We start from the raw sequence: 72,089 nt of genomic DNA on the forward strand, positions 1-72,089 counted from the left end.
GTGAGGATAGAAGCTTAAATGGCAGTATTTCACATGGTTTTAATCTACGAACAGGCAGGATTATAAAGTCAGCCATAAACACAACTTTCCTGCAATCGACTGTTGGATCGTATCTGGATGCTAAACTTCCATTTCGAATTTTCGTGTTCGATCGTGTCTTTTGTCGATGTTCCAAATTATTTTGTTCGTTAAGCTCCAACTGAGCGAGTCGAACTCGGCTGTATCTCTTGTTCAGGAGTCACAACACATCACGCTTAAGAAATTCTAATCCATTTGCCTTCAAACGCTACCTTCGCTCAACGATCATATAGTTGGCTTGCGTTGCTACTATGCCAGCCGATATTTCAACGCCTCACTAGAGGCATTTTTTCCAAAAATATAAACGATGAAGTGAAATCAACTGAATGCAACGCACCAAATTATCACGAACCGAAATCAGTTCAAACTTTGCAACATAGCAAAGATGTGATCAGCATCAACAACACACTGAAATATTGCTTTCGATTGTGTTCATTTTCACAAACTGTAAGTATTCAATGCGGAATTTTGTGTTGTTTTTATGAAAACATGCGGCACCAGAACTGTCGGACTGAACGTCACATTTCTGTGGCGGCAGAACTGCCAAACCGACCGCCACATTTATTTCATTGATATTTTCATACAGAAATTCCGATTTCCAACTAACCAGAGGGATTTTCCAAAAAATTCCTTTTATACGTATCTTATCCTGACAATTACAAACACAACGAAAGAAGTCAGCCACGTCAGCGGAGCCGTTCTCAAATTATGATATTTCAACATGCGGCAATTTATTCTTATTCATATATATTGTAAACAGATTACTAGATAACACTAAGAAAATTGGCCATAATCTGTTTCCAGTCCGGATTTACTCTTAGTGCTATTTACTATTATTACCTAAAGTGTAATTTCTGGCCAGTGTACGTGCATGAAGCACAACTGTTCTACCTGTTTAATGACGTTTAGTACTATAACTGTTTTGTCGGATACACGGACATGAAAGAAACAATTCTGTGTTCTCATTGTATGGGCAGAAATTATCGTAGGTATGCGCAACTAGCTGTGTACATTGCAGTAGCACAGAACCTAAATAGAACTAAACTTACGAAAATATATAAACCATTATACAATATTAAAGTACTTCATTTACTTTAATGAGTGGTTCAGGCACATATTGAGAACGGATAAAAACCACATACCACAATTAACTCGACATTTGTACGTGCAGCTAATTGCGCTTAGAGCAGCTGTCACTGAGCCAACACTATTCTTTGTTACTGATGGCTTCACTGATAGAGCAAATGACTTCCAGAAGTACGCAAGTGTGTAGCCTTAAAAGCGTTGTTCGCATCAGAGTGTGAGTTCTGTTGAGCAACATTTATCTCTTAGATTTTGTTCTTTTCTTTGTAGACAGGACAGTTTCTGCTCCAAGTAGGATTGTTTTCGAAGCAGTTAGCTTCCAAGGATGGCTAGTGCATTGTGTACTTCTTTTTCGGGCAGCTGAACCAGATCCTCTGCACACGGAATCTGTTCTTTGAATATAATCGTGGTACGGTCTAAATGTTGACACTTAAAGTACTGAACAGGCTTAAGTACATAGAACTTAACTTTAAGATGGAAAAGGCCTAATGCATTGTACACTCATTCTCATGTATTAAGGATAATTGCAGAATGTGGTGCCACACAACGTGGCACTACACGAAACTGGCGCTAATAGCATAGACACAAAGGGAACACACGACACAGATCTGTAAGTCCACGGTATTGGTGATAAGTTGAGAAAAGCGTCACGAAACACATGTGCTACTAAACGCCACTGTTTTCTGTGTATGTACCCCGACATCAATATGGGATATGATGACCATGAATACGTACACAGGCCGCAAAACGGGTTGGCGTACTCTGGATCAGGTGGTCGAGCAGCTGCTACGGTATAGCCTCCCATTCTTGGCCCAGTGCCTGTCGTAGATTCTGAAGTGTCGTAGGGGTTTGAAGACGGGCAGCGAAATGTCGACCGAGAGCATCCCAGACGTGCTCGATGAGGCTTAGGTCTGAAGAACAGGCAGGCCACTCCATTCGCCTGATATCTTGTGTTTCAAGGTACTCCGCCAAGATGGCAGCTCGGCGGGGCCGCGCGTTATTATCCATCAGGAGAAAGGTGGGACCCATTGCACCCCTGAAAAGGCGGACATACTGGTGCAAAATGACGTCCCGATACCCCTTACCTGTTACAGTTCCTCTGTCAAAGACATGCAGGGGTGTACGTGCACCAATCATGATCCTACCCAACACCATCAAACCACGACCTCCATACAGGCCCCTTTCAAGGACGTTAAGGGGTTGGTATCTTGTTCCTGGTTCATGCCAGATGATATCCGGCGAGAATCACTGTTCAGACTATACCTGGACTCGTCTGTGAACATAACCTGGGACCACTGTTCCAATGACCATGTACTGTGTTCTTTACACCAGGCTTTACGGGCTCTCCTGTGACCAGAGGTCAGTGGAATGCTCCTTGCAGGTGTCCAGGCGAATAAACCATGTCTGTTCAGTCGTCTACAGACTGTATTTCTGGAGACAACTGCTCCAGTGGCTGCGGTAAGGTCCCGAGCAAGGCTTCCTGCTGTACTCCAAGGCCGTCTGCGGACACTGATGATGAGATATCGGTCTTCGTATGGTGTTGTACACTGTGGACGTCCCGTACTGTAGCGCCTGGACACGTTTCCTGTCTGCTGAAATCGTTGACATAATCTTGAGATCACACTCTGTGGCATACAGAGGGCCCGTGATACGACCTGCTGTGTTTGACCAGCCTCCAGTCACCCTAGTGTTCTACCCCTCATAACGCCGTCAATATCTTTTCTTTGAGCCATTTTCAACACACAGTCACCTTTAGCACGTCTGAAAACGTCTGCACACTTAGTCGCTGCACCGTACTCTGACATGCCCCAACACACCTCTGCGTATTTGGACTGCTGCCGGCGCCACCGTGCGACGACCTAAGTCAAACGCACCGCATGGTCATACCCCGAGGTGATTTAAATCCGCAAACCGCCCACCAGAGCGTTGTTTCACCGTGTATCAGCATTATACTTATTTTATCAGCATGAGTGTAGTTGGGTAACAATGGTTCGTTGCTGCCTATTCCAGCTGCGCATTTACTTTGCTCACGGTATTATTTACTACAGTGGCAGCTAGGCCTTTCCTCCTGTTATAGCTTCTTAGTATAAATATTCATTATATTCTGGGATCTTGCTAAACTTTTACAGTAATTTAACTCTATGCTCAAATCACTGTTCGTGTATATTTACAACGATTTGGAATTTAGCAGTTTTGTTTCTCCCTGAGGACTGTTGCGTCTCAACAGCCATCCACGCCACATCCTCGTCATCCACGTGTTTATGGCCACGAACCTTGCTTTCTGTCCCACACAACATTCCAATTTCGTATCGCACAATACTCACTTCGGTGCGCCCGGAGTTTACAATTACAGAGAACAGGCAACGTTCACCAGCCACCAGTTCAGCAGCACTGATTTGCAAAAGCTGTATCCATCCAACAGAGGCTCAGTGACACCATTTGTTGCCATGGGTCTTATCGAATGCAATGTTTACTGGGAACTTCTGCCACCGAATGTATCAGGATGGCCAAATGTAGCAGGAAGAGGTAGAAGGCACTGCATTAAGACTCTACTGAGCTTTCCAAGTGATTTATTGTTTCCAACTACAGTGCTGCGTTCCCCTCGGTCTGCGTCACCGGGTCCCGCATTGCTGAGGACACCACTTCACTGTCTGCGAAATGCTCTGGCGCGGAATGGCTGCCTGAGTGACTCACGCATGCACTGTGTGTTGGCCTTGTACGCTAGCGAAGTTGTGGTGTCGTCAGAATGCCGGCAGTCTGCATCCCTGCCGACTCAGCGCTGCTTGGTGTGAGCCGCAGGAGGACAGCTGCGTGCTCCTATCTGGCGTGGCTGAGATCACAGCGACAACAAGCGCCCACGATCCCGCGTCCGAATCTGCAGCCCTCACCTCGGGATGCCTCCGGTGTGTGTTGGAAGCCAGGACGACGGCCCGCGGTAGCGAGCTGTGCAGTGGGCCGCCACTGGCTGGCTACAGACCCCGCTTTGGCCTCAGAGGGTCAAACCAGCGATCCACCATGGACTGTAATGGTGGCGCCCCATCTGCCGCTGTGTATAGCTGGGTGTGTGACACGCCCCACCGTCCAGGACAGCTGCCACACTTCAATTAATCTCATTACAAACCCGCACCTAATTATACATGGCTATGTGCCTCTATTTTGCCATATGCGCCACTTCGCGCCACGTACTCATAACATGCTAGGTTGGTAAGTGGGCCCCTTCTACCTGTGATGTGCGACATGCAAAACCGCTACATGTACCCTCCCAACAAATTTGATGGCCCTTTTGCCTCTATTGTACTTCGCAACTGTTGGTATGCATAATCCGGCCAGCACCTGGCTCTAACCTGTGCTCACAATATTACACAAAACTAACTTTCCCTATCCAAAATGGTGGTGCCGCTACATATGGGTCATCAGTCACGAGCCCACTCTCACCACTTCATTGTCCCTGCTTCGCTTATGTAGAAGATCAGGAACCCATATGGAGATTACATTATAGTCATCTACTCGGGGAAGATCAGTTTGTATTCCGTAGAAATATGGGAACACGTGAGGCAATACTGACCCTACGACGTATCTTAGAAGCTGGCTTAAGAAAAGGCAAACCTACGTTTCTAGCATTTGTAGACTTGGAAAAATATTTGACAATGCTGCCTGGAATACTCTCTTTCAAATTCTGAAGGTGGCAGGGGTAAAATACAGGGAGGGAAAGGCTATTTACAATTTGTACAGAAACCAGATAGCAGTTATAAGAGTCGAGGGGCATGAAAGGGAAGCAGTGGTTGGGAAGGGAGTGAGACAGGGTTGTAGCCTCTCCCTGATGTTATTCAATCTGTAGATTGAGCAAGCAGTAAAGGAAACGAAAGAAAAATTCGGAGAAGGTATTAAAATCCATGGGGATGAAATAAAAACTTTAAGGTTTGCCGATGACATTGTAATTCTGTCAGAGACAGCAAAGGACTTGGAAGAGCAGTTGAACGGAATGGACAGTGTCTTGAAAGGAGGGTATAATATGAACATTAACAAAAGCAAAACGAGGATAATGGAATGTAGTCGAATAAAATCGGGTGATGCTGACGGAATTAGATTAGGAAATGAGACACTTAAAGTAGTAAAGCAGTTTTTCTATTTGGGGGGCAAAATAACTGAGGATGGTCGAAGCAGATAGGATATAAAATGTAGACTGGCAATGGCCAGAAAAGCGTTTCTGAGGAAGAGAAATTCTTTGACATCGAGTATAGATTTAAGTGTCAGGAAGTCGTTTCTGAAAGTATTTGTATGGAGTGTAGCCATGTATGGAAGTGAAACATGGACGATAAACAGTTTGGACAAGAAGAGAATAGAAGCTTTCGAATTGTGGTGCTACAGAAGAATGCTGAAGATTAGGTGGGTAGATCACATAACTAATGAGGAGGTATTGAATAGGATTGGGGAGAAGAGGAATTTGTGGCGCAACTTGACTAGAAGGAGGGATCGGTTGGTAGGACACATTCTGAGGCATCAAGGGATCACCAATTTAGTATCATAGGACAGCGTGGAGGGTAAAAATCGCAGAGGGAGACCAAGAGATGAATACACTAAGCAGATTCAGAAGTATGTAGGCTGCAATACGTACTGGGAGATGAAGAAGCTTCCACAGGTTAGAGTAGCATGGAGAGCTGCATCAAACCAGTCTCAGGACTGGAGGCCACAACAACAAACACAGGGGATCAGGAAATAGCTCCCCACTATTTGGTGAAGTGCAAAAGTGATACGTACGAGAGCCATTAATTGGTACTTGTCACTCTTGTGTAATGTCTTTGGCCCGCTGCCTAGTAACTGCAGCTCGGGCGTCCCGCTGGCGGTCAGTAACATAGGTCTTTGCTAGGATAAGGGTTCCTGCATGAACTGCGGCAGGGATATTGGTTGAGTGTCCACTGCAGTACTTCAAATTGTGGGAGACACTTTTACTGACCGGTCTGTGTAACTGCCAAGGGATTGGCTTCGGTAGATGCGTCCACATCGAGTATCGATGTAGACGTGTTGACCATTAATGGTGTGGCCATGCTATTGGAAGTGGCTATTTGCTTCGTGCTTGGGCAGCGATGAGTCGTGGTTTGGAATCTGAGTCTCTGAATACACTGCCTTCCCTGGTGGACAAGACACATGCCGAGGTTAATTTTGTCCAGCAACAACGAAGAAATTACCGTGAGCATCGGCTTTACAGCCATCGGGTGTCGCAAAGTTCTGCCATCCTGGTTATCAAGACACAGTGCCCAGTAATACTGTGCGATCCTGACCTGTTTGGGCGCATTGGTTACGTTCTGTTCATCTAATGAACAAGCGTGTTACATTTTGTTTAAATTTTATAAAGTTATGCCACGCATTTGGTAGAGGGTTTTTTGTCAGTATACATTCAGTAGGCTGGCGAGTGGACATTGTTCGTATATACTCTAAGAATAATTTATTTATTATTTATGTTTTTACGGTCAAAAAATTGCGTGAGGGCTGTGGAACTGACAGAATTGCCGCACATGTTAATTATTACTTGGCTCTCGACTCGTTCTGTTAACTTCGGCTCTGAGTAGTATTTATATTTCTATTTTTGTGGTCTCTCACACTGGTGGCCGTTTGCTGATCGCTCTGCGGTGTGTTCCCAGCCGGCTGTTGTGGCCGAGCGGTTCTAGGCGCTTTAGTCCGGAACCGAGCTGCTGTTACGGTTGCAGGTTCGAATCCTGCCTGGGGCATGGATGTGTTTACTGTCCTTAGGTTAGTTAGGTTTAAGTGGTTCTAAGTCTAGGGGACTGATGACGTCAGATGTTAAGTCCCATAGTGCTCAGAGCCATTTGAACCATTTTGTGTGCGTTATTTGTTTATTTTTTTACTATCGAAAGACTAAATATTTTATCTGTTTTATTCACTTTTAATTCAGGTTTAATTTTGTAGACTTTTGTAATTTTTCAGACAGCCTCTTACTGTGTGTGAGCCTTGACACTGTGGAATTTAAAATCTTGCAAGAGAGGCCAGTAGAGTACCTTCTCTTCCTAGAGGTTTCTGTTCAAGCGCTGCTTTATGAGTTGTGGTAACGAATCTGGACCGTAGTTTGTCAGCTGAAGCAGGTTGTTTTGATAATTTAATCAGAATGCTGTCACGGCTAGTTACAAAGTGCACTTTTCTTAAAAATTTTGCTTAACTTGGTTACCAACTATGTGGAGCTAATAACTGTATCTCTGAAGGCGCTAGTTAATGAGTGCGTTTTCTTATTCTATTGCCCTTAAAATGTATAAGCTCCCGTCTCCTTTGAGATTATTTGGTTTAGTTAATGATTACTATGTTACAATCCTCTTGTTGTAGTTGACCGTGTTTATCGAGACTTCGTTCATTGTTAAGTGCAATGGTGTGGTACTAACTGATGGAGACGCTTTAAGAACTGGTAAAATTTAATTTATTTCCTTTATCACACTGCACAAACATAAACACACTGTTATTCAAACTGTGTGCCACTACTATTAAACATAGGGATAAATCCTTCGCTACGCAACCGCCTTTGGCTCACGCAGCTTACACCTTCCGCAGCCTCTCAACAATTGCTTCTCCTTGCGACTCCCAGCGCCACTGGGCATTGTCGCCCTCCAAAGAACAACCACTTACAGATACTACACACCAGTACCCTCACAAACGGATAACAGTTGCATTTTCTCCGTATTTTATTTTGAGTGTCTACTGGTGCGGAAAGAGTCGATAGGATGTACCAGGTAAATTGCTTTTCTAAAGTGTCTGCCTGGAACATTAAGAGAGCTAATACTTCTTGTTCTTCGTGATTTTCGATCTTATTATTAACTGACCTAACTGAAACCACGTCAGTTAATTTGAGCCAGCACCTTACCATTCACCAAACTACTTCCCTACTAATACAAAAAGGTTTCCCTTAGCCCAAGCCTGTAAAGGCGTAAGAAAAAGACTACTGAAGTGAATATGGAACTATTAATCGTCTGTTAAGAGGAAATGATTGTGATGATGTGTTAGTAGTAACAGTAATAGTAGTAGCGTTGTAGTGATAGTACGGTAGCACTGTAGTGACAATACTATTATTTTGTGAAGACTAGATGCAACTAAGCTCACCGGATAAAAAATTACTCACCACAATGCGCATTCACATATGAACTGTTAACTCCTTACATCGTTCAAGTGACGTGTACAACCACGTGCGCACTGCCTCTATGTGACAGTAAGGATCATTGAGACATTTGTGCCTCATGCGGACACTGTACGTACCTATGGGTAAATGTAAGGGCGTGAAAGGATAGCGGAAGGAGGCAACGGTGTTTGGCCATGTCCACGGACAAATGGCTCTGAGCACTATGGGACTTAACATCTATGGTCATCAGTCCCCTAGAACTTAGAACTACTTAAACCTAACTAACCTAAGGACAGCACACAACACCCAGTCATCACGAGGCAGAGAAAATCCCTGACCCCGCCGGGAATCGAACCCGGGAACCCGGGCGTGGGAAGCGAGAACGCTACCGCACGACCACGAGCTGCGGGATATGTCCACGGACATACTGTGCATGAAGTTGCTGGCTTTGTTGATGTTTCGCCCCAACATGTCTACTAGCAGTGGTGTAACAGAAGTGTCAGGAAACGCGACACCAGCCCTGAGGCCGGGAGAAAATCCTAACGAAGAGGCTCCAGACACACATTTTAAAGTTGACAAGGCTTGTGAACCAAAATCGCTTCAAAACTCGACACGAACTGCTTCAGGCAGTAAATAAAAGTCGACACCAACCTGTTAGTGACAGAACGCTGTGGTGAGAACTGCATGCTGTGAACATTAGGAGTCGGTCACCCTACAATACGCCATTGCCCACGCAGACGACAAGAGTAAAGTTCATCAGGCTGGAAGGATATGTGACTGGTTTTCTGAACATTCCCCCACCCTCTTACATCTCGATTGGCCTGCAAAATCACCTGGATTGAACTCCACAGAAAATCTGTGAGACATTTTGGAACAGTGGGTAAAACGCCGACATCAGTATCCCGGAATTTGCTGGAACTGCGCGATTAAGTCCTCAACGACGCAACGTTCCTACAAAACCCTTTGGACCTACGTCCTAACTGAATGCAGGCGAATATCAAGTCCACAAGCGAAATTACTCGGTATTAAATGATACTTGTAATGATTTCTGTAGGAGTGACTAATATTTGTCCACTGAGCTTTGTTATATTATTCATAAATGTTGTCCTCGATTACACGTAAGTATATAATTCTCAATGACCTGATTCAGCTTCCTGCCATCATGAGATCGTTAACAGGTTCTTCACACAAGAATCGTCAAATAAGCTAATCACTCGCTAGTTATGCTGGTATTCGTGATAGTGGTAGTAACAGTAGCAGCAGCATTAGTAGTAGGAGCATTAATGTTAGTGGTAACGGTGCTTTTAGCAGTCATACATGTGTTGGTAGTAGTACTAAAACATTAGTAAGGCGAGCTATGTTGATACAATTGGCTGCAGTACTACACTTATGTCGGTACTGGTGGTGTTTGTGACGGCATTACTGGCAAAGTTATTGTTGACAGTAATAATCGTGGTGATGGTGTTGGTGTTGGGGATGTTGTTGTGGTCTTCAGTCCTGAGACTGGTTTGATGCAGCTCTCCATACTACTCTATCCTGTGCAAGCTTATTCATCTCCCAGTACCTACTGCAGCATGCATCCTTCTGAATCTGCTTAGTGTATTCATCTCTTGGTCTCCCTCTACGATTTTTACCCACCACGCTGCCCTCCAGTACCAAATTGGTGATCCCTTGATGCCTCAGAACATCTCCTACCAACCGATCCCTTCTTCTTGTCAAGTTGCGCCACAAACTCCTCTTCTCCCCAATTCTATTCAATACCTCCTCATTAGTTATGTGATCTACCCACCTAATCTTCAGCATTCTTCTGTAGCAACACATTTCGAAAGCTTCTATTCTCTTCTTGTTAAAATTGTTTATCGTCCATGTTTCACTTCCATACATGGCTACACTCCATACAAATACTTTCAGAAACGACTTCCTGACACTTAAATCAATACTCGATCTTAATAAATTTCTCTTCTTCAGAAACGCTTTCCTTGCCATTGCCAGTCTACATTTTATATTGTCTCTACTTCCACCACAATCAGTTATTTTGCTCCCCAAATAGCAAAACTCCTTTACTACTTTAAGTGTCTCATTTCCTAATCTAATTCCCTCAGCATCACCAGATTTATTTCGACTACATTCCATTATCATCGTTTTGCTTTTGTTAATGTTCATATTATACCCTCCTTTCAAGACACTGTCCATTCCGTTCAACCGCTCTTCCAAGTCCTTTGCTGTCTCTGACAGAATTACAATGTCATCGGCAAACCTCAAAGTTTTTATTTGTTCTCCATGGATTTTAATATCTACTCCGAACTTTTGTTTTGTTTCCTTTACTGCTTGTTCAATATACAGATTGAATAGCATCGGGGAGAGACTACAACCCTGTCTCACTCCCTTCCCAACCACTGCTTCCCTTTCATGCCCCTCGACTCTTATAACTGCCATCTGGTTTCTGTACAAATTGCAAATAGCCTTTCGCTCCCTGTAGTTTACCCCTGACACCTTCAGAATTTGAAAGAGTGTACTCCAGTCAACATTGTCAAAAGCTTTCTCTAAGTCTACAAATGCTAGAAACGTAGGTTTGCCTTTCCTTAATCTTTCTTGTAAGACAAGTCGTAGGGTCAGTATTGCCCCACGTGTTCCAACACTTCTACGGAATCCAAAGTGATCTTCCCCGAGGTCAGCTTCTACCAGTTTTTCCATTCGTTTGTAAAGGATTCGCGTTAGTATTTTGCAGCTGTGACTTATTAAACTGATAGTTCGGTAATTTTCACATCTGTCAACACCTGCTTTCTTTGGGATTGTAATTATTAAATTCTTCTTGAAGTCTGAGGGTATTTCGCCTGTCTCATACATCTTGCTCACCAGATGGTAGAGTTTTGTCAGGACTGGCTCCCCCAAGGTCGTCAGTAGTTCCAATGGAATGCTGTCTATTCCGGGTGCCTTGTTTCGACTCAGGTCTTTCAGTGCTCTGTCAAACTCTTCACGCAGTATCATATCTCCCATTTCATCTTCATCTACATCTCTCTTCCATTTCCATAATACTGTCCTCAAGAACATCGTCCCTGTATAGACCCTCCATATACTCCTTCCACCTTTCTGCATTCCCTTTTTTGCTTAGAACTAGGTTTCCATCTGAGCTCTTGATATTCATGCAAGTGGTTTTTTTTCCTCCAAAGGTCTCTTTAATTTTCCTGTAGGCAGTATCTATCTTACCCCTCGTGAGATAAGCCTGTACATCCTTACATTTGACCTCTAGCCATTCCTGGTTAGCCATTTTGTTGTTGGTGATAATAATAGCAAAAGTGCTGGTACCTATGTCAGTAATACTAGTAGTAGTAGTAGAAACGTCCGTATTGTTAATGGTGGTAGTAGCAGTAGCGATGTTAGTAGTTTAGTGGTAGTGTAAGTAGGAATAGTCCAAATATGAGGGGATGTTATGTTAGCAATAATGTTGGTGAACTCGCAGATGGGGCAGTTGTATTAGTAAGATTGGGAAGCAATAGGAAAGCAATAGCAAAGTCTATGATGCAGAATTAGTAAATATCAGAACGCCCTTAATCTGTGAAGCATCACTTAAGGATTAACATGGTCTAATTAACAATGGGAAATACTAAGGTTCTAAGCAGTAGTTGTGTAACAGACTGTAATTATAAAAGACCGAACTCAATAAAACCTTGACAGAAAGATACTATTAACAGTAATACGGGAACGCCAAAATGCCGTCGGAACTTTCTCTTTGTGTGACAGTGTAGCATTCCGCCGAGCTGCAACGGCTGCTTTCCATGTCACAGTCAGAGTTCCTACCGGCGCACCGGGCCCGTCTGCACTCTGGATGCAAATCAGCCGAGCAATTAGATTCGCGCCGCTCGCCGCCCGCCGCTGACGGCTCCGTCCTCCATTCTCCATCCTCCTCCGCCGCCCACCGTCGCCCTCTCCGCCTAGCATCCTCCCACACTCCTTTAGCCGTCACTCATTGACACCCATCCGCGCCGCCCCGCAGCAACCATGAATTCTACTCAGTCCGTCACGTCAACCAACCCCTCCGAGGTGCACTGGATCCTTCGCTTATCTGGAACCACCAATTTCGCTTAATTATGGCTGAGTCTCTAGAGTTGGAAGTGGATTCAACACACAGGTGACGACTCTGCCACGCACGTTCTCTTCATATGATAAGCAAATCACGTTTTACATAGGGGTTAGAGTTCGGAATGCTGTAGCTGCCTTGGACAGTTTGACATTACCACTCGTGCTGCAAATGCATACATGCCCAAGTACCAGCTACACTGATTAGGGAAGCGGAACCAGAGCCCTCTCTGTCGTACAAGTATTCCAATGATCTGTGTATCCGACCGTTCGTACACGATAACACCTCGTCGGTCCAGTAGCTACCATTTACCAAGATACTTAATTACTTAATCTTCGGTTTGGAATGATCTCCTACCGACTGCTATATCTAATTTACAAATTCTAGATAAATTCGATGTACAATTACACTTGTTATTTCAGTGCTTCGAATTTCCACTCGCTAGAACCATTCATAGTTCTCAAAACAGCTGAACTACTGAATTTTGGTGGCGTTTCATTCTTCTGACCTTCTTCGCGTAATGACATTAATAATTCCAAATTATGCTCTCATTTAACACTTTTAAACAATATTTCAGTGTTTCTAGGAATATTTTTAATATCTGTCTCTGTGGTTGCTTCAGCTATTGGGACATGGTTTGCTGTCCGTATACCTCTGATCTTAATTCTCTCTTCTTCTTGGTTTATTGATTGTGTCGAGTTCTGCCTCACCTTCTTGACGTTTTCTTGTCTTCGGATTACGTGATTAAAGTCACTCTTTTGCTGACTTGTATATTTTCTATTTTTGGTCGCGTGCCACCTTTACTGCCATACACCGAGCGAGGTGGCGCAGTGGTTAGCACACTGGACTCGCATTCGGGAGGACGACGGTTCAATCCCGCGTCCGGCCATCCTGATTTAGGTTTTCCTTCATTTCCCTAAATCGCTTCAGGCAAATGCCGGCCGATTTCCTTTCCCATCCTTCCCTAATCCGAGCTTGTGCCCCGTCTCTAATGACCTCGTTGTCAGCGGGACGTTAAACAGTAATCTCCTGCTCCTCCTCCTTTACTGCCATATAATCTGTATTTCTCAAGTCCCACAATTCCACCCATAACTGAAACAAATTGTACTCCTCACTGTGACACATTTATCTGTAGTTAACATACTTTCCTTCCAGGTGGCTTCCTCCACAGTCGGCTACACTCCATGCATAATTAATACATGCTGCAAGCTTACTCCTCCTTGTGATACCTTAACCCCCAGCTAGCATGCTTTCTTTAAAATTAGCTTTCTAACAGTTGGCCATTAAAACTGCAGCGCTGCGATGGTGGCATGAAATAGACACCAAACTGGCTTGAAGTTCACATTATACTTGGATATGGAAATGATTAGTGCTTCACCTCATTCGCACAAATAGGACTAAGAGCATCTGCCTATAGTATACAAGGAATGATGAGGCAGTGGGTCTCTCATTCAGAAATCTTTTCTGAATGCTGATCCAGTTGGGACTACAGTTCTTAGTTCCTTCCGTTGTACGGGTCCCCGCAAGTGTCTTACGATTGTGATATCGATAGTTTGAGGGAGGCCACAGGCAACGAAATGTAGAATCTCAGCCGCCACGTGACTAGCGGCCGAGAGGACAAAACTATGGTTGTTCAGCCGTGCAGGAACGTACAGCCAAGTGACGTGTTTGGTGAGGAGGTGGGCTCGTTTGCCACAAGACGTGTGTCCACACAGACAAAGAGAGTTCACCTGAACTGCCAATGGATTGTCGGCATTGTGACGCTGTTACAGCTTCACCCGATGCGGTAACAGACAGAGGTGCGTCCAACAACGTGAGACATAAGGACGTAAAGTTGACAGCTTCTCATCGTCTGTTCAAAACCGGTGATTACTGGCCTGTCAGCGCATTTTACAGGAACGAGCAACCTCTGGTTGAGCTGCGATCCTACTTGGCGCTTAGGTCACAACGAGGCGTACTTTGACAAGGCAGATGAAAATTTGAAGTGAGAAAAAATTTATAAATGACCTCTTAGACTAGCTACGTGACCTGTACAGTGTTGGCCTGTTTTTAATTATTAAATAAATTATATAGGTAAGATGTCATCGTGGTTATCACTGACTGCAGATGATATCCTCTTATAGTGTGAACAACTGCTTCAGCTCATTGAGGAATTCTTGTGTACAATGCACTTATTTTTTAATTATTATCCTGCAAAAGACTGTATCGTGGACCATCTTCAGGATAAATAAAACATGATCGGTTGACCATCATACGAGAGCTATGCTCAGTGTAAACGAAAAAGAACTAAAAGACATGTTGCGCAAAATGAACTCTCTAATGAGCACACACTAATGTTCGATAGTAAACGTTTGAAAGACGAAAGTAATGAGGATTAGCGTACATAAGTTTAGTGATAAATTTACAATCAAAAATGGCGAAGGAAAGTAGCCGAAATGAGAAATTCTGCTACCTTGGAAACAAAATAAATTATGACGGACGAAGCTGAGAACAACAGACGTTCAATAAGTAATGGTATATATTTTTTTGTTTCTGAAAGTAGGTTGGTTTTATCCAAAATTTCTGTACACCATATTATCCCTATACCGACGCCTCTTCTTTAGTCTCTTTTATTCTTCTTGTTTATCCCAGCTTCTTGAGATCTCTTGTGAAGAGACACGATACTAAAAGTTCCGTAGTGGCGTAGTACAATCAATGAAGTTACACCACAGTTAACAATTTAACTTTTGAAACCGCCGGCTTATTGGCATTTATGGAAAGAAAAACACTCTCTTACTCTCATGCGGTCAGCAAACTTCGTGTAACATTTTGTGTGTAATGGACCTTACTACGTTGCTAATCGTTCTAACGAATTAATTAAGCTGCTTTACAGTGTTGTTAGGCAACGTAATCAACAAGGTGATACGTGTCTCAATTAAAACTGGGCCTCGATATTCTGAATAAACCTTCGGTTAATTTTTTGTCAAAATCAGCATTTGTCTCAAAATTAATTTCTAACTTCGTGCATTAATCCCAAACAGCCCAAACGCTTTTGTAACTATTGTACGCGATTCACTGGACAGCTAGATCACGCACTGGCGTGTAACGTATTTCTAATCGAGCGCGCAGGTTTCAGTTTTCCCTAGTGGACTAAACGACTCTTTTGTAATAACGTGATGTGTCTATCTCGCCTAAAATTTAAATGAAACTGGATTTACTCTCCATTCGGGTCAAGATCACAAAATAAAATACTCCACCTAGGTCAGCGAACTGTACACGTGCACTTTTAGCTCTCTAAGTGATAAGTCGTCTGAGACTAAAAGCCGCACATAAATTCACGCTTTTTTATGCATACAAAATTCAAAACACTTTTGTATTAAACAAATAAATTATGGCATGCATTACTAATTACATATTTCCGATTCTGAATAAACTTCAAGAGCTTGTATTTCATAATCAATAAAATTTTATCTCCTGAGAGAAACGGATTCAGATTACAGTCAACTCGTGTCTGGACGATAACGACACGAATCGACACTTGCTTGGAAGGAACGAAATACCTTTACTGAAAAATACAGTCCGTTGAGTACATTACTGACTTTTATAACAAATTTGGTGCCCCTTGCACCTCTACATCCCCCCACTCCCTCTTTTCGCCACAAAATGCTATGTACTTATGTACCGCATTTTTAAAATGTGACTACGCCTATTCAGGCTGTTTTTGTTTTATTTCTAGACCATGCCCTCTTAGACATATTATAGATTCAGGTGTATCTTCTGAAGAAGGATCAGTTATTTGGGCTGATACCTAGGTAAAGGTTGGTTTCATTATCGCAATTGAGGCTGATAGTTTCTTGTATATTGATGCTAGTTACACTGTCTGCCCACCGTCTTTGCACAGCTTTGTACTGTCTTTCGTAATGGATGCTTAGACTCATAGTTTATCGTCTGGAGGCAGACACAATCTTTCAGGATCGACATAGAAGTCCCACCTTTCTCCAGAAGGGCAACACGAAGAGCTATTGTATATATACCAGCCATAATTTGTAGGCAGTGTTGACGCTGTTGTTGGCTGCTGGGGAAAATTAAATGACGGATCTTTCACGGTTTGTGGCTCGCGAGAGCAACTGAATCCTCATACGACGTCCGTGAGATGTTCGCAAATTTGATGAGCTACTTCCCATGCTGACGTCCCTTTTCAGCGTTAAATGCGGAAGCTAGCACTGCTTAAACTTCATCAGATAGTCAGAGGCGCCTTGACACACTGAACAGCGAAAACAGTCCGCGTTAACCTGTCCACGCTTGGAGACACAGCGCGCTTTACTCAAGTCTAGTGAGAATGCGTATCCACGTTTACCGATTTTCTTTGGCCATACAAGCGTTGAGAAAGAGATGTTCGGTCAGACACACAAGCTATGCATGTTGTAAGTATATTGCATTTATAGCACTCCCTACAGGCTAGTTGTTTACTGCGGATTACAAACTTCAAACAAACCGGATTGTTGCATGCTGTAAACGAACTGGGTAGCAAAGAATAGAGGGATACCGTTGGAGTTATCTCTATTCTTACATACTTAATGCTTTTGCTACAGTTTTATAATACACTACATAACTTGCCCGGAAGAGTATGACTGGTTCTTTGAAACTCGGTTCGTTTGAGTCAAATCCTCGCTTCCCACGCCCGGGTTCCCGGGTTCGATTCCCGGCGGGGTCAGGGATTTTCTCTGCCTCGTGATGCCTGGGTGTTGTGTGATGTCCTTAGGTTAGTTATGTTTAAGTAGTTCTAAGTTCTAGGGGACTGATGACCATAGATGTTAAGTCCCATAGTGCTCAGAGCCATTTTTTTTTTTTTTTAGTCAAATCCTACGCAAACCTGAAGTGGGGCAGAGAGGTTCCCGACTGGGAGTAAATGGGAGGGATTATAGTTTCAACGTGTACCTAACGTTCAGTAAAAACGTAGGTCGTATTCACGTATTCATGTGACAAAATATACCAAACGATTAATAACGACGCTATTACATCAGCTACTATGCTTAGTTCATTAAACTTACCAGTTTCGTGGTTAACTGCCGAGAGGCACGTTAGGTTACAGCAGGGCAATTCCGCTCATGTGGATAATCCGCCTGAAATAAGAAATGTTGCAACAGTAAGCTTGTTCCCCACAGAGTCAAGGTCGTTTTGCATTCGGTGCGTGCCAGTATGTGTGTCGCCCCATGTGATTGTAGCGAGGATGTTTTTTGTTACATTATTGACAGGACGGAAGAACAAACTCTGCAGTTAAGCGAATTGTCATGGATTGTTACCATAATTAAAGAATACGACCTAACAAAAAGGTGTACCCGGCATAATAACATGACATTTTAAATTCTTCATTTTCATATATAAGGACACAGATTACGCAGTGTGTATATCTACATATATTGCTGGCTTTTCCCACAAAGCACAGTGTCTTTCGAAATATCTTCACGTGATGCTATTTCGCACCGTACACGTGGAGCTATTTCCGCTCAGTCAAATGATTAGCTTAGTTGATATTTTACTACGAAATTGAAGGGAAAGTGTCTTGCACTTCATAGCAGATTAAAAATGTGTGTGGACCGAGACTTGAATGCCGAGTTTGAGTCTCTATCCGGCACGCGGATTTAATGAGCCATGAAATTTCATATCAGCGCACACCGCGCCGTAGAAAGAAAATTTCATTCTGGAAACACGTTTTCTTGGTTTCTTTTCAGATGATCCTTACATAGAAATGGAAAGAGCCAAGTGATTCATGGTCCAAGGAATGTACGAAACAAGCAGTAGAAAACGTTATAGACAGTTCCTTTGGATAAAGTGTCAGCAATTTGATACATAGTTTCAAAGAGTGTGTGTGGCTGTAGAAAGGACGAAAATTCCAGCACGTGGCAAATGCTCGTGTTTTTAACACTAAAATTCACAGGGCAGAATAGCCTCTTGACTGGGTGGAATAGTCCCACCATTTACACTGACACGCCAAAGAAACTGGTGTAGACATGTGTATTCAAATACAGAGATATGTAAACAAGCAGAGTACGGTGCTGCGGTCGGCATGGCCTATGTAAGACGAAAAGTGTCTGGCGCAGTTGTAATATCGCTTACCCTTGCTACAATGGCACAATATCAAGATTTAAGTGAGATTAGATTAGCTTTTCGTTCCATAGATCCGTGCTGAGAAGATCCTCGTGGATGTGGAACATGTCAATTTTTTTTAAGCTGAAATAACAATACTTATAGTATGAATATATACAATACATCATTTGTTTCTATTAAAAAATTCATCAATGGAGTAGAAGGAGTTGGCCACTAGTAAGTCTTTCAGGCTCCTTTTAAACTGATCGTTTTTTGTAACTAAATTTTTTATGTTTGCTGGCAAATTATTGAAGATGAGTGTTCCTGCGTAGTGGACCCCTTTTTGAACTAAAAGAAGTGCTTTTAAGTCCTTGTGCAGATCATTTTTGTTCCTGGTATTGTATGTATGAACTGAGCTTGTTGTTGGAAAAAGAGCTATATTATTTAGGACAAATTTCATTGAGGAGTAAATATACGGAGAGGCAGTAGTTAGTATACCCAGTTCTTTGAACAGGTTTCTACAGGACGTCCGTGAATTTACTTCATAAATAGTACGTATTACACGCTTTTGGACTCTGAAAACTTTTGTTTGATTTGAAGAGTTACCCCAAAATATTATACCAAATGACATTATGGAATGAAAGTAGGCAAAGTATGCAAGCTTTTTCATTTTTATGTTGCCTATGTCTGCTAACAGTCTAATTGCAAATACAGATTTGTTAAGGCATTTCTGCAGCTCTGTGGTGTCTCCTCCCAACTGAATTTATTATCAAGTTGTAATCCCAGGAATTTAAGACTGTCGACCTCTTCCATCTGCTCCTCTTCATACTTTATGCATATGCTGGGTGGAAACCTCTTACAGGTTCTGAAGTGCATACACTGAGTCTTTTCGAAGTTTGATGTCAGTGAGTTGGCTTTAAACCATTTATTAATATCCATGAAAACATCATTAGCAGATCTTTCTAGAACTACATTCGACATACTATTTATTGCAATACTTGTGTCATCTGCAAACAAAACAAACTCTGTTTCTGGCAGTGTAACTGATGAGAGATCGTTAATGCACACAAGAAAAAGCAATGGCCCTAAGATGGATCCTTGTGGGACACCACATATAATTTCTTCCCATTCTGATGATGACTGATGACTTAATTCACTAGTCCCTTGCACTGACACCCTTTGTTTCCACTTAGTGAGGTATGACTTGAACCATTTTGCAGCACTGCCCATGATACCATAGAATTCTAATGTATTTAAAAGGATGTTGTGGTTCACACAATCGAATGCCTCTGACAAATCACAGAAAATACCTGTTGCTTGTAACTTGTTATTTAATGAATTAAGTACATTTTCACTGTAGGTGTAAATAGCCTTCTCGATATCAGAACCTTTCAGAAATCCGAACTGTGTTCTTGATAATACGTTATTTGTGGTCAGATGGTTGAGAAGCTGCTGTACATTACATTTTCTAAAATTTTTGAGAATGCTGGCAAAAGTGAAATCGGTCTGTAGTTTGATGGTATCTCTTTATCCCCTTTCTTGAATAGAGGCTTAACATCTGCATATTTTAGCCAGTCAGGAAATTCCCAGTTATAATTGACTGTTACACAAGTAACTTAGTATCATACTAAACTCACAAGAACATGCCTTAAATAACTTTGTTGATATTTCATCATACCCACCAGAATGCTTTGTTTTTAAAGATTTTATTATGGAAGTTATTTCTTTTGGTGAAGTGAGTGACATATTCATGCACCTGAAGCTATTTGTAAAGGCTAGTTTCAGATATTCAAGGGCATTGTTTACTGATCCTGACAATCCAATTCTATCAGTAATGGATATAAAGTACTTGTTAAATAGATTTGCCACACTATGCCCATCAATTACTAATGTGTCATCTACCCTTAGTGCTGTTTGCTCCTGTTCCTTTCTGGTTCTACCAGTCTCCTCTTTCACTATATCCCACATTGTTTTTATTTTGTTCCCTGACATTGCTATGTTCTTTTCGTAGTGCATTTGTTTAGATGTCTGAATTACTTTTTTAAATATTTTACACTAATCCTTGTGTTTAGCTAAATCGTCAGCATTGGAGCTATACTTGGTCGACAGATATATTTTCCTTTTTGTCTTACAGGAAATTTTTATTCCTTGTGTAATCCATGGTTTTATTATAGACTTCTGTTTAATTTGAGTAACTTTTAGAGGAAAACAGTTTTCAAGCATGGTACTGACATTGTTCATGAATGTGTTATATTTTTCATTCATGTCATAAGCACTATAAACATCCTTTCAGTTCATATCTTTCAGCAGTTTTCTAAAACACTAAATTTTTGGTTGATTCACTACTACCTGTATTCAGATTTAGCAGTCTTAATAACCTGCTTAGAATATACATCTAAAACAAGGAGCTGCATGTCATGATCTGATGATCTGATAGTCCATTTATTACAGGTTTTATGATATGATTTTGTTCCTTTGATTTGTCTATAAAAATGTTATCAATGGCTGTCCTTGAGGATTTAGTGATCCTAGTTGGAAAGTTTCCAGTGTGAGTTAGATTGAAAGACAACATTACTAACTGCAGTAAATGTTTACTGGAATCAACCCAGACAGTTTTACCTTCCCTATCCTATTGAGGTGAAGGCCATGCCTACTGTAGTCCCATCGATCGATAGCATCCACAGGAATCAAATCAATGTGGGACCCTATATCCGTCCTAAGCAGCCACTCCAAGTTCACCCTCCCGACGGAAGAGTTCAAATGAGGCCGATCATGGCGTCTCAACACAGACACAAATCCCACACTCGTATGCTTCGTTACTGACGCTATCTTCACCAGGTCACACTCTATGGAATACTCAGAGTCTCTGTCAATGCTTTTTCCCGAACCACCCACTATAACCACGGCATCCTCCTTTGTGAAATTCTTGCATAAAGAACCTAAATCCTCTGTTACCTGACCCAGATCTGCACTAGGTTTGAAAAAGTTTGTGACCTGGTACTCTGGACCTAGATTTTCCTGCAGTAGTAGGCCAACACCTCTACCATGGGAACTACCTAACAACAGAACTTTGTTTCTCTTCACAAATTTCCCTACCTTTTTCAAGTCCTTGAAAGCTTGTTGTGCCCTTTCTACAGCTTCAGCTACATGAGGCTCATTCGATTCTGACTGAGTCAACAGGTCAAATCTATTTTTAAGATTTATGACAAAGCTGTCTGATGCTCTCCTTTGCCTGTTCCCCCTATTGCCCGTTGCCGCTTCCCACCTCTGTTCACCCTTCTCCCTCTTTAACCTGTCCAGATCCTCCCTTGCCTTGTCTAGGTCAGCTTGGTCAGCTTGAAGAGCTGCAATTTTCCCTTCCTGTTCCAGTATTTTCCTATCTCTACTGCAGATCCTACAATACCACTGGTGAGCCTCATTTATGTCCCCATTTCCCACGCCACTACATTCGCCCCAATGAAAGAAACTACAGCACCCATCACACCATACCCCAGAACTAACGATCCTACGGCATATCACACACTTCTCACTCATGGTAAAAACAGAAATCGTACAAACTGATTTAAGTACTGACTAAAACGTAAACAATGAACCCTAGAAACTATTCAGGACAGATATGAATAAATTGAAAGAGTACTGAATAAAAGAACTGGTGATTACATATAGGTTGAAGTCACTGTTTACTTACGATACGCGCGCGTGAAATTAAGCCTAAAATCCGTTCTATAGGCGCGAGAAGGAAAATAAACTTCTTACCCCGTTTAATCTTAAACACTTCACTAACACTTCCATTAATGTAACAACACTTGTATTATATTTATACCAACTGGAAATGTTTACCTATAAGTTTAATTCACTGCTTAATTACGATTCGCGCGCGTGAAATTAGGCCTAGAATTCGTGATACAGGCCCGAGAAGAAAAATACGCTTCTTACCCCGTTTAATATTATTTTATACTTCACTAACACTTCCACTAATTTAACAACACTTATATTATATTTATAACACCTGTAAACGTTTAAAAATAGCTTAATAACAACGCTTTTTATAATTATCTAGTGAAGCAAATACTCGAAGAGTCCGCGTCGGCGCAGTGTTGCGAACCAGTTGAATGTAGTTTTATAGTTGGGAGACAAGAGATGGGACACAGCATTTCCGAAATAGCGATGAACTGAGGATTTTGCCATTCGACGATTTTACGAGTGTATTGTGAATAGCAGGAATCCAGTAAAATATCAAATCTCCAACATCGCTGCGGCTGGAAAAAGATCGTGCAAAACAGGGAGTAAAATATCAAATCTCCAACATCGCTGCGGCTGGAAAAAGATCGTGCAAAACAGGGGCAACTACAACTGAAGATATCGTTCAGCGCGACAGAAGTACAACCCTTCCGCAAATTGCTGCAGATTTCAATGGTCGGTCATCAGTAAGTGTCAGCGTGCGAACCATTCAACTAAACGTGATCGATATGGGCTTTCGGAGTCGAAGGCCCACTCGTGTACAATTGATGACTGCACGACACAAAGCCTTACGCCTCGTCTGGCCTCGTCAACACCGGCATTGGACTTTTGGTGACTGGAAACTTGTTGCCTGATTGGACGAGTCTCGTTTCAACTTGGATTGAGCGGAAGGACGGGTATGGAGACAACCTCATGAATACATGGACCCTGTATGTCAGTAGGACACTGTTCAAGCTAGTGGAGGCGCTATAATAGTGTTGGGTGTGTACAGTAGGAGTGATATGGGACCCCCGATACGTCTAGATACGACTCCGACAGGTGGCATGTACGTAAGCATCCTGTTTGATCACCTGCACCCAATCATGTCGATTGCGTATTTCGACGGACTTGGGCAATTCCAGCAGGACAATGCTACATCCTATACGTCCAGAACTGCTACAGAGTGGCTCCAGAGACACTGTTCTGAGTGTAAATGCTTCCACTGGCCACCAAACTCCCCAAACATGAACATTATAGAGCGTATCTGGGATGCCTTGCAACGTGCTGTTCAGCAGAGACCTCCACCCTGTCGTACTCTTACGGATTTATGGACAGCCCTGCAGGATTAATGGTGTCAGTTCCCTCCAGCACTACTTCAGACATTAGTCGAGTCCATGCCACGTCGTGGCGCGGCACTTCTGAGTGCTCGCGGGGCCCCTACACGGTATTAGGCAGGTGTACCAGTTTCTTTGGCTCTTCAGTGTATATATATTGTGATTTCCGCTGTCTTCACATGTTTGGTGAATACTTTTTTCGTGAAAAGAAATTTCGACCTGTTATATACTCGAATGTATTCGCAGTTACCATAATCGTATCACATTGACAGATTTTTAAAATGGTTCGTCTCAGATAATATAGGGCTCGTAGTTGGAATGTCGGAATAGCGCTACTGTACCATACTACATTGCTATTCGCTTACGCCAACAGCACAAGGATAACAAAGAACAGCCTCTAAATAACAGCATTGTCAGTACCGAATATTGATGCATCCAAGTTTAATTTCCGTTGGTTACTCATAGTAGACTAATTGTACTTCATAAACAGATTGTCCATAATTGCCGTTATTTCTCTACGCTAATCTCCGACTGACTCATAACATCAAGGCACACAACAGACTTAAATGACAAGTAAAAGAGATATAGGTTAATAATTATTGAACTATATGAAATAAAATCATCATAACTTCTGAACAGTTTGCGTTAGGGCGTTCAAACTGCGCAGTTGGCCGTGGTGTGTGGTGGAAATAAGTATGTATTGTATAGTTTGGTTTAGCGACGAAGCCCACTTTCATTTGGTTGGGTTCGTCAATAAGCAAAACTGGTGCATTTGGGGGACTGAGAATTCGCAGTTCACGATTGAGAAGCCTCTTCGGCCTAAATGGGTGACTGTACGGTGTGCAATGTCCAGTCACGGAATAAGCGGTGCCATATTGCTTGATGGCACGGTGACAACAGAACAGTATGTGACTTCATCCGCATTATCCAAAATGACGCTGGTTTCGATGAGATGTGGTTTATGTAAGACGGAGCTCGACCTTATCGAAGCAGGAGAGTGTCTGATGTCCTGGTGGAGCATTTTGGGTACCGCATTCTGGTTCTGGCGTACCCAGAAGCCAACGGCATGGGCCTCGATTGGCCGACATATTCTCCGTATCTGAACACACGCGTCTCCTTTTTGTTGGCCTGTGGTAAAGACAAGGTGTACAGTAACAATCCTAAAACAATTGCTGAGCTGAAAACAGAAGCTGAGGTGATCTTCGATAGCATCGATAATCCGACACTTCAACGGGTCATGCAGAACTTCGCTATTCGTCTGCGCCACATCCTTGGGGATGGCAGGCATGGCGAACATGTCATAACCTAAACATGTCATTACTTAAAACCATAACATTTAGGTGTTGAATAAATTGTGTGCACGCCGTAGTTTGTAACTAATTTACGTTTTTGTTTCATGTAGTTCAATAATTATCACTTTGTACGTGGTATCTGCGTAAAATTCACGCTGGATTTTGTTAATTGTAACAAACCATTATTGCGGCTTGACTGTGAGTGACTGCTTTTAGAATTTTTGTTTTAGGGCAATATACATCTTGATAACATTTTGAAACTTAAGTCTTAAAAGAAGCGTACCAGTGCAAAATAATATACGACTTACACTAACACGTTTTTCAAATAATGTACATTCTGTTCTCATGTATTAGCATACAATAAAACTAAATACTAAATATACATACTACTGTCACAGATGTATTTCTCATGTAACATCAACACGCTAATGCAACACCGCGGCGCCGAAAGACAGATCCACACAATTGTTGACCTATATCGTTGACGTCAAACTGTTGTACAATCATGGAACATGTTTTATGCTCAAGAATTATGACTTTTTTTGGAAAATGAACATCTCCTCTATAAAAATGAACGTGGATTCCGCAAACAGAGACCCTGCGAAACTCAGCTCGCTCTGTTCCTCCATGAGATCCACAGCGCAGCGGACAATGGCGCTCAGTCTGAAGACTTGTTCCTTGACTTCAGTAAGGCTTTTGCCACCGTCCCGTATTGCCGTTTAATGAAAAAAAATACGAGCTTACCGGGTATCGGAGCAGTCTTGCTAATGGATTAAAAACGTTTTTGCAGATAGAACTCATCACGTCGCTCTTAACGGAACAAAATCGACAGATGTAAAGCTAATATCCGGAGTACCGCAGAGAAGTGTTATAGGACCGTTGCTGTTAACAATATACATAAATGATCTAGTAGAAAGCGTCAGCTGCTCTTTAAATCTATTTGCAGGTGATGCTGTTGTCTGTAGCAAAATAGTAATGCCAGAAGATAGTAAGAATTTGCAGAACGACCTGCAGAGAATTGATGAATGGTGCAGGCTCTGGCACTTGGCCCTGAACGTACATATATGTAATGTATTGCGCGTACATAGGAAAAGAAATTCACTACTGTACAGCTCACTATCGATGAAAACCAGATGGAGACAGCGTCTACCATAAAATATCTAGGCGTAACTATGCAGAGCGACCTTAAGTGGAATGACCATATGAAACAGATAGTGGGTAAAGCAGACGCTAGACTCAGATTCATCGGAAGGATCTTAAGGAAATGTAACTCATCCACGAAAGAAGTGGCTTATAAGGGACTTGGTCGCCCGATTTTTGAGTATTGTTCATCTATCTGGGATCCCTACCGGGTAAGAGTGATAGAGGAGATAGACATGATCCAACGAAGAGTTGCGCGTTTCGTCATGGGATCGTTAATCTGGCGAGAGAGCGTTACGGACATGCTAAACAAACTCCACTGGCAAACGTTACAAGTGACGCGTTGTGCATCACGGAGAGATTTTGGGACAGTACTTTTCAGGAGGAGTCGGGCAACATATTACTTTTCCCAACTTACATCTCGCGTATTGACCACGAGGAGAAAATTCGAGAAATTAGAACCAATACTGAGAGGCTTACCGACAATCATTCTTCCCACGCACTGTTCGTGAGGGAACAGGGTTGGAGGGATCAGATAGTGGTAACGAAAGTACCCTCCACCAAACACCATTAGGTGGCTTGCGGAATATGATATAGATGTAAAAGAGGTTCCTTGTGCGGTCTCTAGGTTATCCGATATTGATCAAACTGCCCAAATTTAGGAAACGTTCGAGTGCTATGTCCGTATATTGGACACAGCTCAGACCAATCTCCATGACTTGCAGACCGCATTTGAGCCGGATAGCTCCGCTACTGCTTCGATATTTTGTGGTGGTCATGGCACACCATAAAAAGGGTGAAAGCAGAGCTACACAATGCAGTGTTGACGTCTGGAATTAAAGTACTCAATACTGTACGCCTATTAACTGTTTTCAACGAAATACCACGAAGAGACAGGCACTGATCTTCAATGATGCACTAAAATTATACTACTATCAGCAAAACCTTTCGCCTCGTGCTGATTGATCCACGTCGTTGTGATAGCATTTTGGTTGTACTAGCGCTGACATCTCGTACAGAGAAAAGTGCTGGAGGCGTGTCAAGCTGAGAGCAGACTCAAGAAAAGAAAACAATCTTTCAAGAGTGGATTCAAATAAGAAGTATGTTTGCTACGTAAGGTATAAATTATTTTGATAGTAAAATAAGTGGCTGTGCTGAAAAATATTCCAAAACTTTATAATAACCACTTGGCCCATTCATTTCAGCCGGCTCTCCTCAGAAACCAGAGCAACCGACGCTCACACATGCGGCGAACAAATGGCCGCAAGCCTTACCGCTGCGAGCAGTTTGTATGGCGGGTCTGCTTGATATTAGGGGCTCGCCGTGTTTCCAGCATCATGTACTCCCCATTTAATTACGAGGAGAGTTACACACTGAGTGGTGTGTGCTTTGCAGGGAAATGAGAGCTGCAGGGGCTTTAGTCTGCTGTGCAGCACACACTGATGACATTCAGCAGCCAATTCAACGGGAAATACATTCGTACTAGTGCATTCTCTGAACAACGTGCGGCAGACAGCGTCAGGTCACCACTTGTGAAGCAGACAGCAAGAACACGCAGTGTCACTTAGAAAAGATGAAATACAGCTGATAATCACTAACACTACCGAAATTTTAATCTGTTTCAAGCACAGTGCTATCTCCTGGCACTCGAAATAGAATCTGTACTCTGTTACACAAATGTCTTTCTTGTATGTTGAAAGATATTGTGATCCTTGATAATTTCTGTCTAGTCGTACTTTGCTGTGGCTGTTTATTGTAATGATATTAATAGTAATAGAACATTGTTGTAGTTGTTGTTGTGGTCTTCGGTCCTGAGACTGGTTTGACGCAGCTCTCCATGCTACTCTATCCTGTGCAAACCTCTTCATCTACCAGTACCTACTACAACCTACATCCTTCTGAATCTGCTTAGCGTATTCATCTTTTGGTCTCCCTCTACGATTTTTACACTCCACGCTGCCCTCCGATACTAAATTGTTGATCCTTCGAGGCCTCAGAATATGTCCCACCAACCGGTCCCTTCTTCTTGTCAAGTTGTGACACAAACTCCTCCCCAATTCTATTCAATATCTCCTCATTATGTGATCTACCCATCTAATCTTCAGCATTCTTCTATAGCACCATATTTCGAAAGCTTCTATTCTCTTGTTGTCCAAACTATTTATCGTCCACTTTTCACTTCCATACATGGCTACGTTCCATACAAATACTTTCAGAAACGACTTCCTGGCACCTAAAACTATACTCGATGTTAACAAATTTCTCTTCAGAAAAGCTTTCCTTGCCATTGCCAGTCTACATTTTATATCCTCTCTACTTCGACCATCATCAGTTATTTTGCTACCCAAATAGCAATACTCATTTACTACTTTAAGCGTCTCATTTCCTAATCTAATTCCTGCAGCATCACCTGACTTAATTCGACCGCATTCCATTATCCTCGTTAATGATAATAATAATTGATGACTGACAACCTCAGCTGCCGACATGTGTTGTTGTCATACCTCGATGTGGACAGCTGAAAATGTGTGCCCCGACCGGGACTCGAACCCGGGATCTCCTGCTTACATGGCAGACGCTCTATCCATCCGAGCCACCGAGGACACAGATGAATAGCGCGACTGCAGGAAATTATCCCTTGCACGCTTCCGTTGAGACTCACATTCCCAACTGTCCACAAATCTAGATATGTATTGTACCTTATAGACATTTGCCCACTCACTCATTACTCGCGCACGCTTTGGCGATTCCCGTAAGGTACAATACATATGTAGATTTGTGGACAGTTGGAAATGTGAGTCTCACGGGAAGCGTGCAAGGGATAAGTCCCTGCAGTCGCGCTATTCATCTGTGTCCTCGGTGGCTCGGATGGATAGAGCGTCTGCCATGTAAGCAGGAGATCCCGGGTTCGATTCCCAGTCGGGGCACACATTTTCAGCTGTCCACATCGAGGTATAACAACACCACCTGTCGGCAGCTGAGGTTGTCAGTCATCATTTATTACAGGGAAAAGCTGCACGGTCATCAATGGTAACTGTTCTTTCGAGAACTAGTTACTGTCTTCGTATATAATAATAATTACTAGTATTATTAATATTCTTATTGTTCTTCTACTTTTATCAAGAAAAAAGTTAACAAGATGCATTCGTATTTTGAAAAGTGTATGTTTGTCACATTACAAACTGATGCAGGTATTTCAATCCAGTTACAGAATGTATGACATTTACGTTGGCTATTTAAACACTTTTACAGTGTACATACAGGGTGTACGAGTACCAGGTGTGACGAGTATAACTGTATATATTTTTTTTAGTGGCTGAGAATACTTCACTGAACAACATTACATCAGCATTTACTTCAAGCCGGCCGTTGTGGCCGAAATGTTCTAGGCGCTTCAGTCTAGAACCGCGTTGCTGCTACTGTCGCAGGTTCGAATACGGCCTCGGGCATGGATGTATGTGCTGTCCTTAGATTATTTAGGTTTAAGTAGTTCTAAGTCTAGGGGACTGATGACCTCAGATGTTAAGTTCCACAGTGCTCAGAGTCATTTGAACAATTTACTTTATATGAGAGACTAATAATTATAGCTAATGGTAGTAGAATATTTTTAGGTTGGTCAGTACTTCCGAGGACATGTGCAAAAGCAAGCCATTTATGCTTATTTTCCCCTAGGCAGCAGGTCAGGTGTTTAAGTGTGAGCGGGTAGCCGCAAAACGGTTACCCTGCATTGACAGATTTAGCCCAATTAGTGATACAGATGCAAATGTGCAGAAAACATCAGATAGTAAATTATGTGAGGTGTTGAACACAGAGAAAACACAACCACCACATTGCTGTGTGTACATATTAAGGTGTCACGTATAAAAATGCCTGCATTTAGAACCGATAAACCCTGAATGACGCAACTCCTTTTGGGTTTGTAAAACTACGGTTAAGTAAGAAGTGGAAGTCCTCTACTTTCAACGTCAAAACAAGGACGGCTGGACTTTCGCCACTTCTTCTTCTTCTTCTTCTTCTTTCGAATGGGCCAGCTAGGGACCACGATATTCAACTTTTCAGCCTGGAGAGTGACTTGATGTTTGACCAGTAATCTCGCATTCTCTGGCTATGTTTCTCCCTTTTCTCCTTTGTCCAAAGGGCGCCGGTCTTTTTATGGGATGATTTCTCCTGAAACCTCTTTTCCTTTAGTACCCTTCTGTGAAGTGGTCCGTTTTTATTGTCACATTCAATTACGTTCTTCCTGGTTGTCTTTGGCTCTGACAAGGGAACCTCCCCATCGCACCCCCTTCAAATTTAGTTATAAGTTGGCACAGTGGATAGGCCTTGAAAACCTGAACACAGATCAATCGAGAAAACAGGAAGAAGTTGTGTGGAACTATGAAAAAAATAAGCAAAATATACAAACTGAGTAGTCCATGCTCAAGATAGGCAACAACAAGGAACAGTAAGTACACGGTTGCCGTGGTTTCGTGGTTAGCGTGAGCAGCTGCGGAACGAGAGGTCATTGGTTCAAGCCTTTCCTCGGGTGAAAATTTTAACATTTTATTTTCAGTTTATGTGACATACGCTTATGTTTTCATCACTTTCTTAGGAGTGATTATTACATCCACAAGAAAACCTAAATCGGGCAAGGTAGAAGAAACTTTTTACCAATTCGCCAAGTGTACAAGTTAGGTGAGTCGACAACATACTCCTGTCATGTGACGCACATGCCGTCACCAGTGTCGTATAGAATATATCAGACGTGTTTTCCTGTGGAGGAATCTGTTGACCTATGACCTTGCGATCAAATGTTTTCGGTTCCCATTGGAGAGGCACGTCCTTTTGTCTACTAATCACACGGTTTTGCGGTGCGGTCGCAAAACACAGACACTAAACTTATTACAGTGAACAGAGACGTCAATGAACGAACGGACAGATCATAACTTTGCGAAAATAAAGAAAGTAAACTTTTCACCCGAGGGAAGACTTGAACCAAGGACCTCTCATTCCGCAGCTGCTCACGCTAACCACGAGAGCAGGGCGCTCCTTAGCTCACACTATCCTTGATGTTGCCTATCTTGCACATGGACTACTCAGTTTGTATATTTTGTTTATTTTTTCGTAGTTCCACACAACTTCTTCCTGTTTTCTCGATTGATCTGTGTTTAGTTTTTCAAGGCCTATCGAATGTGCCAACTTATAACTAAATCTGAGGGGGGTGCGATGGGGAGGTTCCCTTGTGAGCACTATGGGACTTAACATCTGTGGTCATCAGTCCCCTAGAACTTACAACTACTGAAACCTAACTAACCTAAGGACATCACACACATCCATGCCGGAGGCAGGATTCGAACCTGCGACCGTAGCAGTCGCGCGGTTCCGGACTGAGCGCCTAGAACCGCGAGACCACCGCGGCCGGCCCTGGTTGTCTTTCTTGACTTCTATCAGCCATGGTTTCACTATTTAAGTTTCATGTAGAAACCTCGTGACAATGAATACATCTTAATCACATAACGTAATCACCGTGAATACTGAAACATCTGTGGTAATCTTGTACTAGCTTTCCTGCCCCCAGTTCAAATATTGTGTGAAATCTTATGGAACTTAACTGCTAAGGTCATCAGTCCCTAAGCTTACACACTACTTAACCTAAATTATCCTAAAGACAAACACACACACACATTCCCGAGGAAGGACCCGAACCTCCGCTGGGACCAGCCGCACAGTCCATGACTGCAGCGACCAAGACCACTCGGCTAATCCCGCGCCTGGCCCCCAGTGACAAACTCTCTGTGCCTGTCGAGTGATATTATGTGATGCCCTGCAATCTCTCATATAACGCGTCACGTATTTCAATCTACCAACTATTAATCTTTGAGAAAAGGGGAAAATCACTGATGGCGTATCTTGACGGTGGGGTAAATATATCTGAAAGAAGATTATTTTTTTAATATCCTGTCGATGATGTGGTCATTAGAAATGGTGTAAAAGTTCAGATGGGGAAGGGAACCGGTCAAATCCATTGCGAAGGAATAATCTCGTTGTTATCGTAAAGCAATTTACAGAAAGGACATAAATCATAGATATGGATGGGCGAGAGGGTTCCACCAGCATCCTTCTGAATCGCGAAGCTATACCGGGGGTACATCAGAAAGCTATCAGATGTTGTCTTTGTAAGGGGTCCGCAGGCCCTTACTACTAAGTTTGCGCTCACACAGGTCGACAGGGCAACTATCGAGTAGTGTGTGTGCAGGTCGCGAGAGCTAGAGGGGGTTCACCGGTGTGCCGAGTGCTGCTTGGGTAGATTCCCGCGAGGCGGGAAGAACTGGGCGGAGAGTTAGAGTTGAGATGTGCTGAAGTCAGGGTGTGGTAGGTTCTCGCGAGGCGGGCAGAGCTGTGCAGAAGCCAGCAGTTGAATTAATGCAAATTATCGACAAAGGGAGTGGCCATCGCCGCGGTTTAACCCCTTTGTGTTAGTATTATACGGGAAGGTGAGAAAGTTTAATTATAGAGTGATTTAAGTGATATTAAGTGCCGATATTGAATTCCGCGTCTACCGCGCCGGCATTATTTGGATTACAGTGATTGGATGTTGCGTGTGACGATTAAGAATAACTAGAGAAACCTGTGCTGAGATTAGCCGCCATTTACAGTGTATTGACGAAGGCAGTGGCTGTCTCCTTATTTTGTGCTTTTGCTGAGAATATAGATCTTGTTTGTGAAACTGTGTTGTGTCCTTCTTACCACCAAACAGTACGTCTTACCATATTTGCGAAGGACAATACGGAATGTAACATCCCCTGAGCAGTCCAATCCGATTGCCAGCCCATTAGGTACACGGTCACATTAATAAATTATCTAAATTTGGGCTGCTATTCAAATCCCGAACGAGCGGGAACAATAAAATAAATAAAAGGGTATGTTACACCCTTGGCGACCGTGACAGGACAAGTGCAATTTTCGGACGAGTCGTACTAATTTTGCAATGTGGAATCGGGACAGTGCATGAACGTTAAAATCGCGACAAGGAACAGTGCATTTTTTTTTTGAACAATACGAAGTAATAATATCTTACGATTGTGACTAAACTGTTTTTCTTGCCATATTAAATAGCCAAATAGCGTCAATAAACTGTGTTGTAAAGTGCAAATGCGAAAATCCGCGCGAAAAACTGTGAAAAATGGACTCTAAAGAAAGACACGTGTGAACAGTAAAATAGCAAAACGAGCCAAGATTTCGTCATACAAGTTGTTAGAAAGGTGTTTAGTGATAACATGTTGACGGAAATTGCTTTTTGAACAGTGAAAATCGGACGGTTTCGTGGGGACCCATAAACTGATATGCTGACGATAATGTATTGTGGCGACGCAATTAGTGAGTGACGTCACGCAGAACCACGTAGCAGTTGCACCAAAGAGCTTCGATCCGCAAGGTGATTTCACACGACACCACGACGAGCGACGCGACTTCGAGATACCGAGCGCAGTCCCGGCATCTAGCGGCCGAACTACAAACTACGCCCGCCTACAGCGCCACGGAGCGACGCAACTTCGAGACAACGAGCGCAGTTCCGGCATCTAGCGACCGAACTACAAACTACGCCCGCCTGCAGCACCACGGAGCGGCCGACAGGGAACTACGTCGCCTTGCAGCTGATCTTCAACTTCACGCGAGCTCCAGCGGCGGCACAGCCACGCCCATCTCAAACGTCAAAACATCGCGACTCGCGGTAACGTCGGTTGGTGAGTGAAGACGACGGGCTAACATAACAGTAAATTGCAGTGTGCAGTATTCGCGATAAATAAACAGTTTTTAACTGATATTTACATTAGGAAAAGTGCTCAATTGCAGTAATTTCAGAAAAATTGCGAAACATACTCGGAAGTCTAGCATGCTTAGTTATGCACACTGCACTGGATAAATGATAATTGTTTTGATGAATTTGCATTTATAGATTTTGTGAGTGTTATGATTATCTTGTTTAAAACATTTTTACATAAACTGTGTATGTGGAAATTGTTACTGGAAATTTAGGTTTTTGAGGGCTGTTATATTCAGTACTAATGCATGTTGTATCATTTTGGGAATTAACTGAAAGGATTGCAGGGACTGTTTGATTAGTTTCATGATAATTAGAAGTGTTTTGGGTTATTGGAGGTTATTTTGTATTACTTGCCTGGGCATTAAAAAAATAAACCAAAAATGTCTTCTGAAGATAAGCAGGTCTGTGAGGCAGTAGTTGAAAGGAAAGGGATAGGACAGGAAGACAGAGATGATTCAGGAATTAGTGATTGTGGATTGTCATTAGGAAGCCCATCAGCACATTCAACTAATTATTCCGAGACACCAGGACAAACGACGAGAAATAGGTCAGTTTTAGAGGACGCTGATAGGTGGTCGATGTTGATAGACTTGATCAAGAAGAGTTCACAAGAAACAAGGGAATCGTTAGAGAAGCGTTTACAAGAAACTAACGCATCGTTAGAAAAGAATTCACAAGAAACCAAAGAAAGCCTGGAGTCATTTAAGGAAACTATAGCCCAAGAGATCCAAACGTCGCAAATGAAGATAGAATATAATCTGAAAAAGGAAATACAGGAGCTACAAGAACAGTGGAAGATGGATATCAACGAGAGAGAGAATAAGCTGCAGAAGAGTATAGACCAAGTCCAGGGAGATGTGGAGAAGGTGGAAGGAAGATTAACAAAAAAGATAGAAGACGATATTGAAGAAACGAAAGCCGAATTGGGAGAAAGAATCAACGAGGTGGAAACAAATTGCAATCATCGAATCGCAAAGGTGACGCAGATGCAGAAACAATGCAATGAGGCGGTTAAGGGGATAGGAGATAGGCAAAACCAACTAGCTGTCAATCTGAGAAATGCTATAGCCGTACAACGAGAAGAGGATAACAAGAGGGTTGAAATGGAGGTCAAGCAGTTACAACAGGGAGTGCAGCAATTGGAAAGCAAGACAGAAGAAATTGATAGACGAATTAGCAATGCCACCTTAGCCGTTGGGGGAGGTAAGGTCGTTACATTGATGAGCAGTGATAATCGGTGCATCCAAAGTAATACAGGGCAGAAATTTAGACCGAAAGGAGGGTTGCACCCAATGATATTTATGAAATGGCTAAAAGGAGTTTTCCCAGCACATCTTAAGGACTCAGACAAGATTCAATTTGCAATAGATAGAATGGAAGGTGAGGCCTTCACTTGGGGAGTCAGGAAGAAGGAAGGGACTACGAATTATGACCAATTTGAAGAGGAATTCTTGAAGAAATACTGGTCCAAAAGCCATCAATGTGCAGCAATTGAGGACCTACTCCACCGCAAGTCACTTAGTACATGGAGGGGAACGTCGGAAGAATTTGCCAAACATTCGTGGAAATGGAACGAGACTTTGGAACAACCCCTGAATGATAACGTCATGGTATCTGCGATAAAAAGAAGATTGAATCAGAAAATGCAAGAAACTATATCTGGGAGCCTAATTAAAAATAGGGAGTCCTTGATGGAGATACTGGAACAGTTGGAATCTGTTCGATCACAGGGACACGATCAAGCTAATGATCGAAACAGAGAAGGGAGTAATGACCCAAGGATTCATTTTAATCATTCGTCTGATTACCGAGGAAGAGGCGGAGGAACCGAAAAACCGAATGACACTCCAGGTGAGGTCCGGTCAAGAATGAGGGCTACCAGGACCCGAGTAAACCTGCTAAGACATAGTTAGAGCATTTAGCTATAAAATGGACCTTTGAAAGAGGGAAGTGTTTATTTACATTGTGTTTTGTGATGTATTACAATTAGAATTGCATATTTCATGTCGAAGATTGTCTCAGAATGACTATAAAACCTGTAATAACTATGTTGTAGTAATAATTCATATGTTCTGTGCTTAGGTAATAATATTTGAGAGTATATGTTGTGTGTTGTCATCTGATATTGGACTAGAGAGGACTATTGCTGGTTGAGATGAAAAATTGTAAATTTGGACAATGCCATTTATGTGATGTAGTAACCTTTTGTAGAAATTGTTGTGGAGCCAGCCCACTACCGGAGTCCAGGACTATTTTGACAATTTGTAAATTCATTAATGATTTGTATTGCATGTTTTGTTCAAATGTAACCATGTTTTTAATCCCTTGCCGATTCTTTTTCGCCTGCGGTTCGAAAGAAGTTTTTGAGGGCGGGGATGTAAGGGGTCCGCAGGCCCTTACTACTAAGTTTGCGCTCACACAGGTCGACAGGGCAACTATCGAGTAGTGTGTGTGCAGGTCGCGAGAGCTAGAGGGGGTTCACCGGTGTGCCGAGTGCTGCTTGGGTAGATTCCCGCGAGGCGGGAAGAACTGGGCGGAGAGTTAGAGTTGAGATGTGCTGAAGTCAGGGTGTGGTAGGTTCCCGCGAGGCGGGCAGAGATGTGCAGAAGCCAGCAGTTGAATTAATGCAAATTATCGACAAAGGGAGTGGCCATCGCCGCGGTTTAACCCCTTTGTGTTAGTATTATACGGGTTGGTGAGAAAGTTTAATTATAGAGTGATTTAAGTGATATTAAGTGCCGATATTGAATTCCGCGTCTACCGCGCCGGCATTATTTGGATTACAGTGATTGGATGTTGCGTGTGACGATTAAGAATAACTAGAGAAACCTGTGCTGAGATTAGCCGCCATTTACAGTGTATTGACGAAGGCAGTGGCTGTCTCCTTATTTTGTGCTTTTGCTGAGAATATAGATCTTGTTTGTGAAACTGTGTTGTGTCCTTCTTACCACCAAACAGTACGTCTTACCATATTTGCGAAGGACAATACGGAATGTAACATCCCCTGAGCAGTCCAATCCGATTGCCAGCCCATTAGGTACACGGTCACATTAATAAATTATCTAAATTTGGGCTGCTATTCAGATCCCGAACGAGCGGGAACAATAAAATAAATAAAAGGGTATGTTACATCTTACAGCAAGACGAGTCCTGGGAACATTAAGCCTCTGTGTTTTTGAATGACTCCTTGTAGGTTTCGCGTCTATAAGTAGTATAAATCTCCGTCTTCGTCGCTATTTTTATTATTTTCTCCAGTTATTCACCTTACCGTGCTTAGACCAGTGTGGCCACATTCGTCAAAACGTGTTAAGGTGTGTAATATAAGAAAAATAAAACGGAGATTAATACCATCATTTTCACTTTAATATTGTTCGTCGGTCTGTAAGCCGTACCAGATGGGACAAACAGAGGGAACAGAGAAGATCCCAAGAAGAGCAGCGGGCGCTGTGGCGATAACTGGCAGTAGGAAGGAAGCCAAAATCTGTAGACTGAGATGGGTTACAAATTACTGTAATTTATATCTTTAGTTAAGTAATAATCTTTTCCATACATAACAAATTTCGCTCTAGAAATTTACTTTAGGTCAAGTGAGCATTAACCATAAAAAGACAGATCAAACTCATTTACAGATGTAACAAAGCTCATAAGCAATATAACTTCTACTATTAAGAATTTAAAAAGTAGTAATTTTAAGACGGGTTAAAGAACGTTCTTAACAACCGGAGTATTAGTTAAAATACAGGTAAGTGGTAGTAAAACTAATACACTGTAAGACAAAAAACATGACTCACCATTATAGAATTATGCAAATTGGTCATAGACCGATATTCATGCAGATGCCGACGGAAAATTAGAAACTGCAAATTTCTGCAACCGTTGGATGAATGTGCGACGCTGCAGGCGTCATTTCAGTGCGCACGTGGCAAGGATACACACAGGGGAAATGTTGATACCAGAGCATAAAATCTTGCTCAATCTTTGCTTCCACTGAACACGCTCCTTGGTTTTATCACACATGCGGACTGTTAACATAATTTTTGGCCTAGCAGTTTATAGTCATTCGCACGCAATGTGTACAACTAACTTAGCCGTCATCCAAAGATTTACATGAAACATTTAAATACTAAACAACACACAACAACATGTTAAATACATCAGTTTACAAGAATTTAAACAATCGTTCCCTGCGGAATGTAACGGCCACTAAAACATATTACAACACTTTACCGCAAACAAGAACAGGTTTAAACCGCGTGTCTTAGCGACGGCAGAATTATCAGAACAACCGTTTACAAGTACATGATCGAAGTTCTGTCTCTATGGGCACTAGCTAATAACATTTACTTGAGGGCACGCAGTAAGTTACGTGTCTCATATCTTAGAAATCACATCCACAAATGTACACTCAACACCAGCGAGACACACGTTCCAAGCACCAAGTACCCTACAATACAGGGGGCTGCCTGCACCACTGTCGGGCGTGGCTTAGCGCTCTCTGCAGTCAGCAAGCCAGAACTCGCCTCACGCAGGACTCCCTGCCACGACTCAGACCTGCGAGATGTCACCTTTTCCGCCATAGGGAGCAAACACCAGCTCTGCCCAGCGACTCAGAGAGGCAGGGTGTTGCCAACCTAGTAACCACCATCAGAAATCGTACCCTTTACAAGTTCAATAAGCATGCGCGAAGGTGTCATGGAGATGCCCATATATATATATATATAATTTTTTTCCATGTGTCAGATAAGTTTGCATATAGACGTAATTTGAAGTGCAGAGGAGATACAATTTGCAATCGCAATTATCAAGGATAAAAAATTTCTCTTTTGAAAAAGAAGGTAAATATCGTCTACGAACTTTTATTCGATGTTGGATCCCCGGACCCTCATAAGAACTATCAATGTTTTTAGCAACACAGTTGTAAGTAGCCTATTTAGGTTTTCATGTTGGTAACGCCACGTAGCACTCTATATGAAAATCACTGACTGTGCTGTGTGCAGTCTGTGGCTGGGTGGCATTGTTGTAATATTCGCTATTGTTGTGTTGGGCTGTTGGCTGTTAACAGAGCCTAGCGTTGCGCAGTTGGAGGTGAGCCGCCAGCTGTGGTGCATGTGGGGAGTGAGATGGCGGAGTTTTGGACAGACACAGTAAATTTGTAAGACTGGATGCCATGAACTGATAATTATATATATATATATTATGACTTTTGAACACTATTGAGGTTAATACATTGTTTGTTCTCTATCAAAATCTTTCAGTTGCTAACTATACCTATCAGTAGTTAGTGCCTTCAGTAGTTTGAATCTTTTATTTAGCTGGCAGTAGTGGCGCTCGCTGTATTGCAGTAGTTCGAGTAACGAAGATTTTTGTGAGGTAAGTAATTTGTGAAAGGTATAGGTTAGGTTAGTCAGGGCCATTCTTTTGTAGGTATTTTTGAAAGTCAGATTGCGTTGCGCCAAAAAATATTGTGTGTCAGTTTAGTGTTAATCAGAATAGGTAAAGAGCGAAATGTCTGAGTACGTTCAGTTCTGCTCAGCTGTTTGAAAATTAAATAATGTAAGAGGTTTATCAGCACAGTAATTGATTAATTTTTCTAAGGTGACGTTTCGTATGTTCACCCTTAGCCGAGGATACCTCACTGGAATCTTCTGATTTTTTCTTGTAGTTTGTGTAATTAGTGTAGCTTTTGTTTATTTCGAGCGCGTAATTGTAGAGAGAATCTCCTTTGTAGTTGCAGTCGTTCATTGTTGTACAGTAAAACAGTTGTGGCATGCATGTAGATTTGCACCAAGTATTTCGCAGCGGCGCTTGCAATTAACTAGATATTATTTTCAGTCCTATGTGTTTCCAGAAAATCTTACAGCGACTGTATTTTAGCTGCCAAGAAAGACGGAGTCTTCATCGCGAATTGTAGCAGTTTTGACCTTCTTTGCCTGGCGTTCTCTGAGAATCGGAGAAATGGAAACCTCTGAAGGCCAACTCATCCCATACCTAACCAGTTCTCTCCTTACCGAAGGAAACAATCATCTATTGTCAAATTTTTTCACAGATTTTTATCTTAGACAGGAAAAAAAGGTTTAAATGCATGCATGTATGCAAAAAAAAAATTAACATGGTGCCAACGGCCTTGCCACAGTGGTAACACCAGTTCCCGTCAGATCACCGAAGTTGAGCACTATCGGGCTGGGCTAGCACTTGGATGACTTACCATCCGGTCTGCCGAGCCCTGTTGGTAAGTGGAGTGCACTCAGCCCTTGTGAAGCAAACTGAGGAGCTACTTGATTGGGAAGTAGCAGCTCCGGTCTCGGAAACTGACATACGGCCGGGAGAGCGGTGTGCTGACCACATGCCCCTCCAATCCGCGTCCAGTGACGCCTATGGTCTGAGGATGACACGGCGGCCTGTCGTAAAATTGAGAAGATTTGAGCTAACATGAAGATATGTTCTTCCTGTGAACCATTCGCGAATGGAACAGGAAAGGGAGGATGTGGCTGTGCTAATAAAGCGTCCTCCGCCACACACCGTACGGTGGCTTGTCGCATATGGATGTAGAGGTAGATGTAAATGTAGATACAGTGAGGATGAGAATTCACAAGGAGACAGAACTCCCAAATTACGCTGCTGGGCCAAAAGATTATGACCACCTGCGCGATAGCTTGTTTGTCCGTCTTTGAAACGAAATACATCACTGATTCTGGGGTCGGACAGCTTTTTGGTAGATTATGGAGGTATATGGTATCAGATGTCTGCATTTGTTATATAATTCGCGTAAATATCGGTCCGCTGATTTGCACTCGTGGTGATGGGGCCCGGTAGCGACCGAGATGGGTTCCATATGATTTACATCAGGCGAATTCGGACGCCGAGACATCAACGTGAGTTCACTAGAATGCTCCTCAAACCACTACAGCACGGTACTGCCTCTGACACACGGACAGTTATACTGCTGCAAGATGACATCGGCGTCGGGGGAAGACATCAATCCTGAAGGGATGCAGGTAGTTCACAGCTCTCAGCGAATATGTCATTACTCCCATATGTCCCATGCAAGCGAAGGAAAGTATCTCCCATAGCATAATCCTGTCCCACCAGGACGGAGTTTGTGGAGACAACCCAGTGTAACAAAAATGTGGTTCATCCGAAAAGGTGACACGTTTCCATTTGTAACCTCCCCCTCACTTATCGACCTTAATGACAGTGAAAAATTAAACCGCGTGTACCTAATGGAAATTTGGGAAAAGCAATCGTCACCGAAGTTAATCTGTCGGTAAAGAGGGAGGAAAGGGTTTCATCTAAATGAAAGGAAAAATGCAAATGAAACTGGTGGAAATTAATTTTGAAAAGGGGTAAAGTTAATAAAGAACGTAAATGTGCGGCCGTTACGTCAACAATTAACTAGCGGTAATTAGATATTTGGGGAAAATCACGGTCGCCAGTCCTAAGGACTATTACTATAGTAACTGAAAAAGAAAGGTTATTACACATATAATTAGCTCTAGAAGCGTGGCAACTGAAGGTTGACACGTGTAGTGTGAAAACTGAAAGTTTGTCAGAAGTAATAAATTTCGCTACACTCTGACTTAATTTAGCAAAAGAATTAATAAAACCGGAAAATTGAAAGTTAATTTAGTGACTGAAATTAATAGTGAACTTTGTTTCTGAAGCATATCGAAATTCAGTAAAATACAGTTAGTCTTGAGCTACCTCAACAATCATTTCAAAAGCTACTTGAATCTACGCAATTTAGAATTAAGAGATTTAACTTTGAACTTGAATTAAATGATTCTGAACAATTAACAATAGTAAAATTTAGTATGTACCTAGCTGAACTGCAGTCACAGGTAAGCTAAAATATGGTAACAAAACTCGCACTCTTAATTTGTGCTTCGTAGCCAGCTATGAATACCTTAACTGAACTTTGAAATTAAAGCAGTGAAATCGAATGATATTACTTTAACGCTGGCATCTGAATTTCGACGACACTTGAGTTCATTTCGGAAAAGGAAGGGACCCTGCTTGGTAATGCAATTGGGACAATGAGCAACGAAGGTTCATGCTAAGTTGCTACATTTTAGTGATGCTAATGGAAAAGTTTGAAAAGCTGAGGTCTGCCATACAGTTCTAAAACTTCACGTGCTTTCAGTCTTCCTTGTTGGTTGAAGGTTTGAAGTCGTCGATCGAGGAGGTGGCGACAGTCACTCATTGTCGGCCGTCGCTGTTGCAGAATCTCACGGTTGGCGCGCCTTCTTCTCCACACGGTCACTAGGCGAAACGGGCTCTTGATGTGCGCCAGCTAATGCTTCCCGTCCGCGACACCATGTCAGAAACTATCATAGCAAGTCGAGCGCAACTACACTTCTGGAAATTGAAATAAGAACACCGTGAATTCATTGTCCCAGGAAGGGGAAACTTTATTGACACATTCCTGGGGTCAGATACATCACATGATCACACTGACAGAACCACAGGCACATAGACACAGGCAACAGAGCATGCACAATGTCGGCACTAGTACAGTGTATATCCACCTTTCGCAGCAATGCAGGCTGCTATTCTCCCATGGAGACGATCGTAGAGATTCTGGATGTAGTCCTGTGGAACGGCTTGCCATGCCATTTCCACCTGGCGCCTCAGTTGGACCAGCGTTCGTGCTGGACGTGCAGACCGCGTGAGACGACGCTTCATCCAGTCCCAAACATGCTCAATGGGGGACAGATCCGGAGATCTTGCTGGCCAGGGTAGTTGACTTACACCTTCTAGAGCACGTTGGGTGGCACGGGATACATGCGGACGTGCATTGTCCTGTTGGAACAGCACGTTCCCTTGCCGGTCTAGGAATGGTAGAACGATGGGTTCGATGACGGTTTGGATGTACCGTGCACTATTCAGTGTCCCCTCGACGATCACCAGTGGTGTACGGCCAGCGTAGGAGATCGCTCCCCACACCATGATGCCGGGTGTTGGCCCTGTGTGCCTCGGTCGTATGCAGTCCTGATTGTGGCGCTAACCTGCACGGCGCCAAACACGCATACGACCATCATTGGCACCAAGGCAGAAGCGACTCTCATCGCTGAAGACGACACGTCTCCATTCGTCCCTCCATTCATGCCTGTCGCGACACCACTGGAGGCGGGCTGCACGATGTTGGGGCGTGAGCGGAAGACGGCCTAACGGTGTGCGGGACCGTAGCCCAGCTTCATGGAGACGGTTGCGAATGGTCCTCGCCGATACCCCAGGAGAAAAAGTGTCCCTAATTTGCTGGGAAGTGGCGGTGCGGTCCCCTACAGCACTGCGTAGGATCCTACGGTCTTGGCGTGCATCCGTGCGTCGCTGCGGTCCGGTCCCAGGTCGACGGGCACGTGCACCTTCCGCCGACCACTGGCGACAACATCGATGTACTGTGGAGACCTCACACCCCACGTGTTGAGCAATTCGGCGGTACGTCCACCCGGCCTCCCGCATGCCCACTATACGCCCTCGCTCAAAGTCCGTCAACTGCACATACGGTTCACGTCCACGCTGTCGCGGCATGCTACCAGTGTTAAAGACTGCGATGGAGCTCCGTATGCCACGGCAAACTGGCTGACACTGACGGCGGCGGTGCACAAATGCTGCGCAGCTAGCGCCATTCGACGGCCAACACCGCGGTTCCTGGTGTGTCCGCTGTGCCGTGCGTGTGATCATTGCTTGTACAGCCCTCTCGCAGTGTCCGGAGCAAGTATGGTGGGTCTGACACACCGGTGTCAATGTGTTCTTTTTTCCATTTCCAGAAGTGTACATGCTGCCCAACCCCGAAAGCGCGGCAACTCGCGGGAGCGTCACAGAACACACCTGCTCAACCGCACTACTCCACCCAGACTCCCTCTGCTCTGCCCGCGCTCCACGCGGCAGAGGTAACACTACCAAAGATCCTAAACACTTTCGTTCTCCACACGACCTATCGATGTATTCGTTCGATAGTATAGTTTTCCCTAGGCAAGACCCAGCGTAAAATACAAATAATATTTACAAAACCAATTATACATCGACATAAATGCATATATATACAAATAGTAAAACAATTACAATATACAAAGACACAGAAATGTTATATCTTCAGGTAACAAAATAAGGAAAAGGTTTGCAGTGCAATAGATGGAAATTGAAGGATATGCATTTCCGGCGTTACACATTGATCGATGGTCGAATCCCGATGGTCCCTTGTCCACGGCAATCGTAACTGACGATGCCGCTGGGTCAAGAAGTGAACAGGTACGTGTCGTCTGTTGCGTAGCTCCATGTTCAGCAAAGTACGACGAGCGGCGTGCTCCGAAGGAATCGTGCGTGTCCCAGCACTGGGCTCTTTCGTCAGAGATGACACAGATCATCATCTATCCTACTTTACAGAACAGACAAGCCTTCGAGCCCCACGTTCTGTGATGAATTGTGGGCGTCCAACCATTTAGCGGATAGTGGTAGTTTCACTGTCCTTCTGCGTTTTTCCGTAGATGCTCACGACAGTAGCGCGGGAACATTCGATCAGCTTTGCTGCTCTCATACTCGTTCACAGGCTCTGAGTAATATTAGGCTGTCCTTTGTTAATGTCTCTTATCTCAGTGGACTTCTCCATTTGCAGTCCATATCTTCGCTAGGATGATCACGAGTCCGTTTGTGCTCCGCACACATACTTTTGTTATCACGTCATGTGCTCGCAACAACACCAGGCAACGTCCAACGTTGCGGTGGACAGTTGTAATGTTTTGGATTATCAGTGTAGGTTCATTACTTGGCTTGGTCGCGAGGTCTGGGTTTTCGGCGGCAGCACAACTGCGTCTCGCCTTGTAGTGGATTCTGCAGAGGTGAACCGCCAATAAAATGGCGAAGGATTGTTGATGTTCCGAAAATCATGTGCTAACTTGAAGGGAGAGCAGGCACAAAATGAGAGCGAGACGAGGCGTGCTTGCAGATTTGTTAGTCCTGTTTCCAGAACACATAACTACCCTCGTCAGCACCCAAACAGCCAGATACCGCCAATCGCGTCATTGCCTCCAGCCACGCACCAGGTCATGAAGGGACCATGTAACTGCATCCCATTGGCACCCAGTGTGAGTGGAGGAGAGAAGCTTCATCAAAGTACCCACATTCGAACTCTAGCGTCAGGCGAATGTTGGAGAGACAGAATTGGTACGAAGTGAGGTGAACTTGTTTGTGGGGCTATATGGCGCAAAAGCTGCCACTGTCCAGCTCCCCCTTCTGCTATTTTCCCCACTTCTGGCCACACTGCTCGTCTTCCGACCCGGCTGGCTGGTAATAGTCGCGTAGCTGGCAACGAAACGAGCATCAGCTAAAGCTGCGACTGGTATTCTCGTGTGAGATGCTATTTAGAGAGCAACTACCCAGCTGAAAACCGATAGGTAACGTCGTAACGAGAAACGGCTGCTCCTACCATCTTGTAGGTTTTATATTAACAGAATCTTCCGTCGGTTCTTGGTAGAACAACATTATAATAAATGAAAAGCAAACTGGTGCTTTTCATTTATTGCGGGTTTTAATTAATGAATTAACGTAAATGTCTTCAAACCGAAACTTTGGGTACAGCGACTACTGGACCTGGAGACTTCACTTAATATTCTCCTTGCCCATTCTGACGAGGTTACATTGAATCTAAACTGACAAATAAATCATATTTCTAATTACATCACAATTATTTCGATGCTTAATTAATTGATAGTATTATCGGTAGGATCACCAATAAGATTGTTGAAGGAAAGCTCTCTATTTCTGAGGTGCTACAGTGCTACTTTATACACTCCTGGAAATGGAAAAAAGAACACATTGACACCGGTGTGTCAGACCCACCATACTTGCTCCGGACACTGCGAGAGGGCTGTACAAGCAATGATCACACGCACGGCACAGCGGACACACCAGGAACCGCGGTGTTGGCCGTCGAATGGCGCTAGCTGCGCAGCATTTGTGCACCGCCGCCGTCAGTGTCAGCCAGTTTGCCGTGGCATACGGAGCTCCATCGCAGTCTTTAACACTGGTAGCATGCCGCGACAGCGTGGACGTGAACCGTATGTGCAGTTGACGGACTGTGAGCGAGGGCGTATAGTGGGCATGCGGGAGGCTGGGTGGACGTACCGCCGAATTGCTCAACACGTGGGGCGTGAGGTCTCCACAGTACATCGATGTTGTCGCCAGTGGTCGGCGGAAGGTGCACGTGCCCGTCGACCTGGGACCGGACCGCAGCGACGCACGGATGCACGCCAAGACCGTAGGATCCTACGCAGTGCCGCAGGGGACCGCACCGCCACTTCCCAGCAAATTAGGGACACTTTTTCTCCTGGGGTATCGGCGAGGACCATTCGCAACCGTCTCCATGAAGCTGGGCTACGGTCCCGCACACCGTTAGGCCGTCTTCCGCTCACGCCCCAACATCGTGCAGCCCGCCTCCAGTAGTGTCGCGACAGGCGTGAATGGAGGGACGAATGGAGACGTGTCGTCTTCAGCGATGAGAGTCGCTTCTGCCTTGGTGCCAATGATGGTCGTATGCGTGTTTGGCGCCGTGCAGGTGAGCGCCACAATCAGGACTGCATACGACCGAGGCACACAGGGCCAACACCCGGCATCATGGTGTGGGGAGCGATCTCCTACACTGGCTGTACACCACTGGTGATCGTCGAGGGGACACTGAATAGTGCACGGTACATCCAAACCGTCATCGAACCCATCGTTCTACCATTCCTAGACCGGCAAGGGAACGTGCTGTTCCAACAGGACAATGCACGTCCGCATGTATCCCGTGCCACCCAACGTGCTCTAGAAGGTGTAAGTCAACTACCCTGGCCAGCAAGATCTCCGGATCTGTCCCCCATTGAGCATGTTTGGGACTGGATGAAGCGTCGTCTCACGCGGTCTGCACGTCCAGCACGAACGCTGGTCCAACTGAGGCGCCAGGTGGAAATGGCATGGCAAGCCGTTCCACAGGACTACATCCAGCATCTCTACGATCGTCTCCATGGGAGAATAGCAGCCTGCATTGCTGCGAAAGGTGGATATACACTGTCTCTAGTGCCGACATTGTGCATGCTCTGTTGCCTGTGTCTATGTGCCTGTGGTTCTGTCAGTGTGATCACGTGATGTATCTGACCCCAGGAATGTGTTAATAAGGTTTCCCCTTCCTGGGACAATGAATTCACGGTGTTCTTATTTCAATTTCCAGGAGTGTATCTTTATACATCGTTATTCCCATTATTTTTATGACGTAACTGACTCTAGTTGTCATTAATTAATCCTGTAGTCAAATGGCACTACGCTTTTACGTTCGGTGACGTACACAATTATGCCCTTCTCCACACAGAGCTAATAACCAGCGTTTGCGCCAGGATAAAGTTACTGCATTTTTTATTACCATTACTACTCACGTTTGGACCCTATCGTACAAAGTGATGTCCAATAAAGGTATTCTGAAGTTTTTTTGTTTTTTTTTTAGTTTTTATTTGTGCCCCACCTCTTCCATTCGCTCTGACGGGGCTCTTTCCGCCTGGCTGCCCAAGTTGTTTCGGTTGCCTACAGTTTTTCTGCCCAGCTAACTGTCCAGATGTTTCTTTTCTATTTGGCATATCAAGGCGTATTTTCATGCTCTTTCAGGCTTCCTTTCACTCCACCAATCCATTCTGTTGTTTCAGTTTTAGCTTTGCTGTGGGTTTCGTAGAATTCCATGAACTATCTTGTTAACTTGGTTAGTTCCATTTTTTATTGTTCCCATAAGATATTAGATTACGCTTTTTCATGTCGGCATATTTTTCATTTTTATTTGCTTTTTGTTATTTCCCCATTCATTATATTTGGTCTTTAAATTTTCCTGATTGCTTTTCGTCGTTTCTTTCGGATTTTTTTTCAGTGTCCCTCTTTCTGTTTAAGATGAGTCAGGCCCTTAAAGATAATCTAGTTTTGTGACTATGTTTCAGTGTCAGTTTGGAGTATTTTCAAATATAGTTTTTGTTACAAACGTCTTTTATAAGACAGTCTGTTTCCGCTTTATGACAACGAATTTCGCAAGCAATTTTTCGACGCTGCTTTCCCGAATTGTTTTGCCTCTTTTTCTGAACTGAGAAACTCTTTCGAATTTTCTGATTCCAATATTTCAACTGATACCTAGAGACCTACTCTTTTGTCTGCAGATGATTAGCAGTCTGTCATAATGGTTCTTCCTAATGTGATTAGTTCGTTAGCTGTAAGATTTGATATTAATGTTCACCACTGTTGGGTTACTTTTTCTATGACGAACTTGAAGGGTAAAAGAGAGTCTGTCATCCCGTTTCCAGTTTCGTTTTGATTTCAAAATGTCCCGGAATTTCTCGCATGAATTTCACATTATATTTTGTGCCAGTCAGTGATTCACTAACAATTGCTGAGGTTTTGAGCTCCAGATCTTGATATTGCAGTAGCCTGAAGGGAGACTTCGGTTCACTGAGTCATAAGATTCACAAAATTTTCAAAGTTTCGAAGTATCATTACGTAATTGTTTTAAGTCAGAATTAGTTTCAGAACTAAAATTTGTTCTGGACATCATTTGATTCATCAGAAACCTGCTTGATATTCAAAAATTTTTCCCTCAAGTTAGTTTTTGTGCTCAGCTCAACACACACTGAGGTACAATTTTGTACAGGACAGGTAGAGGAATACGCCGTCTGTAATTATTAACATTCGTCACGTCTCCCTCTTTGTTTAGCCGATGTACCAATTCACTTTTGAAATCATCCGCAGTTTTCTCAGTTTGCCAAATGTTTTGCCTGGTTTGTGTAAAAGTTTTTGGGCTAAGTGATGTCTTGAGGCATGCAATATGTTGTCTTCATTGGTTTCACCAGATACTCCGTTACTTTTTAATCTTTTAGTTTATCTAGCTAATTCCTCTTCATTTGTACTTGCAAATCTTGATTGATTTGTAAGGGAACTTCCGACAGAAATCTGTCTGTGGATTCAGGGCAATTTACAAGTTTCTTAAATTTTTTTGCGAACTTTTGTGCTGGTCTCTTGTTTCTCAAGCTCCAGTTGTACGTTTTACCTCTTGAAGAAGAGACTGGGGCTGCTATCGAATCTGATTTGTTTTAAAGTGTTCTGAGAACACCTGACGTTATGTTTTGCAAATCTTCAATTCTATTTCGTTGACTGTTTTCATATCCCCTCCATGTTTGTGTAATTAATTTTTAAGTCTCTTTTGTAGTTACCAGAACAAGCCTTGTGCGTTTTCAGATTTGTTACTATTCCATCTATTGAATGCCTTGTGTCGAGATTTCACCACCTATTCAAACACTTCATTCCTACAAGAGCGTTTTTTCATCATTGTGAAGGAGTCTGGTTTGAGCAGTTGATTGCAACTTAGCGCTTGCTTTTTCTCGAGTTTGTTTGCTAATAGCAGTGGTTCAAATTTAGTAGTATCAAATTTTGGAATTAATGACATCCTTTGCCAAATTTTTGGTTATGTAGAGGTCTGTATCAATACGTGCTCCTTTGCCTTCTTGAACATTTAAAATCTCCTTGTGATGTGGACACAGGACTGTGATATGTTCAATTTGAAATTCATCTACATACTTGTTGGTGACAGCCATATGCTTTCTTTTAAGGGTTGTTTCTTAAAATGTGTAAACATAATTTGAGGATAAATTTTGTATACAGTTCAACAATCCTCTTCCTATTTTGACTGGTCAGTTTGTGCGCAAGGAACGCACCGGTTCTTTTGCTGGTTTTTCTCTCTTTCCCTAACTGTACGTTAAGATGGCCCAATAGAGTTTTCACTCAGTTTTGTCGAATTTAGAGATTATATTTTCTGCAGCTTCCCATGACTTATTCACTTTTTCTGGCTTTGTTTTATTTTCTTGCTGTATCGATATATGCACATTAATTGCTGTGTACATTTTACTTGCACACTTTGAGGACGTTTTCAATAATCTGTTATTCAATAGCTTTACTTCAATAAAAAAACTCACAATATGTTGAAAAATACGAATTCAGTGCCATGGTGGGGTATATTTTTAAGAATTATTATCTCTATTTTACTTTTGAACGGTATGTAATTTCCGGTTTCCATTTTTACCGGATAGAACATTCTTATAATTGACAGCATCATGCGAAAAACAATTGTTTTGTAGTTTTATTTTTGTTTGCAGTAATACCTACCGTGATGTTTAACGGCGTGCTTTTATTTACATCCATAATATGAAATATTTAACTTTTAGCTGAGTTGCAATGTGTGTCACAGACAACGTAATAACTACCAGAACATAAATCCAGAGATCACATTCACTTCTCGGTGAGTCCTAAGATTTTTGTGTTTCATTGCTTGTTTCACTTCGCGAATTGATTTTTTTAAAGCGAAAAACGGGAAGCTGCTTCGCGTTTCAGAGTTCCCTATAACTGGCAGTGTAAATAATTTCAGTCTTTGGAGGAAGTATAGGACACAGGACGTCGAACTACAAGAACCTACACGTTTAGGGTGACTTTACTTTAGTACGCATTTTTTAGAAATAATTGTGGTTGCTTTATCCGCCCATGTTATGCTTAGGTAGCATTATGTACGGTTAGCACTATCAACGGCCAAACGACTTTTCTGCTGTACCGGTTATAAATTTTAAATGCACTCCTTCTTTTGAAAATCAGTCTGTCTATTAGCGACAACAGTAACATTATACCTAGAGTGATCTCTGAGATTAGCTTCCACGCACAGACAGAAAAATACACTGGGGGACTTTAATTAATTATGTGTATAGAAAAATAATAGACTAGAGGATGTTGTGATTAATTGCCAGAAAATTGTTTTTCCTACCATGTACGTCAACTTTTGCCGGCTGGAACATCATTTCTGAGGTTTAGTTATTATCGACGGTCGTGAAACACACCGCTGTACTGCAGCAAGAAGTAATACGCCCTGTAAGCATGCGGCGGGCGTCTGACAGCTCACGCACGTCTGCCCTCTACCCCCGGAGCGACCCCCGGCGTCCGACGTGAGAGCGGCAGCATGGCAACCCGGCAGGGGTCGGGGGTCGGCAGCGCCACGTCCTGCCACCACGACACCAGCTTCCTGCTCGCACCAGACTGGAGGACGCCCGCACGCGATACGCGACAACCTGCCGGAAATTTAATTTCCGCCCAAAGTTTGCCCTGTTGCCTGGCGCGCCACTCAGCCAAATTTGGAAGCACGGCGGGCTGCATTAACAAGGAACCACCCAGAACAGCTACAAGAATATTAACAAAGGAAATGCAGTGTACACCTCCCGTTAGTGAATTTGAATAGGAGCGAATAAAATCATTCGCTGCGTACATATTCCAAACAGTGATAAGAAGCCCTCATTGCGAACACCAGTTGCTTATACCTCCTCTGCAAGGTTTGCAATGCACGCTCATGGGCTATCAAACCAGAGATACTTATTAGCAGAGCACAGCTTTCCCAGTTGCCGTGATAACGACTGCGATGCTTTAAGCCACTTGAAGCAAAGGGGAAAATTACAGTTCTACAGATGTGCCCTGTAAGCAACCTTATAAAGTGGTACTATTGATACCGAACTCTTTCCCTAGATGTCTGTTCAGTCATGGGCTGTGCGGCTGGTCCCGGCGGAGTTTCGAGTCCTCCCTCGCGCATGGGTGTGCGTGTTTGTCCTTAGGATACTTTAGGTTAAATAGTGTGTAAGCTTAGGGTTCAAATGGTTCAAATGGCTCTGAGAACTATGGGACTCAACTGCTGTGGTCATCAGTCCCCTAGAACTTAGAACTACTTAAACCTAACTAACCTCAGGACATCACACACATCCATGCCCGAGGCAGGATTCGAACCTGCGACCGTAGCAGTCGCACGGTTCCGGACTGCGCGCCTAGAACCGCGAGACCACCGCGGCCGGCTAAGCTTAGGGACTGATGACCTTAGCAGTAAGTCTCATAACACTTCACACACACCTACTTGTCTTTCCATTGACGAATGGTACTTAGGATGAGCCACTGTCTATATCTTTCTGCTTAACTATTGATTCTGTTGACATTCTCGTCGTATTCACTTCCATAAATGTAAGATATAAAATTTTTGCTCATTTCTCTACATTTACATATAGAATACACACACCAAAGAAAGTTTTGCATCCCCTCGGTTCCGAGAGTTCCGGAACCAGTACAGAAAATTCGGATAGAGATCAACATAAGCAACATTTCCGTCATTTATACTGCTCATGAAAACCACACATTGCATGTTGTACCACCATACAGGGAGACCTTCAGAGGTGGTGGTCCAGGTAGCTGTGCACTCCGGTATCTCTAATACCCAGTAACACGTCCTCTTGCATTGATGTATGCCTGTATTCGTCGTAGCATACTATCCAAAAGTTCATCAAGGCACTGTTGGTCCAGATTGTTCCACTCCTCAACGATGATTCGGCGTAGATCCCTCAGAGCGATTGGTGGGTCACGTCGTCCGTAAACAGCCCTTTTCAATCTATCGCAGGCATGTTCGATAGGGTTCACGTCCAGAGAACACGCTTTCCGCTCTAGTCGGGCGATGTCACTACCCTGAAACAAGACATTCATAAGATAGACACCCTGGGGGCGCGAATTGTCGTCCATGAATACGAATGCCTATCCAATATGCTGCCGATATGGTATTGACGTATCTTACAGCCGTTACGGCGCCTTCCATGATCACCAGCGGCATACCTCAGCCACACATAATGCCACCCCAAAACAGCAGGTAACCTCCATCTTGCTGCACTCGCTGGACAATGTGTCAAAGGCTTTCAGCCTGACCGGCTTGCACCCAGACACGTCTCCGGCGATTGTCTGGTTGAAAGCATGTGCGACATTCGTGGCTGAAGAGAACGTGATGCCAATGGTTCAAATGACTGACCACTATGGGACTTAGATTTTGAGGGCATCAGTCCCCCCCAGAACTTAGAACTACTTAAACCTACCTAACCTAAGGACATCACACACATCCATGCTCGAGGCAGGATGCGAACCTGCGACCGTAGCAGTCTCGCGGTTCCAGGCTGAAGCGCCTAGAACCGCTCGGCCACATTGGCCGGACGTGAGGCCAATCCTGAGCGGTCCATTTTGCATGTTGTTGAGCCCATCTGTACCACGCTGCATGCTGTCGTGGTTGCAAAGATGGATCACGCCGTTGGCGTCGGGAGTTAAGTTGTTCATCATGCAGCCTATTGCGCACAGTTTCAGTCGTAACACGACGTCCTGTGGCTGCACGAAAAGCGTTATTCAATATGGTGGCGTTGCTGTCAGGGTTCCTCCGAGCCATAATCCGTAGGTAACCGTCGTCCATTGCAGTAGTAGCCCTTGACCGGCCTGAGCGAGGCATGTCATCGACAGTTCCTGTCTCTGTATCTCCTCCAAGTCTGAACAACATCGCTTTGGTTCAATCCGAGAGGCCTGGACATTTTCCTTGTTGAGAGCCATTCCTGGCACAAAGTAAAATGCGGACGCGACGGAATCGCGGATTTGACCGTCTATACATGGTTAAACTACAGACAACACGAGCCGTGTACCTCATACCTGGTGGAATGACTGGAACTGATCGGCTGTCGGACCCCCTGCGTCTAATAGGCGCTGCTCATGCATCATTGTTTACGCCTTTAGGCAGGTTTAGTGACATCTCTGAAGCGTTAAAGAGACTGTGTCTGTGATACAATATCCACAGTCAACGTCTATCTTCAGGAGTTCTGGGAACCGCGGGCGACGCAAAAATGTTTTTTTTGATGTGTGTGTGTGTGTGTGTGTGTGTATAAAACTTGTTGTTGCGGTCTTCAGTCTAGAGACTGGTTTGATGCATCTCTCCATGCTACTCTATCTTGTGCAAGCTTCTTCATCTGCCAGTACTTAATGCAACCTAGATCCTTCTGAATCTAGTTCAGTGTATTCATCTCTTGCTCTCCTACGATTTTTACCCTCCACGCTGCCCTCCAATACTAAATTGGTGATCCCTTGGTGCCTCAGAATATGCCCTACCAACCGATCCCTTCTTCTAGTCAAGTTGTGCCACAAATTTCTCTTCTCATCAGTTCTGTTCAATACCTCCTCATTAGTCATGTGATCTACCCATCTAATTTTCAGCATTTTTTTGTAGTAGCACATTTCAAAAGTTTCAATTCTCCTCTTGTCCAAACTATTTATCGTCGTCTTTTCACTTCCATACATGGCGACACTCCATACAAATACTTTCATAAACGACTTCCCGACACTTAAATCTATACTAGATGTTAACAAATTTCTCTTCTTCAGAAACGCTTTCCTTGCCATTGCCAGTCTACATTTTATATCCTCTCTACTTCGAGCATCATCAGTTATTTTGCTCCCCAAACAGAAAAACTCATTTACTACTTTAAGTGTCTCATTTCCTAATCTAATTCCCTCAGCATCACCCGACTTAATTTGACTACATTCCATTATCCTCGTTTTGCTTTTGTTGATGTTCATCTTATGTCCTCCTTTCAAGACACTGTCCATTCCGTTCAGCTGCTCTTCCAGGTCCTTTGCTGTCTCTGACCTCGAAATTTTTATTCCTTCTCCATGGATTTTAATATCTACTCCGAACTTTTGTTTTGTTTCCTTTACTGCTTGATCAATATACAGATTGAATAACATCGGGGAGAGGCTACAACTCTTTCTCACTTCCTTCTCAGCCACTGCTTCCCTTTTCATGACCCTTGACTCTTATAACTGCCATCTGTTTTCTATACAAATTGTAAATAGCCTTTCGCTCCCTGTATTTTACTCCTGCCACTTTCAGAATTTGGAAGAGATGTTACGACTTCTGCGCCATTTGTTAGCAGCAGATACAGTGGCTGCGCCAAAGAAAGACGGCGTGCAGTTTTACAATTATTTATTGAACTTACTTTACAATTTCTCCCTCGTCGTCGCTGCCCAGCCCTGCGGATCCCTCCGCCTGGCTGCTGCTGCGTAGATTCTGCAACAATGCGAGCAATGCGCGCCACTGATCGCACTTTGGAGCCTCAGGCCACCAGTACTCCGCTGAAGCCTGGATGCCCTGTGGTTGAGACGAACTCGACGCCGCTCGGCGCCCCAGTACGGGCACGTCCATGGACCCGAGTCTCCATGAGGTCAGCTGCCGACACCTGCTGCACCGGTGGCTGGAAAGCCGTCAGTCGCGATGTCCGTGAGGTCCCGTCATGGACGGACCACGCGCCGTGGGGCAGGGTTGCTGTGAAGTCCGGGCGTCAGTCCCCGGCGGCGCCTGTGCCCAAGGACGCGCTGCGGCCGGTCCTGCTGGAAGTTCTCGCTGTAGTTAGTCAGCCATGGTGCCGACTGAACTCGGGCGGACCTCCACCAGAGCTCAAGTTGACATCTGGCGGCGAAGGGATGACTCCTGCTAGCAGGAACAGACTTCTGGAATCGTCACCTTCGAAGATTGAACATTCGGACACGGACCACGTCCGTCCTCAGATCTGAACTGCTTGCTAGTGGCTTCTGTCTGTTGCTGCCTGCGCTCCACTATTTATATCCGGCAGGAGGACGTTTTTTACTCTCGGTGGTAGCTTTTCATTATCACTCCCGCAGTATATTGTAGCGTAGCTTATCGTGCTGGCCTCACTTCTCCCTACTCAGCACTCTCCAGGCTTCGCTCGGCGCTCGGTCTGTGTGCGTCCTTGTGTCGGCCTGTTGGTAGGCTGCTGCTGTCAGCCACGCTATCTGTGCCTACCTATTGATTGGCGACTCCATGTTGTCTTGTACACAACGACCAGGTAACAGGTATACTTGAAAAAGAGACAGCATTGGTCGTATATTTTTTACTATTGCAAAATCGATTTTCTGTCCCTTTGCCTTTACCTTTGCCCAAAATTTCTTAAATACATTTGACTCGCTTGAGATCGGTCTGAATATTAAACAGCTTCACTAGATTCATATGAGAAGCACTGTGCATGTCAAAGCCTCGCCCAAGTGGCGACTTGCAAAGTACTTTAATACTAAAATGTAGACTTTCATGGCCGGAAATATCATGTCCATTATAATTATCCGGGCTGTTATGCCGTGGTCCATTGATGAATTCTGTGTCGATTCCCAAAGTTTCGTCTCCGACTGCGGGAGACATCTTCAAGAGGGTCCGTAGCTCGATGGAAGGTCCAACACACCCACTGGCTCGCTACTGTCAGTAGACGAAACGTTGAGAATCGACACAGAATTCATCAACGGACCACGGCATAACAGCCCGGATAATGATAATGGACAAATTACTTTAATGTAATGTATTGCTTATCAGTAGGTCGTAAGGCCCATAATGGTTGTTCTACGCAACCGGCGATTAGTCAGTAGATGCAGCAACAACCAAACAAAATTGTGGATTAAACATCTGGACTGACCTTAAAGAGAAAGAAAACACACAAAACTAAATACAAGAAAGACCTAAACAAGTTACTTTGGCAGAAAACCATGGAATTGTAATGTACAAGAGCTGACTGAAAAATAATGCCTCCACCTTCGTAACTCTTCAACAGTGGGCAGAATTGGTATTAGGCAGGTACTGGCTTGACCGTAGAGTCTTCCCTACAGCTCCAGCTGGCGGGAAGCCTTAGCATTGAACGGTTGTGTTGTTACAGTCTAAAGTATCGAACCCCGCGCAGACGGTCGGTCAATGCTATTTAAGCAACGTGCAGTCACTGAATTCTTGACAGCAGAAGGTGTCACCCCAAAGGAGATTCATCAGAGAATGAAAGCAGTTTATGGTGACTGTTGATGTGAGTACTGAGCGTCATTGGGCGAGTAAGTTTAAAGACGTTGAGGCTGGAACATTTGAGCTGCGTCACAGACAGAGTTGGACGTCCTGTGACAGCAACCACCGAGTTTCACAAACAAAATGTTGACAGACTAATTCAGGACGATCGTCTTATCACTCAGAGAGAAATTGCAAGCACAATCGACACTTCACAAGAACGTGTGGGTCACACTATTGCTTTGCTTCTCTATCGGAAGATCTGTGTGTGATGGGTACCCTGGCTGCCGACCCCTGAAATGAAGGTGCACAGTCTTGAATTTTGCCAGGAACTCCTCTCGCGTTACGAGAATGATGGTGACGTTGAGAGAACTGTGAGGCTGTGGTTGCGAAGAGACAGCGTCGACTCCTTCCATGACGGCTTCAGAAAACTTGTTCATCGTTGGTAGAAGTGTATCCAACTGGCTGGTGATTATGTGGAAAAGTGAATACTGGTAATTAAAGATGACATTCTCATGATTATTTCTGCATTTGATTTATTAAAATTTTCGCATCCAAACCGAATTAACGGAGGTGGAGGCATTAATTTTCATTCAACCCTAGTGTCTCCAAAACTGAAAGATTACCAAATAGTCGTCCGACAGATGCATGAGTATTGCTTTCCTGTAATGGTTCAAATGGCTATGAACACTATGGGACTTAATTTCTGAGGTCATCAGTCCCCTAGAACTTAGAACTACTTAAACCAAACTAACCTAAGGACATCACACACATCCATGCCTGAGGCAGGATTTGAACCAGCGACCGTTGCGGTCACGCGATTCCAGACTGTAGCGCCTCGAACCGCATGGCCACTCCGGCCGGCTTTCCTGTAATCCTTACCAGGTAGGGATAATAGAGAAGAAGGGCAACATCGAAAAATCGGATGTACGTTTGGACATGGGTTTCATTTAGTATGCAAGTGATAGTTAGGAAGGCGCTGATAAAAGCTATAGTCACGGTCACTACAAGAGACACCCTGTGCGTCTCTGGGAGATTCTAGTTAAAATTCCTGTAGGGTATATTCTAAGACATTTAACTGGTAGAAGCCGATCTCGGGGAAGATCAGTTTGGATTCTATAGAAATGTTGGAAAACGTGAGGCAATACTGACCGTACGACTTATCTTAGAAAATAAATTAAGGAAAGACAAACCTACGTTTCTAGCATTTGTAGACTTAGAGAAAGCTTTTGATAATGTTGACTAAAATACTCTCTGTTGCGGCCGCATATAGTTAGCGTTGCTTCACGCAGTGGAGAATAGCAAAACAGAGGCACGCTGGCAACAGAGGCATTGCGAAGTAGGTAGGCACATATACTTGAAAAAAGAGACAGCATTGGTCGTATATTTTTTACTATTGCAAAATCGATTTTCTGTCACTGCAACTCACACACTGGAGACGAATAAAAATCATAGCATGAAATATATATATATAGGGCTATTACAAATGACTGAAGCGATTTCATAAATTCACTGTAGCTCCATTCATTGACATATGGTCACGACACACTACAGATATGTAGAAAAACTCAAAGTTTTGTTCGGCTGAGGCCGCACTTCAGGTTTCTGCCGCTAGAGCGCTCGAGAGCGCAGTGAGACAAAATGGCGACAGGAGCCGAGAAAGCGTATGTCGTGCTTGAAATGCACTCACATCAGTCAGTCATAACAGTGCAACGACACTTCAGGACGAAGTTCAACAAAGATCCACCAACTGCTAACTCCATTCGGCCATGTTATGCGCAGTTTAAAGCTTCTGGATGCCTCTGTAAGGGGAAATCAACGGGTCGGCCTGCAGTGAGCGAAGAAACGGTTGAACGCGTGAGGCAAGTTTCACGTGTAGCCCGCGGAAGTCGACGAATAAAGCAAGCAGGGAGCTAAACGTACCACAGCCGACGGTTTGGAAAATCTTACGGAAAAGGCTACAGCAGAAGCCTTACCGTTTACAATTGCTACAAGCCCTGACACCCGATGACAAAGTCAAACGCTTTGAATTTTCGGCGCGGTTGCAACAGTTCATGGAAGAGGATGCATTCAGTGCGAAACTTGTTTTCAGTGATGAAGCAACATTTTTTCTTAATGGTGAAGTGAACAGACAATGTGCGAATCTGGGCGGTAGAGAATCCTCACGCATTCGTGCAGCAAATTCGCAATTCACCAAAAGTTAACGTGTTTTGTGCAATCTCACGGTTTAAAGTTTACGGCCCCTTTTTCTTCTGCGAAAAAATCGTTACCGGACACGTGTATCTGGACATGCTGGAAATTGGCTCATGTCACAACTGGAGACCGACAGCGCCGACTTCCTCTTTCAACAGGATGGTGCTCCACCACACTTCCATCATGATGTTCGGCATTTCTTAAACAGGAGATTGGAAAATCGATGGATCGGTCGTGGTGGAGATCATGATCAGCAATTCATGTCATGGCCTCCACGCTCTCCCGACTTAACCCCATGCGATTTCTTTCTGTGGGGTTATGTGAAAGATTCAGTGTTTAAACCTCCTCTACCAAGAAACGGGCCAGAACTGCGAGCTCGCATCAACGATGCTTTCGAACTCATTGATGGGGACATGCTGCGCCGAGTGTGGGAGGAACTTGATTATCGGCTTGATGTCTGCCGAATCACTAAAGGGGCAGATGTCGAACATTTGTGAATAAAACTTTGAGTTTTTGTATATGTGTGCAAAGCATTGTGAAAATATCTCAAATAATAAAGTTATTGTAGAGCTGTGAAATCGCTTCAATCATTTGTATTAACCCTGTATAATAGTCTGGAAATCAAGGGGGGGGGGGGCAAGGTCCACGAGGAAAGGAATAACAGTCTGGTTATGAACGCACGGCGTCACTCAAGTACACAGTTTCACTTCGGACTCCATGATTGTATCGTTCCAGTTGTACTGGAAAAACACATGCAGGAGCCCAAGTAAATGAATCATGGTTAGGCCGCCGGCTACCCGAGCATGTTTTAAACGACATTTTCCCCGGTCTAAGTGAAAACAGGCCAGTTCTGTCTCGTCAGTAACAACTCGCCTCGGTTCGTTGCCAGAACTTACCAACTGCAAGAGGATATAAGTATACATGTGACCACAGCAATTGCGGTTGGCATCTGCACTACAGAAACAGCCACAGCTAGTAAAGAGGATGAATTTCGCGCCTCAGATCCCGACCAAGAGTCTGCACAGCTTTGCACAACCGACCAAAAGTTTTTCGGTGCCTCCCGTCCCGACCAAGAGTATTTTACTCTTTGTCCAGAACAACTGTTTTTACCTTCGTGTGCCGACCAAGGGTAAAGTAAAGCGACAGTCGTCTGACCACAATGCAGAAAGACCGCCAAAAATTATTGACTACCCAATCAGACGGAACGTTACACACCCCACCACGTAGCGAACGTTCCTCATCACAGAAGTTTGTAATTGTTTGGACCAATAACGTACTCTCATAGTTTAAACGAGTTTACGCAGAAAGCAGCAGGGTCATAATATGAAACATACACAGCTTCTGTTGAACAATTTCATTTACCTTATACAACTTAATACAACAAAACAGCTTGGAGCTTAACAACCGCACCACAATTACGATAAAACGTTTTTCAAACCTCTATCAACATTTACGTAACCAATGTATGAAGCATTAATTATAGTTGCTCCTGGCACAAACATTTAATGAAACCAAAACTTGCCAAACTCTAAACCGGCTAGACTAGGCTATACAATGACTTCCCCAGCCGGTGCCCAAACTTCTGACAAAAGAAAAATCAAGTAGGTGCCAGCAGAGATAAACACTAATTAAAATAACAAACATTTAATAAAAGAGACCCTTGGCATCTAAAGATTGCTTGGTAACACACACAGAAAACCTAGCTTAAAAAAATTTAAACCTATACAACTCACAAGGTACAAATAACACCGTGAATGATAAAGGACAATTAACCAAGTGCAGCCTTAATGAATAGAATCAGGTACTAATGAAAGAGTGCCACTCAATCTTACAAGATCGAAGTCATACTTCAAGCCCAAGGTACTTTCGCCAGAGAGGCGGAGGACCGGGGTACCGCGCTTAACGACCTGACGGGGCCAGAGACAAAGAGTGAAGCAATAATCAGACGTGACCGAGGTGGAGGACCCCCATATGGAGCCGGTCGAACGAATCATAGTTCCGCTGGCAATTTTTATTTATTTATTTATTTATTTATTGTTCCGTGGGACCAAATTAAGGAGAAGTCTCCATGGTCATGGAACGAGTCAATACATGAAATTATACGAGGGCCATTCAGAAAGTAACCTCCGGTTGATTTAAAAAAATACACCAAGTTAAATAAAAATATTTTAATATATACATCTTACAACTACATCTTTGCACTATTTTTCTACATAGTCTCCATAGCGATTGAGGCACTTATCGTATCTCTTCACAAGCTTTCAAATTCCTTCTGCATAAAAATCACCCGCTTGTGCCTGGAGCCAGCCTGTGACCGCATCTTTGAGCTCTTCGTCGTCATCAAACCGCTGTGACCCGAGCCATTTCTTCAAATGCATGAAGAGGTGATAATCACTTGGCGCCAGGTCTGGGCTGTAAGGTGGATGGTTGATAACATCCCACTTGAAGGACTCAAGAAGGGCCGTTGTTCTGCGAGCAGAGTGAGGACGGGCGTTATCGTGCAAAAAAACGATACCGGAAGTCAGCATACCACGGCGTTTGTTCTGTATAGCCCGTCGTAACTTTTTTATTGTTTCACAGTACACGTCTTGATTAATGGTCGTACCACGTTCGATGAATTCAACCAACAACACCCCTTTGGCATCCCAAAACACCGTTGCCATCAGTTTTCTGGCAGAAAAATCTTGCGAGGCTTTTCTTGGTTTGGTAGGCGAATTTGAATGTGCCCACATCTTTGATTGTTCTTTTGTCTCAGGGTTCACGTACTTAATCCAGGTTTCGTCACGGGTCACGATTCTGTTTAACAATGGTTCTCCTTCGTCCTCATAACGTGACAGAAAGTCTAATGCAGAGGCCATTCTTTGAGTTTTGTGGTGGTCGGCAAGAATTTTGGGCACCCATCGTGCACAGAACTTACGGTAACCCAATCTTGCTGTCACTATCTCGTACAAGAGAGTCTTAGAAATCTGTGGAAAACCAGTAGACAACTCCGACATTGAGAAACGTCGATTTTCACGAACTTTTGCATCAACTGTCTGAACGAGTTCGTCAGTCACCAATGATGGTCTACCACTCCTCTCTTCATTATGAACGTTTTCTCGTCCACTTTTAAATAAACGTACCCATTCACGGACAACTCCTTCACTCATAACTCTTGGTCCGTACACGGCACAAAGCTCACGATGAATAGCTGCTGCAGAATATCCTTTGGCTGTAAAAAACCTTATGACAGCACGCACTTCACATTTGGCGGGGTTTTCTATTGCAGCACACATTTCAAACTGCCACAAAAACTAAACTAGCGCAGATACAACGTTCACTCGACCACGGCTTGATGCCGACTGACCTGTTGAGTGCGTGAACGCACAGATGGCGTCGCTACTCCCCCCACAACCCGCACTGTGACCAATCGGAGGTTACTTTCTGAACCGCCCTCGTAACACGATATTAGAAACAGATAAAATGAAATACAAAAAAACATATTCAGGTGACAAGTCGTAAGTTTAAATAAAGGAAATCAACAATGTAACACTGGAATTTGCTTAATTTTTTAGCTCTTCCAGGAGCTCCTCGACAGAATAGGAGTGAGACATGAGGAAACTCTTCAGTTTAGACTTAAAAGTGTTTGGGCTACTGCTAAGATTTGAGTTCTTGTAGTAGCTTATTGAAAATGGATGCAGCAGAATACTGCACTCCTTTCTGCACAAGAGTCAAGGAAGTGCATTCCACATGCAGATTGGATTTCTGCCTAGTATTAACCGAGTGAAAGCTGCTAACTCTTGGGAATAGGCTAATATTGCTAACAACAAACGACATTACAGAAAATATATACTGTGAGGGCAATGTCAGAATTCCCAGACTATTGAATAGGGGTCGACAAGAGGTTCTCGAACGTACACCACATATAGCTCGAACAGCCCGTTTTTGAGCCAAAAATACCCTTTTTGAATCAGAAGAATTAGCCCAAAAAATAATACCATACGACATAAGCGTATGAAAATATGCGAAGTAGACTACTTTCCGTGTTGAAGTGTCACTTATTTCAGATACTGTTCTAATGGTAAATAAAGCAGAATTTAGTTTCTGAACAAGATCCTGGACATGGGCTTTCCACAACAGCTTCCTATCTATCCGAACGCCTACGAACTTTAACTGTTCCGTCTCGCTTAAAATATGCGCATTCTGTCTGATCAAAATATCGGTTCTTGTTGAATTGTGAGTTAGAAACTATAAAAACTGAGTCTTGCTGTGATTTAGCATCAAATTATTTTCCACAAGCCACGAACTTATTTCTTGAACTACATTATTTGATACTGTTTCAATATTACACACAAGATCCTTCACTACCAAGCTGGTGTCATCAGCAAACAGAAATATTTTTGAATCACCTGTAATACTAGAAGGCATATCATTTATATAAATAAGAAACAGCAGTGGCCCAAGCACCGACCCTTGGGGAACGCCCCTCTTAACAGTGCCACATTGGGACTGAACATCACTACCACTCTCAATATTGCGGAGAATTATCTTCTGCTTTCTGTTCTTAAAGTAAGAGGCGAACCAATTATAAGCTACTCCCCTTACTCCATGATGGTCCAACTTCTGCAGTAATATTGTGGTCAACACAGTCAAAAGCATTCGTTAAATCAAAGAAAACACCTAGCGTTCGCAACCTTTTATTTAATCCGTCCAAAACCCCACAGACAAAAGAGAATATAGCATTTTCAGTTGTTAAACCATTTCTAATACCAAACTGAACATTTGACAGCAAAATTATGTGAATTTAAATGCTCCAGTAACCTTGTATATATAACCTTCTCGATAACTTTAGCAAACACCGATGGCATATAAATAGGTGTAAAATTGTCAACATTATCAATGTATCGCTTTTTATAAAGTGGCTTCACTACCGAGTGCTTTAATCGGTCAGTAAACCGACCACTCCTAAAGGAAAAGTTACAGATATGGCTAAGTACTGGGCTAACATACATAGAACAACACTTCAGTATTCTGCTAGATACTCCGTCATATCCATGAGAGTTCTTGGTCTTTAGTGATCTAATTATTAACTTAATCTTCCTCTTGTCAGTATCATGGAGGAGCATTTCAGGTAACAGTCTTAGAACACTTTTCTAAGAGCGCTATATGATTTCCTGTTGGGACTAGGTTTGTATTTAGTTCACCTGCTATATTCAGAAAGTGATTATTAAATACTGTACATATATGCGACTTATCAGTAACACGGACATTCCCACTATGCACTGATTCTATGTCCTCGACCTGTCTCTGCAGACCAGCCACTTCCTTTACGTAGACCATATGGTTTTAATTTTATCCTGAGACTTAGCTATTCTATCTGCATACCACATACTTTTTGCCTTCCTAGTAACATTTTTAAGCACCTTACAATACTGTTTGTAATGGGCTGTTGCATTTAGATTTTGACTGTTTCTAACGTTTTTTTATAATTGCCACTTTGTTCTACAAGATATTCTTATCCCTTTAGTCAGCCACCCAGGCTGCCTGTTTGTGCTAGTATCCTGTTTTGAACGTTCTAATGGAAAGCAACTTTCAAAGAGCACGAGAAAAGTCTTGAGAAAAGCATTATATTTATCGTCTACTGTATCAGCGCTATAAACATTTTGCCACCCTTGTTCCTTGATAAGGTTTACAAAGGTCTCTACAGCAACTGGATCAGCTTTCCTGATGACTATAACACGTGTTGCAGCACAAAAATGTTTTAGAGTTAAAATTTGTGCATCATGATCTGAAAGGCCATTCACCTTTTTGCTAACAGAATGCCCTTCTAGTAATGAGGAATGAACAAAATGTTATCTATGATTGTTCTACTGTTCGCTTGCACTCTCGTTGGGAAGAATACGGTTTGCATAAGATTATATGAAATAAGGAGATACCAGCACCCTCTTCCTTGCACAATCACTTATACAATTAATATTGAAGTCACCACATATAACTAACCTTTTGTATTTCCTATAAAGTGAACTAAGAACCTCCTCTAGCTTTAGCAAAAATGTTGTGAAATCGGAGTCTGGGGATCTATAAATAACAACAGTTAGAAGTTTAGCTCCATTAAATTTAACCACACCTGCACAACATTCAAACACCTTTTCAGTGCAGTACTTTGAAACATCAGTTGACTCAAATGGGATGCCGTTTTTCACATACATGGCTACTCCCCCACACCGCAAAGAGCTCCTCGAAAAGCTGTCAGCCAACCTGTATCCTGGTAAAGGAAGCCTCTGAATTATCTCCTTATTTAAGCAGTGTTCAGATATACCAATAATTTCAGAGTCAACATCTATAAGCGGTTCACTAACTTTATCTCTAATACCTTGTATATTTTGATGAAATATACTAATTCCCTCATTACTCGGATACCTAAGCTTTGTCAAAAGTGGTTCCTTTGTTAGAGAGACGTCCCTTAAGCAGGAATACCTATCAGCTGACTTCAATCTAAAAAAGGTGCAGCTCTAACACCCAGTACTGCAGGAATCTTCCCATGAGTGATCCCACCAACCCCACCTATGCTGTCACCTATAAGCTTTGCCAACCTCCCCTTCCCATACCTGTTGAGGTGCAGGCCATGTCTAGTGAAACCCGTCCTGGTGATAGACTCCACCGACACCACTGAAATGTGACCCATGCTTTCTGTCATCAGCGCACCCCCAAGTCTCATGTTATTAAGCCTGACGGCTGTATTAAGATGAGGCCGATCGTGACGCTGAAACAGTTCCACGAAATGCACATTCGTGTTGCCAGTCTGAGTAACTATCTTTTCCAGGTCACCATCTATGTCATACTCCCCTTCCCTATCAATACTATTACCAGCCCCACCCACAATCACTACCTGATCCTCTTTAGTAAAATCCCTACATAACCCCCGTATGTTAACAGTCACCTGAGCCAATCCTGCATTAGGCTTCACAATGCTGGTGACCTGGTACTCGCTCCCCAGCGCCTCCTGCAACTGCTAGCCTACACCTCTGCCATGAGAACTACCTAACAGCAGAACCTTCTTCTTCCTCCTCCTCGAATTTGCAACTGCTCTAGCCACCGTAACTACTGAGGTCTGCTGCATACTTCCTACATTTACAGCTACTAGAGATTCCTCTCCACTAGACTCTGACAGTTGGTCATATCTATTTTAAACACCAATAGTAAAACTATCTGAAAATCTTCTACTAGCAGATCTCTTGCCAACAACTAGCTCCTATTCCCCAACCCCTTTCTCCCTCCTCATCCTATCTAGCTCCTCCTGTGCGTTTTTCAACCGCACCTGACGGGCACAGATCTTACGCTCCTGCTACTCGATCAACTTACTTTTGCTACATAACCTGCAGTTCCAGGAGAGGATCTCACCAGAATGCCCACTGGCTTCCCCACTGCATTCCCCCCCAGTGAAAATACTTCTAACAAGTCTCACACCACAATCCACTACTCACGAACCTACGGCAAAGCCCACACTTCTCACTCATGGTAAAATTTTACTTTTTATAAGTTCCGCTACTACAATAAGAAGATGTTAAAAACCTGAATGCAATAATCACACACTTACTCTACAAGGGAAGTAACTAGTATTATTAACAGTATTATTAAACAACAAATGTGAATATAACAGACTAATACTGAAAGAGAATCAAACGTCTAATGACACAGTAACGAAGCTGAAAACAGTTCCCAAAAGGTTCTTCTGAAATTATTTCACCAGAAAACACAAAAAACTCCTGTTGAAGACTACTAAAGTTCCTAAATAAACCACTATACACAAACAATTCGCGACCGCTACGGTCGCAGGTTCGAATCCTGCCTCGGTCATGGATGTGTGTGATGTCCTTAGGTTAGTTAGGTTTAAGTAGTTCTAAGTTCTAGGGGACTGATGACCACAGATGTTAAGTCCCATAGTGCTCAGAGCCATTTGAAGAAACAATTAAGTAGTACTCAGCTTTCTATGCGCCGCTACACCTGCAACTGGTCAGCGCGGAGAGGTTACGTTGCTCGATACGAAACACAAATATCAGGTCACAATGGCCAAATCGTCAAGCTCCAATGCCACGCCCTACCGCACCAGACGCACTGCGCTCCCTGTAACTGAAACATAAATAAACTACAACAGCACATCTGCATTTACAGATTCACACTACACAAGACACAAAACCATAACATTTGAAACAGTATAGCTCACCTAAAAAAAGAGTTTTTAACTCAGCAACTTAAGCATTCATTTAAACACCATAACACCACGCGATAGTAAGAGCTGAGTTTCATGAAACCTGATGCGATTTTACGAGACAGCATCGACTTTCGTTACTCGTCACTAATGTGTAGTTACTTGTATTTAAAAAGCACGGTTAGCACCACCATAACCATACAATCACTAAATAATGAGCAGCTCACCGGTGTTGCTTACATATATCTGCTGATCCTGTATCAAGTAGTGAGAAACCAGGGTGGAATGCCTAAGGCCTGTTATCATGGCATGTGTGATTTGCCGTGGCACACTCGGGACCAAACTCACACTGCAGAGAACATTGATTAACCATTAGTAGATATGACTAAGCACACAGTTGCACCTGCTTTGGCCAAACACTCACCATTTGAGCAGGCGGACGGTTAATCCAGGCGACGCTCCGGAAAACCCTTATTCTCGACGTTCACTGCGTGGTGAGTACAGAACTCAGCTTCACAGCCGCCTCTGGCCGCAGCACCCCACTCGTGACACGCACAATGAGCATGCGCATCAAGTATTGGCCAAACCTCCCGACCCAGTAGTACCTCGCGACCGACCGACCACACAGTCACCACTGCCTCGACACTGCAGGCTGAAATAGCCGGACCCGCAATTAACAACTGACTCGCGGCCGTCCAAAACAAACTGGAAAGCAAAGATGACACTTTTTTTTTTTTTGGTCATCAGTCTACTGACTGGTTTGATGCGGCCCGCCACGAATTCCTTTCCTGTGCTAACCTCTTCATCTCAGAGTAGCACTTGCAACCTACGTCCTCAATTATTTGCTTGACGTATTCCAACCTCTGTCTTCCTCTACAGTTTTTGCCCTCTACAGCTCCCTCTAGTACCATGGAAGTCATTCCCTCATGTCTTAGCAGATGTCCTATCATCCTGTCCCTTCTCCTTATCAGTGTTTTCCACATATTCCTTTCCGATTCTGCGTAGAACCTCCTCATTCCTTACCTTATCAGTGCATCTAATTTTCAACATTCGTCTATAGCACCACATCTCAAATGCTTCGATTCTCTTCTGTTCCGGTTTTCCCACAGTCCTTGTTTCACTACCATACAATGCTGTACTCCAGACGTACATCCTCAGAAATTTCTTCCTCAAATTAAGGCCGGTATTTGATATTAGTAGACTTCTCTTGGCCAGAAATGCCTTTTTTGCCATAGCGAGTCTGCTTTTGATGTCCTCCTTGCTCCGTCCGTCTTTGGTTATTTTACTGCCTAGGTAGCAGAATTCCTCAACTTCATTGACTTCGTGACCATCAATCCTGATGTTAAGTTTCTCGCTGCCCTCATTTCTACTACTCCTCGTTACCTACGTCTTTCTCCGATTTACTCTCAAACCATACTGTGTACTCATTAGACTGTTCATTCCGTTCAGCAGATCATTTAATTCTTCTTCACTTTCACTCAGGATAGCAATGTCATCAGCGAATCGTATAATTGATATCCTTTCACCTCGTATTTTAATTGCACTCCTGAACCTTTCTTTTATTTCCATCATTGCTTCCTCGATGTACAAATTGAAGAGTAGGGGCGAAAGACTACAGCCTTGTCTTACACCCTTCTTAATACGAGCACTTCGTTCTTGATCGTCCACTCTTATTATTCCCTCTTGGTTGTTGTACATATTGTATATGACCCGTCTCTCCCTATAGCTTACCCCTACATTTTTCAGAATCTCGAACAGCTTGCACCATTTTATATTGTCGAACGCTTTTTCCAGGTCGACAAATCCTATGAAAGTGTCTTGATTTTTCTTTAGCCTTGCTTCGATTATTAGCCGTAACGTCAGAATTGCCTCTCTCATCCCTTTACTTTTCCTAAAGCCAAACTGATCGTCACCTAGCCCATTCTCAATTTTCTTTTCCATTCTTCTGTATATTATTCTTGTAAGCAGCTTCGATGCATGAGCTGTTAAGTTGATTGTGCGATAATTCTCGCACTTGTCAGCTCTTGCCGTCTTCGGAATTGTGTGGATGATGCTTTTCCGAAAGTCAGATAGTATGTCGCCAGACTCATATATTCTACACACCAACGTGAATAGTCGTTTTGTTGCCACTTCCCCCAATGATTTTAGAAATTCTGATGGAATGTTATCTATCCCTTCTGCCTTATTTGACCGTAAGTCCTCCAAAGATGACACTAGCGGGACAAAAGTACTGGCACCCACACGCCTGACGTATCAAGAACCCCACGTTGGAAACGAAAGCAGGTCGGACCAGTCCGAAAGACCGGAAGTTACCACCTCTAATAGACGGCGTCAGCTCCCTCGGTAGGCTAATTTGTACATCATCCAGTCCAGCATCAAACGCTCTGGTCAGCAACCGCCAAGTGTTGGCCCCAAAGAGGGAGAGGTGAAATTCCTTGTGGGAGACAGTGTTTGTCAGCCACCGCACGATCTTATACACGGACTAATCTCCTGCATAAAGTTTCCAGAAGAATCCGGTTTGTACATTAAGCCGGCGCCAGCCGCGCGATTATCAAATTCCTATCGGGGACTAATGTGCAGGCGATTGCCCTCCTGCGACCCGCACAAGATTGTATCTGTAACCAGTGCAACTGGCGGAAATCCTAAGACATGGTCACTGACGTTCCCGACAACAAGGCCAATTGGACATCGCACACCAGTGGTACCGACTGAAACGTCCCCTTTGAAAAATTGTACAAGATTGTGCTTAAACTGACGCACAATATTTTTAGCGCAACGCAATCTGACTTTCAAAAATCCGTACAAAAGAATGGCCCTGACTAACATTAACCTATACGTTTCACAAATGACTTACCTCACAAAAATCTTCGTTACTCGAACTACTGCAATACAGCGAGCGCCACTACTGCCAGCTAAATAAAAGATCCAAACTACAGAAGGCACTAACTACTGATAGGCATAGTTAGCAAATGAAAGATTTTAATAGAGAACAGACAATGTATTTACCTTAATAGTGTTGAAAAATCATAATATACATAGTAGCAGTTCATGACATCCAGTCTTACAAATTTCAAAACTCCGCCATTTCTGTCCCCACATCCACCACTGCTGGCGGCTCACCTCCAACTGCGCAACGCTACACGCTGTTCGCATCCAGCTGCCGCTGCCCAACACTACAATGGCAGACAACAATGCGAACTAGCCACAGACTGCACACAGCACAGCCAGTGATTTTCATACAGAGCGCTACGTGGCGGCGGCGTTACCAATATAAGAACCTAAACAGCCTACTTACACGACTAAGGGGCTGGACCGCCAAACCACCCGTTGTACTAGCCTCACACTTCATCTGAGGAGCCAAATATGTCGGCGACACAGCACTGTCTGCCACTACGACTGCCTTTGTCACCTGCTGGGGCGTACCGCCCCGCGACTGAAGGGGAAATGAGAACTAGTCAGAAACCAACGCGCAATTAATGGCAAAATTCTTTGTCAGAGACGAATAGTAACATCCGCAATCATCATATAAGTTTCATTTGCACATTAATAACCGCATTGTACTAACAACACCTCCGTAAGGATCTATTTAGCAGGCAGGAGTGGCCGAGCGGTTCTAGGCTTTACAGTCTGGAACAGCGCTGCTGCTACGGTCGCAGGTTCGAATCGTGCCTCGGGCATGGATGTGTGTGATGTCCTTAGGTTAGTTAGGTTTAAGTAGTTCTAAGTTCTAGGGGACTGATGACCTCAGATGTTAAGTCCCATAGTGCTCAGGGCCATTTGAATCATTTTTTTTTTTGGATCTTGTTATCTCTCGACTGGGTAACTAGTGCTCTTAAGATGAGACTGAGCTATACAACATCAATTTTTTCAAAAAAAAATGTTCATGGATGTTTCACATCTTTGGAGTGTTTCTCTCCAATCCCGAAAGGAAGTGGCTGTATTAGAATTGTGTCTAAAAATATTTGAAATAAGGAGTGCGCGAAGATTCGTGGAGCACTGACAGCTGCCAGAGAGGTCAAGGTGGTAAGTACCGACCAGAGACCTGCATGTGACGCCATAACGGCGAACTGCACTGATGGCCAGACAAAAAATGTAGATGAAAGTTGCACTATATCATTTGATTCAAGTGAATCCAAAGAAAAGGAAAAGAAAAAAGGTACCGCTGCCGCTGAGTCTCGTAGAAGCTGATTCTCCCTTCAGTATGCGATGTTTGAAGACTAAGAATGGAGGAGTCCCAGCATTACTTTAAGACCCTCCCATAAAAGAGAGGTCTGTAAAGGCTGAGGATGGATCAACCAGTCTACGAGATGTTGCCTGGAGAAGAGAAAATGCAAGAGATTGGCTACCCCGGTATAGAATTGCCAAGAAGAAGGAGGCTTGCGGGAAGGGAAAACGTATGGTGCTGGTGTATTCTAATTGGTATGTGCCTTGTACTGGCATTCATTTTTCAGTAATTCGCATAAATTTGCTTTTCAAAGTTCAATGGCAACTATTTTATCCTAAATATTAATCAACCTCAATTAAATTATTTCAAGAAGTAGTCTTGAGGTATATGTATACTTCTATGCAGTAATGTTATCCATCAGCGATGGATAAAGAAAATTTAAGTTTGACACTTGAAAACTACACTGAAAGTAAATTAGTAATATTTCTCAGAAAGTGAATGGATAGAACCGTTGAACGATGCTTTTTAAATGCATCTAAAAATTTGGAATATGAAAATTTAGGTCTGAGTACCAAAAGCTGCTTTTAAAAAATACCATGAAGAATCGTATCAAAAATTCAAATCTCAAAAACCACTGATGTTCTGAATTTCAAAGCCTGGATACTGGTACGGCTTTATGTGATAGATATGATTTTAAAAATCGGTTGTAATAAGCAAATTAGAAGAAAAGTTAAATTTTTGGGTGGTGTGTCTTCTCAGTTTGAATGAAACTGGTAGACTGGCTCAGGCCTAACGTGTTTTAACTTTGTCACCTGCAAGTGTTCCACCATGTGCCAAATCTCTCTGCATCTTGTGACAGTTTTCTAGAGTTTTCTGTATCTAAAAGTTTCCGGCATTCAACAGCAACAATCGAAAGCCTAACGCAGATCCAACGTCATCCAAAAGATAGTTTATATTCATAGTGAACAGTAACGCTCCTCTAACACACGATCGGAGATCACAGGAAGCCATAATTTCATCTGACAATATAGTCCTGGTACCAACGTGTTCGTCGTGTTAAATTTTATTTCCTAAGATCTATTGATACGTAATCGGCATGGTTTCAGAAAACATCGTTCTTGTGCAACGCAGCTAG

This window comes from Schistocerca nitens, chromosome 1 (assembly GCF_023898315.1).
Source record: "Schistocerca nitens isolate TAMUIC-IGC-003100 chromosome 1, iqSchNite1.1, whole genome shotgun sequence".
Taxonomy (NCBI): domain Eukaryota; kingdom Metazoa; phylum Arthropoda; class Insecta; order Orthoptera; family Acrididae; genus Schistocerca; species Schistocerca nitens.